This window comes from Copadichromis virginalis, linkage group LG5 (genome assembly GCF_057382275.1).
Source record: "Copadichromis virginalis isolate Kocher_CV1m ecotype Utaka linkage group LG5, C_Virginalis_male_GT1.1, whole genome shotgun sequence".
Lineage (NCBI taxonomy): Eukaryota > Metazoa > Chordata > Actinopteri > Cichliformes > Cichlidae > Copadichromis > Copadichromis virginalis.
The window spans coordinates 4454331-4526419 of NC_140622.1; positions in this window are offsets into that span (position 1 = coordinate 4454331).

Sequence of the window (72089 nt, forward strand, 5' to 3'; positions counted from 1 at the left end):
AGTTATTCACATAATGAAAACCTATACTTTGTTTCGGTCGAGTTCCCCATTCAAATGCATGTAACAGTGAGAAACGCACTGTCTTGGCGAAAGAAAGCGTTTTTGTACAACTTCATAGAAATAGCTGTAACTTTTGATAGAAGACTCGGATACACATGTTTATGGCTTTATCTTATAGAACTCAAGGTTCCCGTGCTGGGAAAACAGGTAGCTGTTTGAGCTAAGATTTCCAAGTTATTCACATAATGAAAACCTATACTTTGTTTCGGTCGAGTTCCCCATTCAAATGCATGTAACAGTGAGAAACGCACTGTCTTGGCGAAAGAAAGCGTTTTTGTACAACTTCATAGAAATAGCTGTAACTTTTGATAGAAGACTCGGATACACATGTTTATGGCTTTATCTTATAGAACTCAAGGTTCCCGTGCTGGGAAAACAGGTTTTGTAGCTGTTTGAGCTAAGATTTCCAAGTTATTCACATAATGAAAACCTATACTTTGTTTCGGTCGAGTTCCCCATTCAAATGCATGTAACAGTGAGAAATGCACTGTCTTGGCGAAAGAAAGCGTTTTTGTACAACTTCATAGAAATAGCTGTAACTTTTGATAGAAGACTCAGACAAACATGTTTATGGCCTTATCTTATAGAACTCAAGGTCTCCGTGCTGGGAAAACAGGTTTTGCAGCTGTTTGAGCTAAGATTTCCAAGTTATTCACATAATGAAAACCTATACTTTGTTTCGGTCGAGTTCCCCATTCAAATGCATGTAACAGTGAGAAACGCACTGTCTTGGCGAAAGAAAGCGTTTTTGTACAACTTCATAGAAATAGCTGTAACTTTTGATAGAAGACTCAGACAAACATGTTTATGGCCTTATATTATAGAACTCAAGGTCTCCGTGCTGGGAAAACAGGTTTTGCAGCTGTTTGAGCTAAGATTTCCAAGTTATTCACATAATGAAAACCTATACTTTGTTTCGGTCGAGTTCCCCATTCAAATGCATGTAACAGTGAGAAACGCACTGTCTTGGCGAAAGAAAGCGTTTTTGTACAACTTCATAGAACTAGCTGTAACTTTTGATAGAAGACTCGGATACACATGTTTATGGCTTTATCTTATAGAACTCAAGGTTCCCGTGCTGGGAAAACAGGTTTTGTAGCTGTTTGAGCTAAGATTTCCAAGTTATTCACATAATGAAAACCTATACTTTGTTTCGGTCGAGTTCCCCATTCAAATGCATGTAACAGTGAGAAACGCACTGTCTTGGCGAAAGAAAGCGTTTTTGTACAACTTCATAGAAATAGCTGTAACTTTTGATAGAAGACTCAGACAAACATGTTTATGGCCTTATCTTATAGAACTCAAGGTCTCCGTGCTGGGAAAACAGGTTTTGCAGCTGTTTGAGCTAAGATTTCCAAGTTATTCACATAATGAAAACCTATACTTTGTTTCGGTCGAGTTCCCCATTCAAATGCATGTAACAGTGAGAAATGCACTGTCTTGGCGAAAGAAAGCGTTTTTGTACAACTTCATAGAAATAGCTGTAACTTTTGATAGAAGACTCAGACAAACATGTTTATGGCCTTATCTTATAGAACTCAAGGTTCCCGTGCTGGGAAAACAGGTTTTGTAGCTGTTTGAGCTAAGATTTCCAAGTTATTCACATAATGAAAACCTATACTTTGTTTCGGTCGAGTTCCCCATTCAAATGCATGTAACAGTGAGAAACGCACTGTCTTGGCGAAAGAAAGCGTTTTTGTACAACTTCATAGAAATAGCTGTAACTTTTGATAGAAGACTCGGATACACATGTTTATGGCTTTATCTTATAGAACTCAAGGTTCCCGTGCTGGGAAAACAGGTAGCTGTTTGAGCTAAGATTTCCAAGTTATTCACATAATGAAAACCTATACTTTGTTTCGGTCGAGTTCCCCATTCAAATGCATGTAACAGTGAGAAACGCACTGTCTTGGCGAAAGAAAGCGTTTTTGTACAACTTCATAGAAATAGCTGTAACTTTTGATAGAAGACTCGGATACACATGTTTATGGCTTTATCTTATAGAACTCAAGGTTCCCGTGCTGGGAAAACAGGTTTTGTAGCTGTTTGAGCTAAGATTTCCAAGTTATTCACATAATGAAAACCTATACTTTGTTTCGGTCGAGTTCCCCATTCAAATGCATGTAACAGTGAGAAATGCACTGTCTTGGCGAAAGAAAGCGTTTTTGTACAACTTCATAGAAATAGCTGTAACTTTTGATAGAAGACTCAGACAAACATGTTTATGGCCTTATCTTATAGAACTCAAGGTCTCCGTGCTGGGAAAACAGGTTTTGCAGCTGTTTGAGCTAAGATTTCCAAGTTATTCACATAATGAAAACCTATACTTTGTTTCGGTCGAGTTCCCCATTCAAATGCATGTAACAGTGAGAAACGCACTGTCTTGGCGAAAGAAAGCGTTTTTGTACAACTTCATAGAAATAGCTGTAACTTTTGATAGAAGACTCAGACAAACATGTTTATGGCCTTATATTATAGAACTCAAGGTCTCCGTGCTGGGAAAACAGGTTTTGCAGCTGTTTGAGCTAAGATTTCCAAGTTATTCACATAATGAAAACCTATACTTTGTTTCGGTCGAGTTCCCCATTCAAATGCATGTAACAGTGAGAAACGCACTGTCTTGGCGAAAGAAAGCGTTTTTGTACAACTTCATAGAACTAGCTGTAACTTTTGATAGAAGACTCGGATACACATGTTTATGGCTTTATCTTATAGAACTCAAGGTTCCCGTGCTGGGAAAACAGGTTTTGTAGCTGTTTGAGCTAAGATTTCCAAGTTATTCACATAATGAAAACCTATACTTTGTTTCGGTCGAGTTCCCCATTCAAATGCATGTAACAGTGAGAAACGCACTGTCTTGGCGAAAGAAAGCGTTTTTGTACAACTTCATAGAAATAGCTGTAACTTTTGATAGAAGACTCAGACAAACATGTTTATGGCCTTATCTTATAGAACTCAAGGTCTCCGTGCTGGGAAAACAGGTTTTGCAGCTGTTTGAGCTAAGATTTCCAAGTTATTCACATAATGAAAACCTATACTTTGTTTCGGTCGAGTTCCCCATTCAAATGCATGTAACAGTGAGAAATGCACTGTCTTGGCGAAAGAAAGCGTTTTTGTACAACTTCATAGAAATAGCTGTAACTTTTGATAGAAGACTCAGACAAACATGTTTATGGCCTTATCTTATAGAACTCAAGGTCTCCGTGCTGGGAAAACAGGTTTTGCAGCTGTTTGAGCTAAGATTTCCAAGTTATTCACATAATGAAAACCTATACTTTGTTTCGGTCGAGTTCCCCATTCAAATGCATGTAACAGTGAGAAACGCACTGTCTTGGCGAAAGAAAGCGTTTTTGTACAACTTCATAGAAATAGCTGTAACTTTTGATAGAAGACTCGGATACACATGTTTATGGCTTTATCTTATAGAACTCAAGGTTCCCGTGCTGGGAAAACAGGTAGCTGTTTGAGCTAAGATTTCCAAGTTATTCACATAATGAAAACCTATACTTTGTTTCGGTCGAGTTCCCCATTCAAATGCATGTAACAGTGAGAAACGCACTGTCTTGGCGAAAGAAAGCGTTTTTGTACAACTTCATAGAAATAGCTGTAACTTTTGATAGAAGACTCGGATACACATGTTTATGGCTTTATCTTATAGAACTCAAGGTTCCCGTGCTGGGAAAACAGGTAGCTGTTTGAGCTAAGATTTCCAAGTTATTCACATAATGAAAACCTATACTTTGTTTCGGTCGAGTTCCCCATTCAAATGCATGTAACAGTGAGAAATGCACTGTCTTGGCGAAAGAAAGCGTTTTTGTACAACTTCATAGAAATAGCTGTAACTTTTGATAGAAGACTCAGACAAACATGTTTATGGCCTTATCTTATAGAACTCAAGGTCTCCGTGCTGGGAAAACAGGTTTTGCAGCTGTTTGAGCTAAGATTTCCAAGTTATTCACATAATGAAAACCTATACTTTGTTTCGGTCGAGTTCCCCATTCAAATGCATGTAACAGTGAGAAACGCACTGTCTTGGCGAAAGAAAGCGTTTTTGTACAACTTCATAGAAATAGCTGTAACTTTTGATAGAAGACTCGGATACACATGTTTATGGCTTTATCTTATAGAACTCAAGGTTCCCGTGCTGGGAAAACAGGTTTTGTAGCTGTTTGAGCTAAGATTTCCAAGTTATTCACATAATGAAAACCTATACTTTGTTTCGGTCGAGTTCCCCATTCAAATGCATGTAACAGTGAGAAACGCACTGTCTTGGCGAAAGAAAGCGTTTTTGTACAACTTCATAGAAATAGCTGTAACTTTTGATAGAAGACTCGGATACACATGTTTATGGCTTTATCTTATAGAACTCAAGGTTCCCGTGCTGGGAAAACAGGTAGCTGTTTGAGCTAAGATTTCCAAGTTATTCACATAATGAAAACCTATACTTTGTTTCGGTCGAGTTCCCCATTCAAATGCATGTAACAGTGAGAAATGCACTGTCTTGGCGAAAGAAAGCGTTTTTGTACAACTTCATAGAAATAGCTGTAACTTTTGATAGAAGACTCAGACAAACATGTTTATGGCCTTATCTTATAGAACTCAAGGTCTCCGTGCTGGGAAAACAGGTTTTGCAGCTGTTTGAGCTAAGATTTCCAAGTTATTCACATAATGAAAACCTATACTTTGTTTCGGTCGAGTTCCCCATTCAAATGCATGTAACAGTGAGAAACGCACTGTCTTGGCGAAAGAAAGCGTTTTTGTACAACTTCATAGAAATAGCTGTAACTTTTGATAGAAGACTCAGACAAACATGTTTATGGCCTTATATTATAGAACTCAAGGTCTCCGTGCTGGGAAAACAGGTTTTGCAGCTGTTTGAGCTAAGATTTCCAAGTTATTCACATAATGAAAACCTATACTTTGTTTCGGTCGAGTTCCCCATTCAAATGCATGTAACAGTGAGAAACGCACTGTCTTGGCGAAAGAAAGCGTTTTTGTACAACTTCATAGAACTAGCTGTAACTTTTGATAGAAGACTCGGATACACATGTTTATGGCTTTATCTTATAGAACTCAAGGTTCCCGTGCTGGGAAAACAGGTTTTGTAGCTGTTTGAGCTAAGATTTCCAAGTTATTCACATAATGAAAACCTATACTTTGTTTCGGTCGAGTTCCCCATTCAAATGCATGTAACAGTGAGAAACGCACTGTCTTGGCGAAAGAAAGCGTTTTTGTACAACTTCATAGAAATAGCTGTAACTTTTGATAGAAGACTCAGACAAACATGTTTATGGCCTTATCTTATAGAACTCAAGGTCTCCGTGCTGGGAAAACAGGTTTTGCAGCTGTTTGAGCTAAGATTTCCAAGTTATTCACATAATGAAAACCTATACTTTGTTTCGGTCGAGTTCCCCATTCAAATGCATGTAACAGTGAGAAACGCACTGTCTTGGCGAAAGAAAGCGTTTTTGTACAACTTCATAGAAATAGCTGTAACTTTTGATAGAAGACTCGGATACACATGTTTATGGCTTTATCTTATAGAACTCAAGGTCTCCGTGCTGGGAAAACAGGTTTTGCAGCTGTTTGAGCTAAGATTTCCAAGTTATTCACATAATGAAAACCTATACTTTGTTTCGGTCGAGTTCCCCATTCAAATGCATGTAACAGTGAGAAACGCACTGTCTTGGCGAAAGAAAGCGTTTTTGTACAACTTCATAGAAATAGCTGTAACTTTTGATAGAAGACTCGGATACACATGTTTATGGCTTTATCTTATAGAACTCAAGGTCTCCGTGCTGGGAAAACAGGTTTTGCAGCTGTTTGAGCTAAGATTTCCAAGTTATTCACATAATGAAAACCTATACTTTGTTTCGGTCGAGTTCCCCATTCAAATGCATGTAACAGTGAGAAACGCACTGTCTTGGCGAAAGAAAGCGTTTTTGTACAACTTCATAGAAATAGCTGTAACTTTTGAAGACTCAGACAAACATGTTTATGGCCTTATATTATAGAACTCAAGGTCTCCGTGCTGGGAAAACAGGTTTTGCAGCTGTTTGAGCTAAGATTTCCAAGTTATTCACATAATGAAAACCTATACTTTGTTTCGGTTGAGTTCCCCATTCAAATGCATGTAACAGTGAGAAACGCACTGTCTTGGCGAAAGAAAGCGTTTTTGTACAACTTCATAGAACTAGCTGTAACTTTTGATAGAAGACTCGGATACACATGTTTATGGCTTTATCTTATAGAACTCAAGGTTCCCGTGCTGGGAAAACAGGTTTTGTAGCTGTTTGAGCTAAGATTTCCAAGTTATTCACATAATGAAAACCTATACTTTGTTTCGGTCGAGTTCCCCATTCAAATGCATGTAACAGTGAGAAATGCACTGTCTTGGCGAAAGAAAGCGTTTTTGTACAACTTCATAGAAATAGCTGTAACTTTTGATAGAAGACTCGGATACACATGTTTATGGCTTTATCTTATAGAACTCAAGGTTCCCTTGCTGGGAAAACAGGTTTTGTAGCTGTTTGAGCTAAGATTTCCAAGTTATTCACATAATGAAAACCTATACTTTGTTTCGGTCGAGTTCCCCATTCAAATGCATGTAACAGTGAGAAATGCACTGTCTTGGCGAAAGAAAGCGTTTTTGTACAACTTCATAGAAATAGCTGTAACTTTTGATAGAAGACTCAGACAAACATGTTTATGGCCTTATCTTATAGAACTCAAGGTCTCCGTGCTGGGAAAACAGGTTTTGCAGCTGTTTGAGCTAAGATTTCCAAGTTATTCACATAATGAAAACCTATACTTTGTTTCGGTCGAGTTCCCCATTCAAATGCATGTAACAGTGAGAAATGCACTGTCTTGGCGAAAGAAAGCGTTTTTGTACAACTTCATAGAAATAGCTGTAACTTTTGATAGAAGACTCAGACAAACATGTTTATGGCCTTATCTTATAGAACTCAAGGTCTCCGTGCTGGGAAAACAGGTTTTGCAGCTGTTTGAGCTAAGATTTCCAAGTTATTCACATAATGAAAACCTATACTTTGTTTCGGTCGAGTTCCCCATTCAAATGCATGTAACAGTGAGAAATGCACTGTCTTGGCGAAAGAAAGCGTTTTTGTACAACTTCATAGAAATAGCTGTAACTTTTGATAGAAGACTCAGACAAACATGTTTATGGCCTTATCTTATAGAACTCAAGGTCTCCGTGCTGGGAAAACAGGTTTTGCAGCTGTTTGAGCTAAGATTTCCAAGTTATTCACATAATGAAAACCTATACTTTGTTTCGGTCGAGTTCCCCATTCAAATGCATGTAACAGTGAGAAACGCACTGTCTTGGCGAAAGAAAGCGTTTTTGTACAACTTCATAGAAATAGCTGTAACTTTTGATAGAAGACTCAGACAAACATGTTTATGGCCTTATCTTATAGAACTCAAGGTCTCCGTGCTGGGAAAACAGGTTTTGCAGCTGTTTGAGCTAAGATTTCCAAGTTATTCACATAATGAAAACCTATACTTTGTTTCGGTCGAGTTCCCCATTCAAATGCATGTAACAGTGAGAAACGCACTGTCTTGGCGAAAGAAAGCGTTTTTGTACAACTTCATAGAAATAGCTGTAACTTTTGATAGAAGACTCGGATACACATGTTTATGGCTTTATCTTATAGAACTCAAGGTTCCCGTGCTGGGAAAACAGGTAGCTGTTTGAGCTAAGATTTCCAAGTTATTCACATAATGAAAACCTATACTTTGTTTCGGTCGAGTTCCCCATTCAAATGCATGTAACAGTGAGAAACGCACTGTCTTGGCGAAAGAAAGCGTTTTTGTACAACTTCATAGAAATAGCTGTAACTTTTGATAGAAGACTCGGATACACATGTTTATGGCTTTATCTTATAGAACTCAAGGTTCCCGTGCTGGGAAAACAGGTAGCTGTTTGAGCTAAGATTTCCAAGTTATTCACATAATGAAAACCTATACTTTGTTTCGGTCGAGTTCCCCATTCAAATGCATGTAACAGTGAGAAATGCACTGTCTTGGCGAAAGAAAGCGTTTTTGTACAACTTCATAGAAATAGCTGTAACTTTTGATAGAAGACTCAGACAAACATGTTTATGGCCTTATCTTATAGAACTCAAGGTCTCCGTGCTGGGAAAACAGGTTTTGCAGCTGTTTGAGCTAAGATTTCCAAGTTATTCACATAATGAAAACCTATACTTTGTTTCGGTCGAGTTCCCCATTCAAATGCATGTAACAGTGAGAAACGCACTGTCTTGGCGAAAGAAAGCGTTTTTGTACAACTTCATAGAAATAGCTGTAACTTTTGATAGAAGACTCAGACAAACATGTTTATGGCCTTATATTATAGAACTCAAGGTCTCCGTGCTGGGAAAACAGGTTTTGCAGCTGTTTGAGCTAAGATTTCCAAGTTATTCACATAATGAAAACCTATACTTTGTTTCGGTCGAGTTCCCCATTCAAATGCATGTAACAGTGAGAAACGCACTGTCTTGGCGAAAGAAAGCGTTTTTGTACAACTTCATAGAACTAGCTGTAACTTTTGATAGAAGACTCGGATACACATGTTTATGGCTTTATCTTATAGAACTCAAGGTTCCCGTGCTGGGAAAACAGGTTTTGTAGCTGTTTGAGCTAAGATTTCCAAGTTATTCACATAATGAAAACCTATACTTTGTTTCGGTCGAGTTCCCCATTCAAATGCATGTAACAGTGAGAAACGCACTGTCTTGGCGAAAGAAAGCGTTTTTGTACAACTTCATAGAAATAGCTGTAACTTTTGATAGAAGACTCAGACAAACATGTTTATGGCCTTATCTTATAGAACTCAAGGTCTCCGTGCTGGGAAAACAGGTTTTGCAGCTGTTTGAGCTAAGATTTCCAAGTTATTCACATAATGAAAACCTATACTTTGTTTCGGTCGAGTTCCCCATTCAAATGCATGTAACAGTGAGAAATGCACTGTCTTGGCGAAAGAAAGCGTTTTTGTACAACTTCATAGAAATAGCTGTAACTTTTGATAGAAGACTCAGACAAACATGTTTATGGCCTTATCTTATAGAACTCAAGGTCTCCGTGCTGGGAAAACAGGTTTTGCAGCTGTTTGAGCTAAGATTTCCAAGTTATTCACATAATGAAAACCTATACTTTGTTTCGGTCGAGTTCCCCATTCAAATGCATGTAACAGTGAGAAACGCACTGTCTTGGCGAAAGAAAGCGTTTTTGTACAACTTCATAGAAATAGCTGTAACTTTTGATAGAAGACTCGGATACACATGTTTATGGCTTTATCTTATAGAACTCAAGGTTCCCGTGCTGGGAAAACAGGTTTTGTAGCTGTTTGAGCTAAGATTTCCAAGTTATTCACATAATGAAAACCTATACTTTGTTTCGGTCGAGTTCCCCATTCAAATGCATGTAACAGTGAGAAACGCACTGTCTTGGCGAAAGAAAGCGTTTTTGTACAACTTCATAGAAATAGCTGTAACTTTTGATAGAAGACTCGGATACACATGTTTATGGCTTTATCTTATAGAACTCAAGGTTCCCGTGCTGGGAAAACAGGTAGCTGTTTGAGCTAAGATTTCCAAGTTATTCACATAATGAAAACCTATACTTTGTTTCGGTCGAGTTCCCCATTCAAATGCATGTAACAGTGAGAAATGCACTGTCTTGGCGAAAGAAAGCGTTTTTGTACAACTTCATAGAAATAGCTGTAACTTTTGATAGAAGACTCAGACAAACATGTTTATGGCCTTATCTTATAGAACTCAAGGTCTCCGTGCTGGGAAAACAGGTTTTGCAGCTGTTTGAGCTAAGATTTCCAAGTTATTCACATAATGAAAACCTATACTTTGTTTCGGTCGAGTTCCCCATTCAAATGCATGTAACAGTGAGAAACGCACTGTCTTGGCGAAAGAAAGCGTTTTTGTACAACTTCATAGAAATAGCTGTAACTTTTGATAGAAGACTCAGACAAACATGTTTATGGCCTTATATTATAGAACTCAAGGTCTCCGTGCTGGGAAAACAGGTTTTGCAGCTGTTTGAGCTAAGATTTCCAAGTTATTCACATAATGAAAACCTATACTTTGTTTCGGTCGAGTTCCCCATTCAAATGCATGTAACAGTGAGAAACGCACTGTCTTGGCGAAAGAAAGCGTTTTTGTACAACTTCATAGAACTAGCTGTAACTTTTGATAGAAGACTCGGATACACATGTTTATGGCTTTATCTTATAGAACTCAAGGTTCCCGTGCTGGGAAAACAGGTTTTGTAGCTGTTTGAGCTAAGATTTCCAAGTTATTCACATAATGAAAACCTATACTTTGTTTCGGTCGAGTTCCCCATTCAAATGCATGTAACAGTGAGAAACGCACTGTCTTGGCGAAAGAAAGCGTTTTTGTACAACTTCATAGAAATAGCTGTAACTTTTGATAGAAGACTCAGACAAACATGTTTATGGCCTTATCTTATAGAACTCAAGGTCTCCGTGCTGGGAAAACAGGTTTTGCAGCTGTTTGAGCTAAGATTTCCAAGTTATTCACATAATGAAAACCTATACTTTGTTTCGGTCGAGTTCCCCATTCAAATGCATGTAACAGTGAGAAATGCACTGTCTTGGCGAAAGAAAGCGTTTTTGTACAACTTCATAGAAATAGCTGTAACTTTTGATAGAAGACTCGGATACACATGTTTATGGCTTTATCTTATAGAACTCAAGGTTCCCTTGCTGGGAAAACAGGTTTTGTAGCTGTTTGAGCTAAGATTTCCAAGTTATTCACATAATGAAAACCTATACTTTGTTTCGGTCGAGTTCCCCATTCAAATGCATGTAACAGTGAGAAATGCACTGTCTTGGCGAAAGAAAGCGTTTTTGTACAACTTCATAGAAATAGCTGTAACTTTTGATAGAAGACTCAGACAAACATGTTTATGGCCTTATCTTATAGAACTCAAGGTCTCCGTGCTGGGAAAACAGGTTTTGCAGCTGTTTGAGCTAAGATTTCCAAGTTATTCACATAATGAAAACCTATACTTTGTTTCGGTCGAGTTCCCCATTCAAATGCATGTAACAGTGAGAAATGCACTGTCTTGGCGAAAGAAAGCGTTTTTGTACAACTTCATAGAAATAGCTGTAACTTTTGATAGAAGACTCAGACAAACATGTTTATGGCCTTATCTTATAGAACTCAAGGTCTCCGTGCTGGGAAAACAGGTTTTGCAGCTGTTTGAGCTAAGATTTCCAAGTTATTCACATAATGAAAACCTATACTTTGTTTCGGTCGAGTTCCCCATTCAAATGCATGTAACAGTGAGAAATGCACTGTCTTGGCGAAAGAAAGCGTTTTTGTACAACTTCATAGAAATAGCTGTAACTTTTGATAGAAGACTCAGACAAACATGTTTATGGCCTTATCTTATAGAACTCAAGGTCTCCGTGCTGGGAAAACAGGTTTTGCAGCTGTTTGAGCTAAGATTTCCAAGTTATTCACATAATGAAAACCTATACTTTGTTTCGGTCGAGTTCCCCATTCAAATGCATGTAACAGTGAGAAACGCACTGTCTTGGCGAAAGAAAGCGTTTTTGTACAACTTCATAGAAATAGCTGTAACTTTTGATAGAAGACTCAGACAAACATGTTTATGGCCTTATCTTATAGAACTCAAGGTCTCCGTGCTGGGAAAACAGGTTTTGCAGCTGTTTGAGCTAAGATTTCCAAGTTATTCACATAATGAAAACCTATACTTTGTTTCGGTCGAGTTCCCCATTCAAATGCATGTAACAGTGAGAAACGCACTGTCTTGGCGAAAGAAAGCGTTTTTGTACAACTTCATAGAAATAGCTGTAACTTTTGATAGAAGACTCGGATACACATGTTTATGGCTTTATCTTATAGAACTCAAGGTTCCCGTGCTGGGAAAACAGGTAGCTGTTTGAGCTAAGATTTCCAAGTTATTCACATAATGAAAACCTATACTTTGTTTCGGTCGAGTTCCCCATTCAAATGCATGTAACAGTGAGAAACGCACTGTCTTGGCGAAAGAAAGCGTTTTTGTACAACTTCATAGAAATAGCTGTAACTTTTGATAGAAGACTCGGATACACATGTTTATGGCTTTATCTTATAGAACTCAAGGTTCCCGTGCTGGGAAAACAGGTAGCTGTTTGAGCTAAGATTTCCAAGTTATTCACATAATGAAAACCTATACTTTGTTTCGGTCGAGTTCCCCATTCAAATGCATGTAACAGTGAGAAATGCACTGTCTTGGCGAAAGAAAGCGTTTTTGTACAACTTCATAGAAATAGCTGTAACTTTTGATAGAAGACTCAGACAAACATGTTTATGGCCTTATCTTATAGAACTCAAGGTCTCCGTGCTGGGAAAACAGGTTTTGCAGCTGTTTGAGCTAAGATTTCCAAGTTATTCACATAATGAAAACCTATACTTTGTTTCGGTCGAGTTCCCCATTCAAATGCATGTAACAGTGAGAAACGCACTGTCTTGGCGAAAGAAAGCGTTTTTGTACAACTTCATAGAAATAGCTGTAACTTTTGATAGAAGACTCAGACAAACATGTTTATGGCCTTATATTATAGAACTCAAGGTCTCCGTGCTGGGAAAACAGGTTTTGCAGCTGTTTGAGCTAAGATTTCCAAGTTATTCACATAATGAAAACCTATACTTTGTTTCGGTCGAGTTCCCCATTCAAATGCATGTAACAGTGAGAAACGCACTGTCTTGGCGAAAGAAAGCGTTTTTGTACAACTTCATAGAACTAGCTGTAACTTTTGATAGAAGACTCGGATACACATGTTTATGGCTTTATCTTATAGAACTCAAGGTTCCCGTGCTGGGAAAACAGGTTTTGTAGCTGTTTGAGCTAAGATTTCCAAGTTATTCACATAATGAAAACCTATACTTTGTTTCGGTCGAGTTCCCCATTCAAATGCATGTAACAGTGAGAAACGCACTGTCTTGGCGAAAGAAAGCGTTTTTGTACAACTTCATAGAAATAGCTGTAACTTTTGATAGAAGACTCAGACAAACATGTTTATGGCCTTATCTTATAGAACTCAAGGTCTCCGTGCTGGGAAAACAGGTTTTGCAGCTGTTTGAGCTAAGATTTCCAAGTTATTCACATAATGAAAACCTATACTTTGTTTCGGTCGAGTTCCCCATTCAAATGCATGTAACAGTGAGAAATGCACTGTCTTGGCGAAAGAAAGCGTTTTTGTACAACTTCATAGAAATAGCTGTAACTTTTGATAGAAGACTCAGACAAACATGTTTATGGCCTTATCTTATAGAACTCAAGGTCTCCGTGCTGGGAAAACAGGTTTTGCAGCTGTTTGAGCTAAGATTTCCAAGTTATTCACATAATGAAAACCTATACTTTGTTTCGGTCGAGTTCCCCATTCAAATGCATGTAACAGTGAGAAACGCACTGTCTTGGCGAAAGAAAGCGTTTTTGTACAACTTCATAGAAATAGCTGTAACTTTTGATAGAAGACTCGGATACACATGTTTATGGCTTTATCTTATAGAACTCAAGGTTCCCGTGCTGGGAAAACAGGTTTTGTAGCTGTTTGAGCTAAGATTTCCAAGTTATTCACATAATGAAAACCTATACTTTGTTTCGGTCGAGTTCCCCATTCAAATGCATGTAACAGTGAGAAACGCACTGTCTTGGCGAAAGAAAGCGTTTTTGTACAACTTCATAGAAATAGCTGTAACTTTTGATAGAAGACTCGGATACACATGTTTATGGCTTTATCTTATAGAACTCAAGGTTCCCGTGCTGGGAAAACAGGTAGCTGTTTGAGCTAAGATTTCCAAGTTATTCACATAATGAAAACCTATACTTTGTTTCGGTCGAGTTCCCCATTCAAATGCATGTAACAGTGAGAAATGCACTGTCTTGGCGAAAGAAAGCGTTTTTGTACAACTTCATAGAAATAGCTGTAACTTTTGATAGAAGACTCAGACAAACATGTTTATGGCCTTATCTTATAGAACTCAAGGTCTCCGTGCTGGGAAAACAGGTTTTGCAGCTGTTTGAGCTAAGATTTCCAAGTTATTCACATAATGAAAACCTATACTTTGTTTCGGTCGAGTTCCCCATTCAAATGCATGTAACAGTGAGAAACGCACTGTCTTGGCGAAAGAAAGCGTTTTTGTACAACTTCATAGAAATAGCTGTAACTTTTGATAGAAGACTCAGACAAACATGTTTATGGCCTTATATTATAGAACTCAAGGTCTCCGTGCTGGGAAAACAGGTTTTGCAGCTGTTTGAGCTAAGATTTCCAAGTTATTCACATAATGAAAACCTATACTTTGTTTCGGTCGAGTTCCCCATTCAAATGCATGTAACAGTGAGAAACGCACTGTCTTGGCGAAAGAAAGCGTTTTTGTACAACTTCATAGAACTAGCTGTAACTTTTGATAGAAGACTCGGATACACATGTTTATGGCTTTATCTTATAGAACTCAAGGTTCCCGTGCTGGGAAAACAGGTTTTGTAGCTGTTTGAGCTAAGATTTCCAAGTTATTCACATAATGAAAACCTATACTTTGTTTCGGTCGAGTTCCCCATTCAAATGCATGTAACAGTGAGAAACGCACTGTCTTGGCGAAAGAAAGCGTTTTTGTACAACTTCATAGAAATAGCTGTAACTTTTGATAGAAGACTCAGACAAACATGTTTATGGCCTTATCTTATAGAACTCAAGGTCTCCGTGCTGGGAAAACAGGTTTTGCAGCTGTTTGAGCTAAGATTTCCAAGTTATTCACATAATGAAAACCTATACTTTGTTTCGGTCGAGTTCCCCATTCAAATGCATGTAACAGTGAGAAACGCACTGTCTTGGCGAAAGAAAGCGTTTTTGTACAACTTCATAGAAATAGCTGTAACTTTTGATAGAAGACTCGGATACACATGTTTATGGCTTTATCTTATAGAACTCAAGGTCTCCGTGCTGGGAAAACAGGTTTTGCAGCTGTTTGAGCTAAGATTTCCAAGTTATTCACATAATGAAAACCTATACTTTGTTTCGGTCGAGTTCCCCATTCAAATGCATGTAACAGTGAGAAACGCACTGTCTTGGCGAAAGAAAGCGTTTTTGTACAACTTCATAGAAATAGCTGTAACTTTTGATAGAAGACTCGGATACACATGTTTATGGCTTTATCTTATAGAACTCAAGGTCTCCGTGCTGGGAAAACAGGTTTTGCAGCTGTTTGAGCTAAGATTTCCAAGTTATTCACATAATGAAAACCTATACTTTGTTTCGGTCGAGTTCCCCATTCAAATGCATGTAACAGTGAGAAACGCACTGTCTTGGCGAAAGAAAGCGTTTTTGTACAACTTCATAGAAATAGCTGTAACTTTTGAAGACTCAGACAAACATGTTTATGGCCTTATATTATAGAACTCAAGGTCTCCGTGCTGGGAAAACAGGTTTTGCAGCTGTTTGAGCTAAGATTTCCAAGTTATTCACATAATGAAAACCTATACTTTGTTTCGGTTGAGTTCCCCATTCAAATGCATGTAACAGTGAGAAACGCACTGTCTTGGCGAAAGAAAGCGTTTTTGTACAACTTCATAGAACTAGCTGTAACTTTTGATAGAAGACTCGGATACACATGTTTATGGCTTTATCTTATAGAACTCAAGGTTCCCGTGCTGGGAAAACAGGTTTTGTAGCTGTTTGAGCTAAGATTTCCAAGTTATTCACATAATGAAAACCTATACTTTGTTTCGGTCGAGTTCCCCATTCAAATGCATGTAACAGTGAGAAATGCACTGTCTTGGCGAAAGAAAGCGTTTTTGTACAACTTCATAGAAATAGCTGTAACTTTTGATAGAAGACTCAGACAAACATGTTTATGGCCTTATCTTATAGAACTCAAGGTCTCCGTGCTGGGAAAACAGGTTTTGCAGCTGTTTGAGCTAAGATTTCCAAGTTATTCACATAATGAAAACCTATACTTTGTTTCGGTCGAGTTCCCCATTCAAATGCATGTAACAGTGAGAAATGCACTGTCTTGGCGAAAGAAAGCGTTTTTGTACAACTTCATAGAAATAGCTGTAACTTTTGATAGAAGACTCAGACAAACATGTTTATGGCCTTATCTTATAGAACTCAAGGTCTCCGTGCTGGGAAAACAGGTTTTGCAGCTGTTTGAGCTAAGATTTCCAAGTTATTCACATAATGAAAACCTATACTTTGTTTCGGTCGAGTTCCCCATTCAAATGCATGTAACAGTGAGAAATGCACTGTCTTGGCGAAAGAAAGCGTTTTTGTACAACTTCATAGAAATAGCTGTAACTTTTGATAGAAGACTCAGACAAACATGTTTATGGCCTTATCTTATAGAACTCAAGGTCTCCGTGCTGGGAAAACAGGTTTTGCAGCTGTTTGAGCTAAGATTTCCAAGTTATTCACATAATGAAAACCTATACTTTGTTTCGGTCGAGTTCCCCATTCAAATGCATGTAACAGTGAGAAACGCACTGTCTTGGCGAAAGAAAGCGTTTTTGTACAACTTCATAGAAATAGCTGTAACTTTTGATAGAAGACTCAGACAAACATGTTTATGGCCTTATCTTATAGAACTCAAGGTCTCCGTGCTGGGAAAACAGGTTTTGCAGCTGTTTGAGCTAAGATTTCCAAGTTATTCACATAATGAAAACCTATACTTTGTTTCGGTCGAGTTCCCCATTCAAATGCATGTAACAGTGAGAAATGCACTGTCTTGGCGAAAGAAAGCGTTTTTGTACAACTTCATAGAAATAGCTGTAACTTTTGATAGAAGACTCGGATACACATGTTTATGGCTTTATCTTATAGAACTCAAGGTTCCCTTATTGGGAAAACAGGTTTTGTAGCTGTTTGAGCTAAGATTTCCAAGTTATTCACATAATGAAAACCTATACTTTGTTTCGGTCGAGTTCCCCATTCAAATGCATGTAACAGTGAGAAATGCACTGTCTTGGCGAAAGAAAGCGTTTTTGTACAACTTCATAGAAATAGCTGTAACTTTTGATAGAAGACTCAGACAAACATGTTTATGGCCTTATCTTATAGAACTCAAGGTCTCCGTGCTGGGAAAACAGGTTTTGCAGCTGTTTGAGCTAAGATTTCCAAGTTATTCACATAATGAAAACCTATACTTTGTTTCGGTCGAGTTCCCCATTCAAATGCATGTAACAGTGAGAAATGCACTGTCTTGGCGAAAGAAAGCATTTTTGTACAACTTCATAGAAATAGCTGTAACTTTTGATAGAAGACTCAGACAAACATGTTTATGGCCTTATCTTATAGAACTCAAGGTCTCCGTGCTGGGAAAACAGGTTTTGCAGCTGTTTGAGCTAAGATTTCCAAGTTATTCACATAATGAAAACCTATACTTTGTTTCGGTCGAGTTCCCCATTCAAATGCATGTAACAGTGAGAAACGCACTGTCTTGGCGAAAGAAAGCGTTTTTGTACAACTTCATAGAAATAGCTGTAACTTTTGATAGAAGACTCAGACAAACATGTTTATGGCCTTATATTATAGAACTCAAGGTCTCCGTGCTGGGAAAACAGGTTTTGCAGCTGTTTGAGCTAAGATTTCCAAGTTATTCACATAATGAAAACCTATACTTTGTTTCGGTCGAGTTCCCCATTCAAATGCATGTAACAGTGAGAAACGCACTGTCTTGGCGAAAGAAAGCGTTTTTGTACAACTTCATAGAAATAGCTGTAACTTTTGATAGAAGACTCGGATACACATGTTTATGGCTTTATCTTATAGAACTCAAGATTCCCGTGCTGGGAAAACAGGTTTTGTAGCTGTTTGAGCTAAGATTTCCAAGTTATTCACATAATGAAAACCTATACTTTGTTTCGGTCGAGTTCCCCATTCAAATGCATGTAACAGTGAGAAACGCACTGTCTTGGCGAAAGAAAGCGTTTTTGTACAACTTCATAGAAATAGCTGTAACTTTTGATAGAAGACTCAGACAAACATGTTTATGGCCTTATCTTATAGAACTCAAGGTCTCCGTGCTGGGAAAACAGGTTTTGCAGCTGTTTGAGCTAAGATTTCCAAGTTATTCACATAATGAAAACCTATACTTTGTTTCGGTCGAGTTCCCCATTCAAATGCATGTAACAGTGAGAAATGCACTGTCTTGGCGAAAGAAAGCGTTTTTGTACAACTTCATAGAAATAGCTGTAACTTTTGATAGAAGACTCGGATACACATGTTTATGGCTTTATCTTATAGAACTCAAGGTTCCCTTGCTGGGAAAACAGGTTTTGTAGCTGTTTGAGCTAAGATTTCCAAGTTATTCACATAATGAAAACCTATACTTTGTTTCGGTCGAGTTCCCCATTCAAATGCATGTAACAGTGAGAAATGCACTGTCTTGGCGAAAGAAAGCGTTTTTGTACAACTTCATAGAAATAGCTGTAACTTTTGATAGAAGACTCAGACAAACATGTTTATGGCCTTATCTTATAGAACTCAAGGTCTCCGTGCTGGGAAAACAGGTTTTGCAGCTGTTTGAGCTAAGATTTCCAAGTTATTCACATAATGAAAACCTATACTTTGTTTCGGTCGAGTTCCCCATTCAAATGCATGTAACAGTGAGAAATGCACTGTCTTGGCGAAAGAAAGCGTTTTTGTACAACTTCATAGAAATAGCTGTAACTTTTGATAGAAGACTCAGACAAACATGTTTATGGCCTTATCTTATAGAACTCAAGGTCTCCGTGCTGGGAAAACAGGTTTTGCAGCTGTTTGAGCTAAGATTTCCAAGTTATTCACATAATGAAAACCTATACTTTGTTTCGGTCGAGTTCCCCATTCAAATGCATGTAACAGTGAGAAACGCACTGTCTTGGCGAAAGAAAGCGTTTTTGTACAACTTCATAGAAATAGCTGTAACTTTTGATAGAAGACTCAGACAAACATGTTTATGGCCTTATATTATAGAACTCAAGGTCTCCGTGCTGGGAAAACAGGTTTTGCAGCTGTTTGAGCTAAGATTTCCAAGTTATTCACATAATGAAAACCTATACTTTGTTTCGGTCGAGTTCCCCATTCAAATGCATGTAACAGTGAGAAACGCACTGTCTTGGCGAAAGAAAGCGTTTTTGTACAACTTCATAGAAATAGCTGTAACTTTTGATAGAAGACTCGGATACACATGTTTATGGCTTTATCTTATAGAACTCAAGGTTCCCGTGCTGGGAAAACAGGTTTTGTAGCTGTTTGAGCTAAGATTTCCAAGTTATTCACATAATGAAAACCTATACTTTGTTTCGGTCGAGTTCCCCATTCAAATGCATGTAACAGTGAGAAACGCACTGTCTTGGCGAAAGAAAGCGTTTTTGTACAACTTCATAGAAATAGCTGTAACTTTTGATAGAAGACTCAGACAAACATGTTTATGGCCTTATCTTATAGAACTCAAGGTCTCCGTGCTGGGAAAACAGGTTTTGCAGCTGTTTGAGCTAAGATTTCCAAGTTATTCACATAATGAAAACCTATACTTTGTTTCGGTCGAGTTCCCCATTCAAATGCATGTAACAGTGAGAAATGCACTGTCTTGGCGAAAGAAAGCGTTTTTGTACAACTTCATAGAAATAGCTGTAACTTTTGATAGAAGACTCGGATACACATGTTTATGGCTTTATCTTATAGAACTCAAGGTTCCCTTGCTGGGAAAACAGGTTTTGTAGCTGTTTGAGCTAAGATTTCCAAGTTATTCACATAATGAAAACCTATACTTTGTTTCGGTCGAGTTCCCCATTCAAATGCATGTAACAGTGAGAAATGCACTGTCTTGGCGAAAGAAAGCGTTTTTGTACAACTTCATAGAAATAGCTGTAACTTTTGATAGAAGACTCGGATACACATGTTTATGGCTTTATCTTATAGAACTCAAGGTTCCCGTGCTGGGAAAACAGGTTTTGTAGCTGTTTGAGCTAAGATTTCCAAGTTATTCACATAATGAAAACCTATACTTTGTTTCGGTCGAGTTCCCCATTCAAATGCATGTAACAGTGAGAAATGCACTGTCTTGGCGAAAGAAAGCGTTTTTGTACAACTTCATAGAAATAGCTGTAACTTTTGATAGAAGACTCAGACAAACATGTTTATGGCCTTATCTTATAGAACTCAAGGTCTCCGTGCTGGGAAAACAGGTTTTGCAGCTGTTTGAGCTAAGATTTCCAAGTTATTCACATAATGAAAACCTATACTTTGTTTCGGTCGAGTTCCCCATTCAAATGCATGTAACAGTGAGAAATGCACTGTCTTGGCGAAAGAAAGCGTTTTTGTACAACTTCATAGAAATAGCTGTAACTTTTGATAGAAGACTCAGACAAACATGTTTATGGCCTTATCTTATAGAACTCAAGGTCTCCGTGCTGGGAAAACAGGTTTTGCAGCTGTTTGAGCTAAGATTTCCAAGTTATTCACATAATGAAAACCTATACTTTGTTTCGGTCGAGTTCCCCATTCAAATGCATGTAACAGTGAGAAATGCACTGTCTTGGCGAAAGAAAGCGTTTTTGTACAACTTCATAGAAATAGCTGTAACTTTTGATAGAAGACTCGGATACACATGTTTATGGCTTTATCTTATAGAACTCAAGGTTCCCGTGCTGGGAAAACAGGTTTTGTAGCTGTTTGAGCTAAGATTTCCAAGTTATTCACATAATGAAAACCTATACTTTGTTTCGGTCGAGTTCCCCATTCAAATGCATGTAACAGTGAGAAATGCACTGTCTTGGCGAAAGAAAGCGTTTTTGTACAACTTCATAGAAATAGCTGTAACTTTTGATAGAAGACTCAGACAAACATGTTTATGGCCTTATCTTATAGAACTCAAGGTCTCCGTGCTGGGAAAACAGGTTTTGCAGCTGTTTGAGCTAAGATTTCCAAGTTATTCACATAATGAAAACCTATACTTTGTTTCGGTCGAGTTCCCCATTCAAATGCATGTAACAGTGAGAAACGCACTGTCTTGGCGAAAGAAAGCGTTTTTGTACAACTTCATAGAAATAGCTGTAACTTTTGATAGAAGACTCAGACAAACATGTTTATGGCCTTATCTTATAGAACTCAAGGTCTCCGTGCTGGGAAAACAGGTTTTGCAGCTGTTTGAGCTAAGATTTCCAAGTTATTCACATAATGAAAACCTATACTTTGTTTCGGTCGAGTTCCCCATTCAAATGCATGTAACAGTGAGAAATGCACTGTCTTGGCGAAAGAAAGCGTTTTTGTACAACTTCATAGAAATAGCTGTAACTTTTGATAGAAGACTCAGACAAACATGTTTATGGCCTTATCTTATAGAACTCAAGGTCTCCGTGCTGGGAAAACAGGTTTTGCAGCTGTTTGAGCTAAGATTTCCAAGTTATTCACATAATGAAAACCTATACTTTGTTTCGGTCGAGTTCCCCATTCAAATGCATGTAACAGTGAGAAATGCACTGTCTTGGCGAAAGAAAGCGTTTTTGTACAACTTCATAGAAATAGCTGTAACTTTTGATAGAAGACTCGGATACACATGTTTATGGCTTTATCTTATAGAACTCAAGGTTCCCGTGCTGGGAAAACAGGTTTTGTAGCTGTTTGAGCTAAGATTTCCAAGTTATTCACATAATGAAAACCTATACTTTGTTTCGGTCGAGTTCCCCATTCAAATGCATGTAACAGTGAGAAACGCACTGTCTTGGCGAAAGAAAGCGTTTTTGTACAACTTCATAGAAATAGCTGTAACTTTTGATAGAAGACTCAGACAAACATGTTTATGGCCTTATCTTATAGAACTCAAGGTCTCCGTGCTGGGAAAACAGGTTTTGCAGCTGTTTGAGCTAAGATTTCCAAGTTATTCACATAATGAAAACCTATACTTTGTTTCGGTCGAGTTCCCCATTCAAATGCATGTAACAGTGAGAAATGCACTGTCTTGGCGAAAGAAAGCGTTTTTGTACAACTTCATAGAAATAGCTGTAACTTTTGATAGAAGACTCAGACAAACATGTTTATGGCCTTATCTTATAGAACTCAAGGTCTCCGTGCTGGGAAAACAGGTTTTGCAGCTGTTTGAGCTAAGATTTCCAAGTTATTCACATAATGAAAACCTATACTTTGTTTCGGTCGAGTTCCCCATTCAAATGCATGTAACAGTGAGAAACGCACTGTCTTGGCGAAAGAAAGCGTTTTTGTACAACTTCATAGAAATAGCTGTAACTTTTGATAGAAGACTCAGACAAACATGTTTATGGCCTTATATTATAGAACTCAAGGTTCCCGTGCTGGGAAAACAGGTTTTGTAGCTGTTTGAGCTAAGATTTCCAAGTTATTCACATAATGAAAACCTATACTTTGTTTCGGTCGAGTTCCCCATTCAAATGCATGTAACAGTGAGAAACGCACTGTCTTGGCGAAAGAAAGCGTTTTTGTACAACTTCATAGAACTAGCTGTAACTTTTGATAGAAGACTCGGATACACATGTTTATGGCTTTATCTTATAGAACTCAAGGTTCCCGTGCTGGGAAAAAAGGTTTTGTAGCTGTTTGAGCTAAGATTTCCAAGTTATTCACATAATGAAAACCTATACTTTGTTTCGGTCGAGTTCCCCATTCAAATGCATGTAACAGTGAGAAATGCACTGTCTTGGCGAAAGAAAGCGTTTTTGTACAACTTCATAGAAATAGCTGTAACTTTTGATAGAAGACTCAGACAAACATGTTTATGGCCTTATCTTATAGAACTCAAGGTCTCCGTGCTGGGAAAACAGGTTTTGCAGCTGTTTGAGCTAAGATTTCCAAGTTATTCACATAATGAAAACCTATACTTTGTTTCGGTCGAGTTCCCCATTCAAATGCATGTAACAGTGAGAAATGCACTGTCTTGGCGAAAGAAAGCGTTTTTGTACAACTTCATAGAAATAGCTGTAACTTTTGATAGAAGACTCAGACAAACATGTTTATGGCCTTATCTTATAGAACTCAAGGTCTCCGTGCTGGGAAAACAGGTTTTGCAGCTGTTTGAGCTAAGATTTCCAAGTTATTCACATAATGAAAACCTATACTTTGTTTCGGTCGAGTTCCCCATTCAAATGCATGTAACAGTGAGAAATGCACTGTCTTGGCGAAAGAAAGCGTTTTTGTACAACTTCATAGAAATAGCTGTAACTTTTGATAGAAGACTCAGACAAACATGTTTATGGCCTTATCTTATAGAACTCAAGGTCTCCGTGCTGGGAAAACAGGTTTTGCAGCTGTTTGAGCTAAGATTTCCAAGTTATTCACATAATGAAAACCTATACTTTGTTTCGGTCGAGTTCCCCATTCAAATGCATGTAACAGTGAGAAACGCACTGTCTTGGCGAAAGAAAGCGTTTTTGTACAACTTCATAGAAATAGCTGTAACTTTTGATAGAAGACTCAGACAAACATGTTTATGGCCTTATCTTATAGAACTCAAGGTCTCCGTGCTGGGAAAACAGGTTTTGCAGCTGTTTGAGCTAAGATTTCCAAGTTATTCACATAATGAAAACCTATACTTTGTTTCGGTCGAGTTCCCCATTCAAATGCATGTAACAGTGAGAAATGCACTGTCTTGGCGAAAGAAAGCGTTTTTGTACAACTTCATAGAAATAGCTGTAACTTTTGATAGAAGACTCGGATACACATGTTTATGGCTTTATCTTATAGAACTCAAGGTTCCCGTGCTGGGAAAACAGGTTTTGTAGCTGTTTGAGCTAAGATTTCCAAGTTATTCACATAATGAAAACCTATACTTTGTTTCGGTCGAGTTCCCCATTCAAATGCATGTAACAGTGAGAAACGCACTGTCTTGGCGAAAGAAAGCGTTTTTGTACAACTTCATAGAAATAGCTGTAACTTTTGATAGAAGACTCAGACAAACATGTTTATGGCCTTATCTTATAGAACTCAAGGTCTCCGTGCTGGGAAAACAGGTTTTGCAGCTGTTTGAGCTAAGATTTCCAAGTTATTCACATAATGAAAACCTATACTTTGTTTCGGTCGAGTTCCCCATTCAAATGCATGTAACAGTGAGAAACGCACTGTCTTGGCGAAAGAAAGCGTTTTTGTACAACTTCATAGAAATAGCTGTAACTTTTGATAGAAGACTCAGACAAACATGTTTATGGCCTTATCTTATAGAACTCAAGGTCTCCGTGCTGGGAAAACAGGTTTTGCAGCTGTTTGAGCTAAGATTTCCAAGTTATTCACATAATGAAAACCTATACTTTGTTTCGGTCGAGTTCCCCATTCAAATGCATGTAACAGTGAGAAACGCACTGTCTTGGCGAAAGAAAGCGTTTTTGTACAACTTCATAGAAATAGCTGTAACTTTTGATAGAAGACTCAGACAAACATGTTTATGGCCTTATCTTATAGAACTCAAGGTCTCCGTGCTGGGAAAACAGGTTTTGCAGCTGTTTGAGCTAAGATTTCCAAGTTATTCACATAATGAAAACCTATACTTTGTTTCGGTCGAGTTCCCCATTCAAATGCATGTAACAGTGAGAAACGCACTGTCTTGGCGAAAGAAAGCGTTTTTGTACAACTTCATAGAAATAGCTGTAACTTTTGATAGAAGACTCAGACAAACATGTTTATGGCCTTATCTTATAGAACTCAAGGTCTCCGTGCTGGGAAAACAGGTTTTGCAGCTGTTTGAGCTAAGATTTCCAAGTTATTCACATAATGAAAACCTATACTTTGTTTCGGTCGAGTTCCCCATTCAAATGCATGTAACAGTGAGAAACGCACTGTCTTGGCGAAAGAAAGCGTTTTTGTACAACTTCATAGAAATAGCTGTAACTTTTGATAGAAGACTCAGACAAACATGTTTATGGCCTTATATTATAGAACTCAAGGTTCCCGTGCTGGGAAAACAGGTTTTGTAGCTGTTTGAGCTAAGATTTCCAAGTTATTCACATAATGAAAACCTATACTTTGTTTCGGTCGAGTTCCCCATTCAAATGCATGTAACAGTGAGAAATGCACTGTCTTGGCGAAAGAAAGCGTTTTTGTACAACTTCATAGAAATAGCTGTAACTTTTGATAGAAGACTCAGACAAACATGTTTATGGCCTTATCTTATAGAACTCAAGGTCTCCGTGCTGGGAAAACAGGTTTTGCAGCTGTTTGAGCTAAGATTTCCAAGTTATTCACATAATGAAAACCTATACTTTGTTTCGGTCGAGTTCCCCATTCAAATGCATGTAACAGTGAGAAACGCACTGTCTTGGCGAAAGAAAGCGTTTTTGTACAACTTCATAGAAATAGCTGTAACTTTTGATAGAAGACTCAGACAAACATGTTTATGGCCTTATCTTATAGAACTCAAGGTCTCCGTGCTGGGAAAACAGGTTTTGCAGCTGTTTGAGCTAAGATTTCCAAGTTATTCACATAATGAAAACCTATACTTTGTTTCGGTCGAGTTCCCCATTCAAATGCATGTAACAGTGAGAAACGCACTGTCTTGGCGAAAGAAAGCGTTTTTGTACAACTTCATAGAAATAGCTGTAACTTTTGATAGAAGACTCAGACAAACATGTTTATGGCCTTATCTTATAGAACTCAAGGTCTCCGTGCTGGGAAAACAGGTTTTGCAGCTGTTTGAGCTAAGATTTCCAAGTTATTCACATAATGAAAACCTATACTTTGTTTCGGTCGAGTTCCCCATTCAAATGCATGTAACAGTGAGAAACGCACTGTCTTGGCGAAAGAAAGCGTTTTTGTACAACTTCATAGAAATAGCTGTAACTTTTGATAGAAGACTCAGACAAACATGTTTATGGCCTTATATTATAGAACTCAAGGTTCCCGTGCTGGGAAAACAGGTTTTGTAGCTGTTTGAGCTAAGATTTCCAAGTTATTCACATAATGAAAACCTATACTTTGTTTCGGTCGAGTTCCCCATTCAAATGCATGTAACAGTGAGAAATGCACTGTCTTGGCGAAAGAAAGCGTTTTTGTACAACTTCATAGAAATAGCTGTAACTTTTGATAGAAGACTCAGACAAACATATTTATGGCCTTATATTATAGAACTCAAGGTCTCCGTGCTGGGAAAACAGGTTTTGCAGCTGTTTGAGCTAAGATTTCCAAGTTATTCACATAATGAAAACCTATACTTTGTTTCGGTCGAGTTCCCCATTCAAATGCATGTAACAGTGAGAAACGCACTGTCTTGGCGAAAGAAAGCGTTTTTGTACAACTTCATATGAATAGCTGTAACTTTTGATAGAAGACTCGGATAACCATGTTTATGGCTTTATCTTATAGAACTCAAGGTTCCCGTGCTGGGAAAACAGGTTTTGCAGCTGTTTGAGCTAAGATTTCCAAGTTATTCACATAATGAAAACCTATACTTTGTTTCGGTCGAGTTCCCCATTCAAATGCATGTAACAGTGAGAAACGCACTGTCTTGGCGAAAGAAAGCGTTTTTGTACAACTTCATATAAATAGCTGTAACTTTTGATAGAAGACTCGGATACACATGTTTATGGCTTTATCTTATAGAACTCAAGGTTCCCGTGATGGGAAAAAAGGTTTTGTAGCTGTTTGAGCTAAGATTTCCAAGTTATTCACATAATGAAAACCTATACTTTGTTTCGGTCGAGTTCCCCATTCAAATGCATTTAACAGTGAGAAATGCACTGTCTTGGCGAAAGAAAGCGTTTTTGTACAACTTCATAGAAATAGCTGTAACTTTTGATAGAAGACTCAGACAAACATGTTTATGGCCTTATCTTATAGAACTCAAGGTCTCCGTGCTGGGAAAACAGGTTTTGCAGCTGTTTGAGCTAAGATTTCCAAGTTATTCACATAATGAAAACCTATACTTTGTTTCGGTCGAGTTCCCCATTCAAATGCATGTAACAGTGAGAAACGCACTGTCTTGGCGAAAGAAAGCGTTTTTGTACAACTTCATATGAATAGCTGTAACTTTTGATAGAAGACTCGGATACACATGTTTATGGCTTTATCTTATAGAACTCAAGGTTCCCGTGCTGGGAAAACAGGTTTTGTAGCTGTTTGAGCTAAGATTTCCAAGTTATTCACATAATGAAAACCTATACTTTGTTTCGGTCGAGTTCCCCATTCAAATGCATGTAACAGTGAGAAACGCACTGTCTTGGCGAAAGAAAGCGTTTTTGTACAACTTCATAGAAATAGCTGTAACTTTTGATAGAAGACTCAGACAAACATGTTTATGGCTTTATCTTATAGAACTCAAGGTTCCCGTGCTGGGAAAACAGGTTTTGTAGCTGTTTGAGCTAAGATTTCCAAGTTATTCACATAATGAAAACCTATACTTTGTTTCGGTCGAGTTCCCCATTCAAATGCATGTAACAGTGAGAAACGCACTGTCTTGGCAAAAGAAAGCGTTTTTGTACAACTTCATATGAATAGCTGTAACTTTTGATAGAAGACTCGGATACACATGTTTATGGCTTTATCTTATAGAACTCAAGGTTCCCGTGCTGGGAAAACAGGTTTTGCAGCTGTTTGAGCTAAGATTTCCAAGTTATTCACATAATGAAAACGTATACTTTGTTTCGGTCGAGTTCCCCATTCAAATGCATGTAACAGTGAGAAACGCACTGTCTTGGCGAAAGAAAGCGTTTTTGTACAACTTCATATAAATAGCTGTAACTTTTGATAGAAGACTCGGATACACATGTTTATGGCTTTATCTTATAGAACTCAAGGTTCCGTGCTGGGAAAACAGGTTTTGTAGCTGTTTGAGCTAAGATTTCCAAGTTATTCACATAATGAAAACCTATACTTTGTTTCGGTCGAGTTCCCCATTCAAATGCATGTAACAGTGAGAAATGCACTGTCTTGGCGAAAGAAAGCGTTTTTGTACAACTTCATATGAATAGCTGTAACTTTTGATAGAAGACTCGGATACACATGTTTATGGCTTTATCTTATAGAACTCAAGGTTCCCGTGCTGGGAAAACAGGTTTTGTAGCTGTTTGAGCTAAGATTTCCAAGTTATTCACATAATGAAAACCTATACTTTGTTTCGGTCGAGTTCCCCATTCAAATGCATGTAACAGTGAGAAACGCACTGTCTTGGCGAAAGAAAGCGTTTTTGTACAACTTCATAGAAATAGCTGTAACTTTTGATAGAAGACTCAGACAAACATGTTTATGGCCTTATCTTATAGAACTCAAGGTTCCCGTGCTGGGAAAACAGGTTTTGTAGCTGTTTGAGCTAAGATTTCCAAGTTATTCACATAATGAAAACCTATACTTTGTTTCGGTCGAGTTCCCCATTCAAATGCATGTAACAGTGAGAAACGCACTGTCTTGGCGAAAGAAAGCGTTTTTGTACAACTTCATAGAAATAGCTGTAACTTTTGATAGAAGACTCAGACAAACATGTTTATGGCTTTATCTTATAGAACTCAAGGTTCCCGTGCTGGGAAAACAGGTTTTGTAGCTGTTTGAGCTAAGATTTCCAAGTTATTCACATAATGAAAACCTATACTTTGTTTCGGTCGAGTTCCCCATTCAAATGCATGTAACAGTGAGAAACGCACTGTCTTGGCGAAAGAAAGCGTTTTTGTACAACTTCATAGAAATAGCTGTAACTTTTGATAGAAGACTCAGACAAACATGTTTATGGCTTTATCTTATAGAACTCAAGGTCTCCGTGCTGGGAAAACAGGTTTTGCAGCTGTTTGAGCTAAGATTTCCAAGTTATTCACATAATGAAAACCTATACTTTGTTTCGGTCGAGTTCCCCATTCAAATGCATGTAACAGTGAGAAACGCACTGTCTTGGCGAAAGAAAGCGTTTTTGTACAACTTCATAGAAATAGCTGTAACTTTTGATAGAAGACTCAGACAAACATGTTTATGGCCTTATATTATAGAACTCAAGGTTCCCGTGCTGGGCAAACAGGTTTTGCAGCTGTTTGAGCTAAGATTTCCAAGTTATTCACATAATGAAAACGTATACTTTGTTTCGGTCGAGTTCCCCATTCAAATGCATGTAACAGTGAGAAACGCACTGTCTTGGCGAAAGAAAGCGTTTTTGTACAACTTCATATAAATAGCTGTAACTTTTGATAGAAGACTCGGATACACATGTTTATGGCTTTATCTTATAGAACTCAAGGTTCCGTGCTGGGAAAACAGGTTTTGTAGCTGTTTGAGCTAAGATTTCCAAGTTATTCACATAATGAAAACCTATACTTTGTTTCGGTCGAGTTCCCCATTCAAATGCATGTAACAGTGAGAAATGCACTGTCTTGGCGAAAGAAAGCGTTTTTGTACAACTTCATATGAATAGCTGTAACTTTTGATAGAAGACTCGGATACACATGTTTATGGCTTTATCTTATAGAACTCAAGGTTCCCGTGCTGGGAAAACAGGTTTTGCAGCTGTTTGAGCTAAGATTTCCAAGTTATTCACATAATGAAAACGTATACTTTGTTTCGGTCGAGTTCCCCATTCAAATGCATGTAACAGTGAGAAACGCACTGTCTTGGCGAAAGAAAGCGTTTTTGTACAACTTCATATAAATAGCTGTAACTTTTGATAGAAGACTCGGATACACATGTTTATGGCTTTATCTTATAGAACTCAAGGTTCCGTGCTGGGAAAACAGGTTTTGTAGCTGTTTGAGCTAAGATTTCCAAGTTATTCACATAATGAAAACCTATACTTTGTTTCGGTCGAGTTCCCCATTCAAATGCATGTAACAGTGAGAAACGCACTGTCTTGGCGAAAGAAAGCGTTTTTGTACAACTTCATAGAAATAGCTGTAACTTTTGATAGAAGACTCAGACAAACATGTTTATGGCTTTATCTTATAGAACTCAAGGTTCCCGTGCTGGGAAAACAGGTTTTGTAGCTGTTTGAGCTAAGATTTCCAAGTTATTCACATAATGAAAACCTATACTTTGTTTCGGTCGAGTTCCCCATTCAAATGCATGTAACAGTGAGAAACGCACTGTCTTGGCGAAAGAAAGCGTTTTTGTACAACTTCATATGAATAGCTGTAACATTTGATAGAAGACTCGGATACACATGTTTATGGCTTTATCTTATAGAACTCAAGGTTCCCGTGCTGGGAAAACAGGTTTTGCAGCTGTTTGAGCTAAGATTTCCAAGTTATTCACATAATGAAAACCTATACTTTGTTTCGGTCGAGTTCCCCATTCAAATGCATGTAACAGTGAGAAACGCACTGTCTTGGCGAAAGAAAGCGTTTTTGTACAACTTCATAGAAATAGCTGTAACTTTTGATAGAAGACTCAGACAAACATGTTTATGGCTTTATCTTATAGAACTCAAGGTTCCCGTGCTGGGAAAACAGGTTTTGCAGCTGTTTGAGCTAAGATTTCCAAGTTATTCACATAATGAAAACCTATACTTTGTTTCGGTGGAGTTCCCCATTCAAATGCATGTAACAGTGAGAAACGCACTGTCTTGGCGAAAGAAAGCGTTTTTGTACAACTTCATATAAATAGCTGTAACTTTTGATAGAAGACTCGGATACACATGTTTATGGCTTTATCTTATAGAACTCAAGGTTCCCGTGCTGGGAAAACAGGTTTTGCAGCTGTTTGAGCTAAGATTTCCAAGTTATTCACATAATGAAAACCTATACTTTGTTTCGGTCGAGTTCCCCATTCAAATGCATGTAACAGTGAGAAACGCACTGTATTGGCGAAAGAAAGCGTTTTTGTACAACTTCATAGAAATAGCTGTAACTTTTGATAGAAGACTCGGACAAACATGTTTATGGCTTTATCTTATAGAACTCAAGGTCTCCGTGCAACATTTGATAGAAGACTCGGATACACATGTTTATGGCTTTATCTTATAGAACTCAAGGTTCCCGTGCTGGGAAAACAGGTTTTGCAGCTGTTTGAGCTAAGATTTCCAAGTTATTCACATAATGAAAACCTATACTTTGTTTCGGTCGAGTTCCCCATTCAAATGAACAGTGAGAAACGCACTGTATTGGCGAAAGAAAGCGTTTTTGTACAACTTCATAGAAATAGCTGTAACTTTTGATAGAAGACTCGGACAAACATGTTTATGGCTTTATCTTATAGAACTCAAGGTCTCCGTGCTGGGAAAACAGGTTATGCAGCTGTTTGAGCTAAGATTTCCAAGTTATTCACATAATGAAAACCTATACTTTGTTTCGGTCGAGTTCCCCATTCAAATGCATGTAACAGTGAGAAACGCACTGTCTTGGCGAAAGAAAGCGTTTTTGTACAACTTCATATAAATAGCTGTAACTTTTGATAGAAGACTCGGATACACATGTTTATGGCTTTATCTTATAGAACTCAAGGTTCCCGTGCTGGGAAAACAGGTTTTGTAGCTGTTTGAGCTAAGATTTCCAAGTTATTCACATAATGAAAACCTATACTTTGTTTCGGTGGAGTTCCCCATTCAAATGCATGTAACAGTGAGAAACGCACTGTCTTGGCGAAAGAAAGCGTTTTTGTACAACTTCATATAAATAGCTGTAACTTTTGATAGAAGACTCGGATACACATGTTTATGGCTTTATCTTATAGAACTCAAGGTTCCCGTGCTGGGAAAACAGGTTTTGCAGCTGTTTGAGCTAAGATTTCCAAGTTATTCACATAATGAAAACCTATACTTTGTTTCGGTGGAGTTCCCCATTCAAATGCATGTAACAGTGAGAAACGCACTGTCTTGGCGAAAGAAAGCGTTTTTGTACAACTTCATATGAATAGCTGTAACTTTTGATAGAAGACTCGGATACACATGTTTATGGCTTTATCTTATAGAACTCAAGGTTCCCGTGCTGGGAAAACAGGTTTTGCAGCTGTTTGAGCTAAGATTTCCAAGTTATTCACATAATGAAAACCTATACTTTGTTTCGGTCGAGTTCCCCATTCAAATGCATGTAACAGTGAGAAACGCACTGTCTTGGCGAAAGAAAGCGTTTTTGTACAACTTCATAGAAATAGCTGTAACTTTTGATAGAAGACTCGGATACACATGTTTATGGCTTTATCTTATAGAACTCAAGGTTCCCGTGCTGGGAAAACAGGTTTTGTAGCTGTTTGAGCTAAGATTTCCAAGTTATTCACATAATGAAAACCTATACTTTGTTTCGGTCGAGTTCCCCATTCAAATGCATGTAACAGTGAGAAATGCACTGTCTTGGCGAAAGAAAGCGTTTTTGTACAACTTCATAGAAATAGCTGTAACTTTTGATAGAAGACTCAGACAAACATGTTTATGGCTTTATCTTATAGAACTCAAGGTTCCCGTGCTGGGAAAACAGGTTTTGTAGCTGTTTGAGCTAAGATTTCCAAGTTATTCACATAATGAAAACCTATACTTTGTTTCGGTGGAGTTCCCCATTCAAATGCATGTAACAGTGAGAAACGCACTGTCTTGGCGAAAGAAAGCGTTTTTGTACAACTTCATATAAATAGCTGTAACTTTTGATAGAAGACTCGGATACACATGTTTATGGCTTTATCTTATAGAACTCAAGGTTCCCGTGCTGGGAAAACAGGTTTTGCAGCTGTTTGAGCTAAGATTTCCAAGTTATTCACATAATGAAAACCTATACTTTGTTTCGGTCGAGTTCCCCATTCAAATGCATGTAACAGTGAGAAACGCACTGTCTTGGCGAAAGAAAGCGTTTTTGTACAACTTCATATGAATAGCTGTAACTTTTGATAGAAGACTCGGATACACATGTTTATGGCTTTATCTTATAGAACTCAAGGTTCCCGTGCTGGGAAAACAGGTTTTGCAGCTGTTTGAGCTAAGATTTCCAAGTTATTCACATAATGAAAACCTATACTTTGTTTCGGTCGAGTTCCCCATTCAAATGCATGTAACAGTGAGAAACGCACTGTCTTGGCGAAAGAAAGCGTTTTTGTACAACTTCATATAAATAGCTGTAACTTTTGATAGAAGACTCGGATACACATGTTTATGGCTTTATCTTATAGAACTCAAGGTTCCCGTGCTGGGCAAACAGGTTTTGCAGCTGTTTGAGCTAAGATTTCCAAGTTATTCACATAATTAAAACCTATACTTTGTTTCGGTCGAGTTCCCCATTCAAATGCATGTAACAGTGAGAAACGCACTGTATTGGCGAAAGAAAGCGTTTTTGTACAACTTCATAGAAATAGCTGTAACTTTTGATAGAAGACTCGGACAAACATGTTTATGGCTTTATCTTATAGAACTCAAGGTCTCCGTGCTGGGAAAACAGGTTATGCAGCTGTTTGAGCTAAGATTTCCAAGTTATTCACATAATGAAAACCTATACTTTGTTTCGGTCGAGTTCCCCATTCAAATGCATGTAACAGTGAGAAACGCACTGTCTTGGCGAAAGAAAGCGTTTTTGTACAACTTCATATAAATAGCTGTAACTTTTGATAGAAGACTCGGATACACATGTTTATGGCTTTATCTTATAGAACTCAAGGTTCCCGTGCTGGGAAAACAGGTTTTGCAGCTGTTTGAGCTAAGATTTCCAAGTTATTCACATAATGAAAACCTATACTTTGTTTCGGTCGAGTTCCCCATTCAAATGCATGTAACAGTGAGAAACGCACTGTCTTGGCGAAAGAAAGCGTTTTTGTACAACTTCATATGAATAGCTGTAACTTTTGATAGAAGACTCGGATACACATGTTTATGGCTTTATCTTATAGAACTCAAGGTTCCCGTGCTGGGAAAACAGGTTTTGCAGCTGTTTGAGCTAAGATTTCCAAGTTATTCACATAATGAAAACGTATACTTTGTTTCGGTCGAGTTCCCCATTCAAATGCATGTAACAGTGAGAAACGCACTGTCTTGGCGAAAGAAAGCGTTTTTGTACAACTTCATATAAATAGCTGTAACTTTTGATAGAAGACTCGGATACACATGTTTATGGCTTTATCTTATAGAACTCAAGGTTCCCGTGCTGGGAAAACAGGTTTTGTAGCTGTTTGAGCTAAGATTTCCAAGTTATTCACATAATGAAAACCTATACTTTGTTTCGGTCGAGTTCCCCATTCAAATGCATGTAACAGTGAGAAACGCACTGTCTTGGCGAAAGAAAGCGTTTTTGTACAACTTCATAGAAATAGCTGTAACTTTTGATAGAAGACTCAGACAAACATGTTTATGGCCTTATATTATAGAACTCAAGGTCTCCGTGCTGGGAAAACAGGTTTTGCAGCTGTTTGAGCTAAGATTTCCAAGTTATTCACATAATGAAAACCTATACTTTGTTTCGGTCGAGTTCCCCATTCAAATGCATGTAACAGTGAGAAACGCACTGTCTTGGCGAAAGAAAGCGTTTTTGTACAACTTCATAGAAATAGCTGTAACTTTTGATAGAAGACTCGGATACACATGTTTATGGCTTTATCTTATAGAACTCAAGGTTCCCGTGCTGGGAAAACAGGTTTTGTAGCTGTTTGAGCTAAGATTTCCAAGTTATTCACATAATGAAAACCTATACTTTGTTTCGGTCGAGTTCCCCATTCAAATGCATGTAACAGTGAGAAATGCACTGTCTTGGCGAAAGAAAGCGTTTTTGTACAACTTCATAGAAATAGCTGTAACTTTTGATAGAAGACTCAGACAAACATATTTATGGCCTTATCTTATAGAACTCAAGGTCTCCGTGCTGGGAAAACAGGTTTTGCAGCTGTTTGAGCTAAGATTTCCAAGTTATTCACATAATGAAAACCTATACTTTGTTTCGGTCGAGTTCCCCATTCAAATGCATGTAACAGTGAGAAACGCACTGTCTTGGCGAAAGAAAGCGTTTTTGTACAACTTCATATGAATAGCTGTAACTTTTGATAGAAGACTCGGATAACCATGTTTATGGCTTTATCTTATAGAACTCAAGGTTCCCGTGCTGGGAAAACAGGTTTTGCAGCTGTTTGAGCTAAGATTTCCAAGTTATTCACATAATGAAAACCTATACTTTGTTTCGGTCGAGTTCCCCATTCAAATGCATGTAACAGTGAGAAACGCACTGTCTTGGCGAAAGAAAGCGTTTTTGTACAACTTCATATAAATAGCTGTAACTTTTGATAGAAGACTCGGATACACATGTTTATGGCTTTATCTTATAGAACTCAAGGTTCCCGTGATGGGAAAAAAGGTTTTGTAGCTGTTTGAGCTAAGATTTCCAAGTTATTCACATAATGAAAACCTATACTTTGTTTCGGTCGAGTTCCCCATTCAAATGCATTTAACAGTGAGAAATGCACTGTCTTGGCGAAAGAAAGCGTTTTTGTACAACTTCATAGAAATAGCTGTAACTTTTGATAGAAGACTCAGACAAACATGTTTATGGCCTTATCTTATAGAACTCAAGGTCTCCGTGCTGGGAAAACAGGTTTTGCAGCTGTTTGAGCTAAGATTTCCAAGTTATTCACATAATGAAAACCTATACTTTGTTTCGGTGGAGTTCCCCATTCAAATGCATGTAACAGTGAGAAACGCACTGTCTTGGCGAAAGAAAGCGTTTTTGTACAACTTCATATGAATAGCTGTAACTTTTGATAGAAGACTCGGATACACATGTTTATGGCTTTATCTTATAGAACTCAAGGTTCCCGTGCTGGGAAAACAGGTTTTGTAGCTGTTTGAGCTAAGATTTCCAAGTTATTCACATAATGAAAACCTATACTTTGTTTCGGTCGAGTTCCCCATTCAAATGCATGTAACAGTGAGAAACGCACTGTCTTGGCGAAAGAAAGCGTTTTTGTACAACTTCATAGAAATAGCTGTAACTTTTGATAGAAGACTCAGACAAACATGTTTATGGCCTTATCTTATAGAACTCAAGGTCTCCGTGCTGGGAAAACAGGTTTTGCAGCTGTTTGAGCTAAGATTTCCAAGTTATTCACATAATGAAAACCTATACTTTGTTTCGGTCGAGTTCCCCATTCAAATGCATGTAACAGTGAGAAACGCACTGTCTTGGCGAAAGAAAGCGTTTTTGTACAACTTCATAGAAATAGCTGTAACTTTTGATAGAAGACTCAGACAAACATGTTTATGGCTTTATCTTATAGAACTCAAGGTTCCCGTGCTGGGAAAACAGGTTTTGTAGCTGTTTGAGCTAAGATTTCCAAGTTATTCACATAATGAAAACCTATACTTTGTTTCGGTCGAGTTCCCCATTCAAATGCATGTAACAGTGAGAAACGCACTGTCTTGGCGAAAGAAAGCGTTTTTGTACAACTTCATAGAAATAGCTGTAACTTTTGATAGAAGACTCAGACAAACATGTTTATGGCTTTATCTTATAGAACTCAAGGTCTCCGTGCTGGGAAAACAGGTTTTGCAGCTGTTTGAGCTAAGATTTCCAAGTTATTCACATAATGAAAACCTATACTTTGTTTCGGTCGAGTTCCCCATTCAAATGCATGTAACAGTGAGAAACGCACTGTCTTGGCGAAAGAAAGCGTTTTTGTACAACTTCATAGAAATAGCTGTAACTTTTGATAGAAGACTCAGACAAACATGTTTATGGCCTTATATTATAGAACTCAAGGTTCCCGTGCTGGGCAAACAGGTTTTGCAGCTGTTTGAGCTAAGATTTCCAAGTTATTCACATAATGAAAACCTATACTTTGTTTCGGTCGAGTTCCCCATTCAAATGCATGTAACAGTGAGAAACGCACTGTCTTGGCGAAAGAAAGCGTTTTTGTACAACTTCATATGAATAGCTGTAACTTTTGATAGAAGACTCGGATACACATGTTTATGGCTTTATCTTATAGAACTCAAGGTTCCCGTGCTGGGAAAACAGGTTTTGCAGCTGTTTGAGCTAAGATTTCCAAGTTATTCACATAATGAAAACGTATACTTTGTTTCGGTCGAGTTCCCCATTCAAATGCATGTAACAGTGAGAAACGCACTGTCTTGGCGAAAGAAAGCGTTTTTGTACAACTTCATATAAATAGCTGTAACTTTTGATAGAAGACTCGGATACACATGTTTATGGCTTTATCTTATAGAACTCAAGGTCTCCGTGCTGGGAAAACAGGTTTTGTAGCTGTTTGAGCTAAGATTTCCAAGTTATTCACATAATGAAAACCTATACTTTGTTTCGGTCGAGTTCCCCATTCAAATGCATGTAACAGTGAGAAATGCACTGTCTTGGCGAAAGAAAGCGTTTTTGTACAACTTCATATGAATAGCTGTAACTTTTGATAGAAGACTCGGATACACATGTTTATGGCTTTATCTTATAGAACTCAAGGTTCCCGTGCTGGGAAAACAGGTTTTGCAGCTGTTTGAGCTAAGATTTCCAAGTTATTCACATAATGAAAACCTATACTTTGTTTCGGTCGAGTTCCCCATTCAAATGCATGTAACAGTGAGAAACGCACTGTCTTGGCGAAAGAAAGCGTTTTTGTACAACTTCATATAAATAGCTGTAACTTTTGATAGAAGACTCGGATACACATGTTTATGGCTTTATCTTATAGAACTCAAGGTTCCGTGCTGGGAAAACAGGTTTTGTAGCTGTTTGAGCTAAGATTTCCAAGTTATTCACATAATGAAAACCTATACTTTGTTTCGGTCGAGTTCCCCATTCAAATGCATGTAACAGTGAGAAACGCACTGTCTTGGCGAAAGAAAGCGTTTTTGTACAACTTCATATAAATAGCTGTAACTTTTGATAGAAGACTCGGATACACATGTTTATGGCTTTATCTTATAGAACTCAAGGTTCCGTGCTGGGAAAACAGGTTTTGTAGCTGTTTGAGCTAAGATTTCCAAGTTATTCACATAATGAAAACCTATACTTTGTTTCGGTCGAGTTCCCCATTCAAATGCATGTAACAGTGAGAAACGCACTGTCTTGGCGAAAGAAAGCGTTTTTGTACAACTTCATAGAAATAGCTGTAACTTTTGATAGAAGACTCAGACAAACATGTTTATGGCTTTATCTTATAGAACTCAAGGTTCCCGTGCTGGGAAAACAGGTTTTGTAGCTGTTTGAGCTAAGATTTCCAAGTTATTCACATAATGAAAACCTATACTTTGTTTCGGTCGAGTTCCCCATTCAAATGCATGTAACAGTGAGAAACGCACTGTCTTGGCGAAAGAAAGCGTTTTTGTACAACTTCATAGAAATAGCTGTAACTTTTGATAGAAGACTCGGATACACATGTTTATGGCTTTATCTTATAGAACTCAAGGTTCCCGTGCTGGGAAAACAGGTTTTGTAGCTGTTTGAGCTAAGATTTCCAAGTTATTCACATAATGAAAACCTATACTTTGTTTCGGTCGAGTTCCCCATTCAAATGCATGTAACAGTGAGAAATGCACTGTCTTGGCGAAAGAAAGCGTTTTTGTACAACTTCATAGAAATAGCTGTAACTTTTGATAGAAGACTCAGACAAACATGTTTATGGCCTTATCTTATAGAACTCAAGGTCTCCGTGCTGGGAAAACAGGTTTTGCAGCTGTTTGAGCTAAGATTTCCAAGTTATTCACATAATGAAAACCTATACTTTGTTTCGGTCGAGTTCCCCATTCAAACGCATGTAACAGTGAGAAACGCACTGTCTTGGCGAAAGAAAGCGTTTTTGTACAACTTCATAGAAATAGCTGTAACTTTTGATAGAAGACTCGGATACACATGTTTATGGCTTTATCTTATAGAACTCAAGGTTCCCGTGCTGGGCAAACAGGTTTTGCAGCTGTTTGAGCTAAGATTTCCAAGTTATTCACATAATGAAAACCTATACTTTGTTTCGGTCGAGTTCCCCATTCAAATGCATGTAACAGTGAGAAACGCACTGTCTTGGCGAAAGAAAGCGTTTTTGTACAACTTCATAGAAATAGCTGTAACTTTTGATAGAAGACTCAGACAAACATGTTTATGGCTTTATCTTATAGAACTCAAGGTCTCCGTGCTGGGAAAACAGGTTTTGCAGCTGTTTGAGCTAAGATTTCCAAGTTATTCACATGATGAAAACTTGTACTTTGTTTCGGTGGAGTTTCCCATTCAAATGCATGTAACAGTGAGAAACGCACTGTCTTGGCGAAAGAAAGCGTTTTTGTACAACTTCATATGAATAGCTGTAACATTTGATAGAAGACTCGGATACACATTTTTATGGCTTTATCTTATAGAACTCAAGGTTCCCGTGCTGGGAAAACAGGTTTTGCAGCTGTTTGAGCTAAGATTTCCAAGTTATTCACATAATGAAAACGTATACTTTGTTTCGGTCGAGTTCCCCATTCAAATGCATGTAACAGTGAGAAACGCACTGTCTTGGCGAAAGAAAGCGTTTTTGTACAACTTCATAGAAATAGCTGTAACTTTTGATAGAAGACTCGGACAAACATGTTTATGGCTTTATCTTATAGAACTCAAGGTCTCCGTGCTGGGAAAACAGGTTATGCAGCTGTTTGAGCTAAGATTTCCAAGTTATTCACATAATGAAAACCTATACTTTGTTTCGGTCGAGTTCCCCATTCAAATGCATGTAACAGTGAGAAACGCACTGTCTTGGCGAAAGAAAGCGTTTTTGTACAACTTCATATGAATAGCTGTAACTTTTGATAGAAGACTCGGATACACATGTTTATGGCTTTATCTTATAGAACTCAAGGTTCCCGTGCTGGGAAAACAGGTTTTGCAGCTGTTTGAGCTAAGATTTCCAAGTTATTCACATAATGAAAACCTATACTTTGTTTCGGTCGAGTTCCCCATTCAAATGCATGTAACAGTGAGAAACGCACTGTCTTGGCGAAAGAAAGCGTTTTTGTACAACTTCATAGAAATAGCTGTAACTTTTGATAGAAGACTCAGACAAACATGTTTATGGCTTTATCTTATAGAACTCAAGGTTCCCATGCTGGGAAAACAGGTTTTGCAGCTGTTTGAGCTAAGATTTCCAAGTTATTCACATAATGAAAACCTATACTTTGTTTCGGTCGAGTTCCCCATTCAAATGAACAGTGAGAAACGCACTGTATTGGCGAAAGAAAGCGTTTTTGTACAACTTCATAGAAATAGCTGTAACTTTTGATAGAAGACTCGGACAAACATGTTTATGGCTTTATCTTATAGAACTCAAGGTCTCCGTGCTGGGAAAACAGGTTATGCAGCTGTTTGAGCTAAGATTTCCAAGTTATTCACATAATGAAAACCTATACTTTGTTTCGGTCGAGTTCCCCATTCAAATGCATGTAACAGTGAGAAACGCACTGTCTTGGCGAAAGAAAGCGTTTTTGTACAACTTCATATGAATAGCTGTAACTTTTGATAGAAGACTCGGATACACATGTTTATGGCTTTATCTTATAGAACTCAAGGTTCCCGTGCTGGGAAAACAGGTTTTGCAGCTGTTTGAGCTAAGATTTCCAAGTTATTCACATAATGAAAACCTATACTTTGTTTCGGTCGAGTTCCCCATTCAAATGCATGTAACAGTGAGAAACGCACTGTCTTGGCGAAAGAAAGCGTTTTTGTACAACTTCATAGAAATAGCTGTAACTTTTGATAGAAGACTCGGATACACATGTTTATGGCTTTATCTTATAGAACTCAAGGTTCCCGTGCTGGGAAAACAGGTTTTGTAGCTGTTTGAGCTAAGATTTCCAAGTTATTCACATAATGAAAACCTATACTTTGTTTCGGTCAGTTCCCCATTCAAATGCATGTAACAGTGAGAAATGCACTGTCTTGGCGAAAGAAAGCGTTTTTGTACAACTTCATAGAAATAGCTGTAACTTTTGATAGAAGACTCAGACAAACATGTTTATGGCCTTATCTTATAGAACTCAAGGTCTCCGTGCTGGGAAAACAGGTTTTGCAGCTGTTTGAGCTAAGATTTCCAAGTTATTCACATAATGAAAACATATACTTTGTTTCGGTCGAGTTCCCCATTCAAATGCATGTAACAGTGAGAAACGCACTGTCTTGGCGAAAGAAAGCGTTTTTGTACAACTTCATATAAATAGCTGTAACTTTTGATAGAAGACTCGGATACACATGTTTATGGCTTTATCTTATAGAACTCAAGGTTCCCGTGCTGGGAAAACAGGTTTTGTAGCTGTTTGAGCTAAGATTTCCAAGTTATTCACATAATGAAAACCTATACTTTGTTTCGGTCGAGTTCCCCATTCAAATGCATGTAACAGTGAGAAATGCACTGTCTTGGCGAAAGAAAGCGTTTTTGTACAACTTCATAGAAATAGCTGTAACTTTTGATAGAAGACTCAGACAAACATGTTTATTGCCTTATCTTATAGAACTCAAGGTCTCCGTGCTGGGAAAACAGGTTTTGCAGCTGTTTGAGCTAAGATTTCCAAGTTATTCACATAATGAAAACCTATACTTTGTTTCGGTCGAGTTCCCCATTCAAATGCATGTAACAGTGAGAAACGCACTGTCTTGGCGAAAGAAAGCGTTTTTGTACAACTTCATATGAATAGCTGTAACTTTTGATAGAAGACTCGGATACACATGTTTATGGCTTTATCTTATAGAACTCAAGGTTCCCGTGCTGGGCAAACAGGTTTTGCAGCTGTTTGAGCTAAGATTTCCAAGTTATTCACATAATGAAAACCTATACTTTGTTTCGGTCGAGTTCCCCATTCAAATGCATGTAACAGTGAGAAACGCACTGTCTTGGCGAAAGAAAGCGTTTTTGTACAACTTCATAGAAATAGCTGTAACTTTTGATAGAAGACTCAGACAAACATGTTTATGGCTTTATCTTATAGAACTCAAGGTCTCCGTGCTGGGAAAACAGGTTTTGCAGCTGTTTGAGCTAAGATTTCCAAGTTATTCACATGATGAAAACTTGTACTTTGTTTCGGTGGAGTTTCCCATTCAAATGCATGTAACAGTGAGAAACGCACTGTCTTGGCGAAAGAAAGCGTTTTTGTACAACTTCATATGAATAGCTGTAACATTTGATAGAAGACTCGGATACACATGTTTATGGCTTTATCTTATAGAACTCAAGGTTCCCGTGCTGGGAAAACAGGTTTTGCAGCTGTTTGAGCTAAGATTTCCAAGTTATTCACATAATGAAAACCTATACTTTGTTTCGGTCGAGTTCCCCATTCAAATGCATGTAACAGTGAGAAACGCACTGTCTTGGCGAAAGAAAGCGTTTTTGTACAAACTTCATAGAAATAGCTGTAACTTTTGATAGAAGACTCAGACAAACATGTTTATGGCTTTATCTTATAGAACTCAAGGTTCCCGTGCTGGGAAAACAGGTTTTGCAGCTGTTTGAGCTAAGATTTCCAAGTTATTCACATAATGAAAACCTATACTTTGTTTCGGTCGAGTTCCCCATTCAAATGAACAGTGAGAAACGCACTGTATTGGCGAAAGAAAGCGTTTTTGTACAACTTCATAGAAATAGCTGTAACTTTTGATAGAAGACTCGGACAAACATGTTTATGGCTTTATCTTATAGAACTCAGGGTTCCCGTGCTGGGCAAACAGGTTTTGCAGCTGTTTGAGCTAAGATTTCCAAGTTATTCACATAATTAAAACCTATACTTTGTTTCGGTCGAGTTCCCCATTCAAATGCATGTAACAGTGAGAAACGCACTGTATTGGCGAAAGAAAGCGTTTTTGTACAACTTCATAGAAATAGCTGTAACTTTTGATAGAAGACTCGGACAAACATGTTTATGGCTTTATCTTATAGAACTCAAGGTCTCCGTGCTGGGAAAACAGGTTATGCAGCTGTTTGAGCTAAGATTTCCAAGTTATTCACATAATGAAAACCTATACTTTGTTTCGGTCGAGTTCCCCATTCAAATGCATGTAACAGTGAGAAACGCACTGTCTTGGCGAAAGAAAGCGTTTTTGTACAACTTCATATAAATAGCTGTAACTTTTGATAGAAGACTCGGATACACATGTTTATGGCTTTATCTTATAGAACTCAAGGTCTCCGTGCTGGGAAAACAGGTTTTGTAGCTGTTTGAGCTAAGATTTCCAAGTTATTCACATAATGAAAACCTATACTTTGTTTCGGTCGAGTTCCCCATTCAAATGCATGTAACAGTGAGAAACGCACTGTCTTGGCGAAAGAAAGCGTTTTTGTACAACTTCATATAAATAGCTGTAACTTTTGATAGAAGACTCGGATACACATGTTTATGGCTTTATCTTATAGAACTCAAGGTTCCCGTGCTGGGAAAACAGGTTTTGCAGCTGTTTGAGCTAAGATTTCCAAGTTATTCACATAATGAAAACCTATACTTTGTTTCGGTCGAGTTCCCCATTCAAATGCATGTAACAGTGAGAAACGCACTGTCTTGGCGAAAGAAAGCGTTTTTGTACAACTTCATATGAATAGCTGTAACTTTTGATAGAAGACTCGGATACACATGTTTATGGCTTTATCTTATAGAACTCAAGGTTCCCGTGCTGGGAAAACAGGTTTTGCAGCTGTTTGAGCTAAGATTTCCAAGTTATTCACATAATGAAAACCTATACTTTGTTTCGGTCGAGTTCCCCATTCAAATGCATGTAACAGTGAGAAACGCACTGTCTTGGCGAAAGAAAGCGTTTTTGTACAACTTCATATAAATAGCTGTAACTTTTGATAGAAGACTCGGATACACATGTTTATGGCTTTATCTTATAGAACTCAAGGTTCCCGTGCTGGGCAAACAGGTTTTGCAGCTGTTTGAGCTAAGATTTCCAAGTTATTCACATAATTAAAACCTATACTTTGTTTCGGTCGAGTTCCCCATTCAAATGCATGTAACAGTGAGAAACGCACTGTCTTGGCGAAAGAAAGCGTTTTTGTACAACTTCATATAAATAGCTGTAACTTTTGATAGAAGACTCGGATACACATGTTTATGGCTTTATCTTATAGAACTCAAGGTTCCCGTGCTGGGCAAACAGGTTTTGCAGCTGTTTGAGCTAAGATTTCCAAGTTATTCACATAATTAAAACCTATACTTTGTTTCGGTCGAGTTCCCCATTCAAATGCATGTAACAGTGAGAAACGCACTGTATTGGCGAAAGAAAGCGTTTTTGTACAACTTCATAGAAATAGCTGTAACTTTTGATAGAAGACTCGGACAAACATGTTTATGGCTTTATCTTATAGAACTCAAGGTCTCCGTGCTGGGAAAACAGGTTATGCAGCTGTTTGAGCTAAGATTTCCAAGTTATTCACATAATGAAAACCTATACTTTGTTTCGGTCGAGTTCCCCATTCAAATGCATGTAACAGTGAGAAACGCACTGTCTTGGCGAAAGAAAGCGTTTTTGTACAACTTCATATAAATAGCTGTAACTTTTGATAGAAGACTCGGATACACATGTTTATGGCTTTATCTTATAGAACTCAAGGTTCCCGTGCTGGGAAAACAGGTTTTGCAGCTGTTTGAGCTAAGATTTCCAAGTTATTCACATAATGAAAACCTATACTTTGTTTCGGTCGAGTTCCCCATTCAAATGCATGTAACAGTGAGAAACGCACTGTCTTGGCGAAAGAAAGCGTTTTTGTACAACTTCATATGAATAGCTGTAACTTTTGATAGAAGACTCGGATACACATGTTTATGGCTTTATCTTATAGAACTCAAGGTTCCCGTGCTGGGAAAACAGGTTTTGCAGCTGTTTGAGCTAAGATTTCCAAGTTATTCACATAATGAAAACCTATACTTTGTTTCGGTCGAGTTCCCCATTCAAATGCATGTAACAGTGAGAAACGCACTGTCTTGGCGAAAGAAAGCGTTTTTGTACAACTTCATATAAATAGCTGTAACTTTTGATAGAAGACTCGGATACACATGTTTATGGCTTTATCTTATAGAACTCAAGGTTCCCGTGCTGGGCAAACAGGTTTTGCAGCTGTTTGAGCTAAGATTTCCAAGTTATTCACATAATTAAAACCTATACTTTGTTTCGGTCGAGTTCCCCATTCAAATGCATGTAACAGTGAGAAACGCACTGTCTTGGCGAAAGAAAGCGTTTTTGTACAACTTCATATAAATAGCTGTAACTTTTGATAGAAGACTCGGATACACATGTTTATGGCTTTATCTTATAGAACTCAAGGTTCCCGTGCTGGGCAAACAGGTTTTGCAGCTGTTTGAGCTAAGATTTCCAAGTTATTCACATAATTAAAACCTATACTTTGTTTCGGTCGAGTTCCCCATTCAAATGCATGTAACAGTGAGAAACGCACTGTATTGGCGAAAGAAAGCGTTTTTGTACAACTTCATAGAAATAGCTGTAACTTTTGATAGAAGACTCGGACAAACATGTTTATGGCTTTATCTTATAGAACTCAAGGTCTCCGTGCTGGGAAAACAGGTTATGCAGCTGTTTGAGCTAAGATTTCCAAGTTATTCACATAATGAAAACCTATACTTTGTTTCGGTCGAGTTCCCCATTCAAATGCATGTAACAGTGAGAAACGCACTGTCTTGGCGAAAGAAAGCGTTTTTGTACAACTTCATATAAATAGCTGTAACTTTTGATAGAAGACTCGGATACACATGTTTATGGCTTTATCTTATAGAACTCAAGGTTCCCGTGCTGGGAAAACAGGTTTTGCAGCTGTTTGAGCTAAGATTTCCAAGTTATTCACATAATGAAAACCTATACTTTGTTTCGGTCGAGTTCCCCATTCAAATGCATGTAACAGTGAGAAACGCACTGTCTTGGCGAAAGAAAGCGTTTTTGTACAACTTCATATGAATAGCTGTAACTTTTGATAGAAGACTCGGATACACATGTTTATGGCTTTATCTTATAGAACTCAAGGTTCCCGTGCTGGGAAAACAGGTTTTGCAGCTGTTTGAGCTAAGATTTCCAAGTTATTCACATAATGAAAACCTATACTTTGTTTCGGTCGAGTTCCCCATTCAAATGCATGTAACAGTGAGAAACGCACTGTCTTGGCGAAAGAAAGCGTTTTTGTACAACTTCATATAAATAGCTGTAACTTTTGATAGAAGACTCGGATACCCATGTTTATGGCTTTATCTTATAGAACTCAAGGTTCCCGTGCTGGGAAAACAGGTTTTGTAGCTGTTTGAGCTAAGATTTCCAAGTTATTCACATAATGAAAACCTATACTTTGTTTCGGTCGAGTTCCCCATTCAAATGCATGTAACAGTGAGAAATGCACTGTCTTGGCGAAAGAAAGCGTTTTTGTACAACTTCATAGAAATAGCTGTAACTTTTGATAGAAGACTCAGACAAACATGTTTATGGCCTTATCTTATAGAACTCAAGGTCTCCGTGCTGGGAAAACAGGTTTTGCAGCTGTTTGAGCTAAGATTTCCAAGTTATTCACATAATGAAAACCTATACTTTGTTTCGGTCGAGTTCCCCATTCAAATGCATGTAACAGTGAGAAACGCACTGTCTTGGCGAAAGAAAGCGTTTTTGTACAACTTCATAGAAATAGCTGTAACTTTTGATAGAAGACTCAGACAAACATGTTTATGGCTTTATCTTATAGAACTCAAGGTTCCCGTGCTGGGAAAACAGGTTTTGTAGCTGTTTGAGCTAAGATTTCCAAGTTATTCACATAATGAAAACCTATACTTTGTTTCGGTCGAGTTCCCCATTCAAATGCATGTAACAGTGAGAAACGCACTGTCTTGGCGAAAGAAAGCGTTTTTGTACAACTTCATATAAATAGCTGTAACTTTTGATAGAAGACTCAGACAAACATGTTTATGGCTTTATCTTATAGAACTCAAGGTCTCCGTGCTGGGAAAACAGGTTTTGCAGCTGTTTGAGCTAAGATTTCCAAGTTATTCACATAATGAAAACTTGTACTTTGTTTCGGTCGAGTTCCCCATTCAAATGCATGTAACAGTGAGAAACGCACTGTCTTGGCGAAAGAAAGCGTTTTTGTACAACTTCATATAAATAGCTGTAACTTTTGATAGAAGACTCGGATACACATGTTTATGGCTTTATCTTATAGAACTCAAGGTTCCCGTGCTGGGAAAACAGGTTTTGCAGCTGTTTGAGCTAAGATTTCCAAGTTATTCACATAATGAAAACCTATACTTTGTTTCGGTCGAGTTCCCCATTCAAATGCATGTAACAGTGAGAAACGCACTGTCTTGGCGAAAGAAAGCGTTTTTGTACAACTTCATATGAATAGCTGTAACTTTTGATAGAAGACTCGGATACACATGTTTATGGCTTTATCTTATAGAACTCAAGGTTCCCGTGCTGGGAAAACAGGTTTTGCAGCTGTTTGAGCTAAGATTTCCAAGTTATTCACATAATGAAAACCTATACTTTGTTTCGGTCGAGTTCCCCATTCAAATGCATGTAACAGTGAGAAACGCACTGTCTTGGCGAAAGAAAGCGTTTTTGTACAACTTCATATAAATAGCTGTAACTTTTGATAGAAGACTCGGATACCCATGTTTATGGCTTTATCTTATAGAACTCAAGGTTCCCGTGCTGGGAAAACAGGTTTTGTAGCTGTTTGAGCTAAGATTTCCAAGTTATTCACATAATGAAAACCTATACTTTGTTTCGGTCGAGTTCCCCATTCAAATGCATGTAACAGTGAGAAATGCACTGTCTTGGCGAAAGAAAGCGTTTTTGTACAACTTCATAGAAATAGCTGTAACTTTTGATAGAAGACTCAGACAAACATGTTTATGGCCTTATCTTATAGAACTCAAGGTCTCCGTGCTGGGAAAACAGGTTTTGCAGCTGTTTGAGCTAAGATTTCCAAGTTATTCACATAATGAAAACCTATACTTTGTTTCGGTCGAGTTCCCCATTCAAATGCATGTAACAGTGAGAAACGCACTGTCTTGGCGAAAGAAAGCGTTTTTGTACAACTTCATAGAAATAGCTGTAACTTTTGATAGAAGACTCAGACAAACATGTTTATGGCTTTATCTTATAGAACTCAAGGTTCCCGTGCTGGGAAAACAGGTTTTGTAGCTGTTTGAGCTAAGATTTCCAAGTTATTCACATAATGAAAACCTATACTTTGTTTCGGTCGAGTTCCCCATTCAAATGCATGTAACAGTGAGAAACGCACTGTCTTGGCGAAAGAAAGCGTTTTTGTACAACTTCATATAAATAGCTGTAACTTTTGATAGAAGACTCAGACAAACATGTTTATGGCTTTATCTTATAGAACTCAAGGTCTCCGTGCTGGGAAAACAGGTTTTGCAGCTGTTTGAGCTAAGATTTCCAAGTTATTCACATAATGAAAACCTATACTTTGTTTCGGTCGAGTTCCCCATTCAAATGCATGTAACAGTGAGAAACGCACTGTCTTGGCGAAAGAAAGCGTTTTTGTACAACTTCATATGAATAGCTGTAACTTTTGATAGAAGACTCGGATACACATGTTTATGGCTTTATCTTATAGAACTCAAGGTTCCCGTGCTGGGAAAACAGGTTTTGCAGCTGTTTGAGCTAAGATTTCCAAGTTATTCACATAATGAAAACCTATACTTTGTTTCGGTCGAGTTCCCCATTCAAATGCATGTAACAGTGAGAAACGCACTGTCTTGGCGAAAGAAAGCGTTTTTGTACAACTTCATAGAAATAGCTGTAACTTTTGATAGAAGACTCAGACAAACATGTTTATGGCCTTATATTATAGAACTCAAGGTCTCCGTGCTGGGAAAACAGGTTTTGCAGCTGTTTGAGCTAAGATTTCCAAGTTATTCACATAATGAAAACCTATACTTTGTTTCGGTCGAGTTCCCCATTCAAATGCATGTAACAGTGAGAAATGCACTGTCTTGGCGAAAGAAAGCGTTTTTGTACAACTTCATAGAAATAGCTGTAACTTTTGATAGAAGACTCGGATACACATGTTTATGGCTTTATCTTATAGAACTCAAGGTTCCCGTGCTGGGAAAACAGGTTTTGCAGCTGTTTGAGCTAAGATTTTCAAGTTATTCACATAATGAAAACGTATACTTTGTTTCGGTCGAGTTCCCCATTCAAATGCATGTAACAGTGAGAAACGCACTGTCTTGGCGAAAGAAAGCGTTTTTGTACAACTTCATAGAAATAGCTGTAACTTTTGATAGAAGACTCAGACAAACATGTTTATGGCCTTATATTATAGAACTCAAGGTTCCCGTGCTGGGCAAACAGGTTTTGCAGCTGTTTGAGCTAAGATTTCCAAGTTATTCACATAATGAAAACCTATACTTTGTTTCGGTCGAGTTCCCCATTCAAATGCATGTAACAGTGAGAAACGCACTGTCTTGGCGAAAGAAAGCGTTTTTGTACAACTTCATATAAATAGCTGTAACTTTTGATAGAAGACTCAGACAAACATGTTTATGGCTTTATCTTATAGAACTCAAGGTCTCCGTGCTGGGAAAACAGGTTTTGCAGCTGTTTGAGCTAAGATTTTCAAGTTATTCACATAATGAAAACCTATACTTTGTTTCGGTCGAGTTCCCCATTCAAATGCATGTAACAGTGAGAAACGCACTGTCTTGGCGAAAGAAAGCGTTTTTGTACAACTTCATAGAAATAGCTGTAACTTTTGATAGAAGACTCAGACAAACATGTTTATGGCCTTATATTATAGAACTCAAGGTTCCCGTGCTGGGCAAACAGGTTTTGCAGCTGTTTGAGCTAAGATTTCCAAGTTATTCACATAATGAAAACCTATACTTTGTTTCGGTCGAGTTCCCCATTCAAATGCATGTAACAGTGAGAAACGCACTGTCTTGGCGAAAGAAAGCGTTTTTGTACAACTTCATATGAATAGCTGTAACTTTTGATAGAAGACTCGGATACACATGTTTATGGCTTTATCTTATAGAACTCAAGGTTCCCGTGCTGGGAAAACAGGTTTTGTAGCTGTTTGAGCTAAGATTTCCAAGTTATTCACATAATGAAAACCTATACTTTGTTTCGGTCGAGTTCCCCATTCAAATGCATGTAACAGTGAGAAATGCACTGTCTTGGCGAAAGAAAGCGTTTTTGTACAACTTCATAGAAATAGCTGTAACTTTTGATAAAAGACTCAGACAAACATGTTTATGGCCTTATCTTATAGAACTCAAGGTCTCCGTGCTGGGAAAACAGGTTTTGCAGCTGTTTGAGCTAAGATTTCCAAGTTATTCACATAATGAAAACCTATACTTTGTTTCGGTCGAGTTCCCCATTCAAATGCATGTAACAGTGAGAAATGCACTGTCTTGGCGAAAGAAAGCGTTTTTGTACAACTTCATAGAAATAGCTGTAACTTTTGATAGAAGACTCAGACAAACATGTTTATGGCCTTATCTTATAGAACTCAAGGTCTCCGTGCTGGGAAAACAGGTTTTGCAGCTGTTTGAGCTAAGATTTCCAAGTTATTCACATAATGAAAACCTATACTTTGTTTCGGTCGAGTTCCCCATTCAAATGCATGTAACAGTGAGAAACGCACTGTCTTGGCGAAAGAAAGCGTTTTTGTACAACTTCATAGAAATAGCTGTAACTTTTGATAGAAGACTCAGACAAACATGTTTATGGCCTTATCTTATAGAACTCAAGGTCTCCGTGCTGGGAAAACAGGTTTTGCAGCTGTTTGAGCTAAGATTTCCAAGTTATTCACATAATGAAAACCTATACTTTGTTTCGGTCGAGTTCCCCATTCAAATGCATGTAACAGTGAGAAACGCACTGTCTTGGCGAAAGAAAGCGTTTTTGTACAACTTCATAGAAATAGCTGTAACTTTTGATAGAAGACTCAGACAAACATGTTTATGGCCTTATATTATAGAACTCAAGGTCTCCGTGCTGGGAAAACAGGTTTTGCAGCTGTTTGAGCTAAGATTTCCAAGTTATTCACATAATGAAAACCTATACTTTGTTTCGGTCGAGTTCCCCATTCAAATGCATGTAACAGTGAGAAACGCACTGTCTTGGCGAAAGAAAGCGTTTTTGTACAACTTCATATAAATAGCTGTAACTTTTGATAGAAGACTCAGACAAACATGTTTATGGCTTTATCTTATAGAACTCAAGGTCTCCGTGCTGGGAAAACAGGTTTTGCAGCTGTTTGAGCTAAGATTTCCAAGTTATTCACATAATGAAAACCTATACTTTGTTTCGGTCAAGTTCCCCATTCAAATGCATGTAACAGTGAGAAACGCACTGTCTTGGCGAAAGAAAGCGTTTTTGTACAACTTCATAGAAATAGCTGTAACTTTTGATAGAAGACTCAGACAAACATGTTTATGGCCTTATATTATAGAACTCAAGGTCTCCGTGCTGGGAAAACAGGTTTTGCAGCTGTTTGAGCTAAGATTTCCAAGTTATTCACATAATGAAAACCTATACTTTGTTTCGGTCGAGTTCCCCATTCAAATGCATGTAACAGTGAGAAATGCACTGTCTTGGCGAAAGAAAGCGTTTTTGTACAACTTCATAGAAATAGCTGTAACTTTTGATAGAAGACTCGGATACACATGTTTATGGCTTTATCTTATAGAACTCAAGGTTCCCGTGCTGGGAAAACAGGTTTTGCAGCTGTTTGAGCTAAGATTTTCAAGTTATTCACATAATGAAAACCTATACTTTGTTTCGGTCGAGTTCCCCATTCAAATGCATGTAACAGTGAGAAACGCACTGTCTTGGCGAAAGAAAGCGTTTTTGTACAACTTCATAGAAATAGCTGTAACTTTTGATAGAAGACTCAGACAAACATGTTTATGGCCTTATATTATAGAACTCAAGGTTCCCGTGCTGGGCAAACAGGTTTTGCAGCTGTTTGAGCTAAGATTTCCAAGTTATTCACATAATGAAAACCTATACTTTGTTTCGGTCGAGTTCCCCATTCAAATGCATGTAACAGTGAGAAACGCACTGTCTTGGCGAAAGAAAGCGTTTTTGTACAACTTCATATGAATAGCTGTAACTTTTGATAGAAGACTCGGATACACATGTTTATTGCTTTATCTTATAGAACTCAAGGTTCCCGTGCTGGGAAAACAGGTTTTGCAGCTGTTTGAGCTAAGATTTCCAAGTTATTCACATAATGAAAACCTATACTTTGTTTCGGTCGAGTTCCCCATTCAAATGCATGTAACAGTGAGAAACGCACTGTCTTGGCGAAAGAAAGCGTTTTTGTACAACTTCATAGAAATAGCTGTAACTTTTGATAGAAGACTCGGATACACATGTTTATGGCTTTATCTTATAGAACTCAAGGTCTCCGTGCTGGGAAAACAGGTTTTGCAGCTGTTTGAGCTAAGATTTCCAAGTTATTCACATAATGAAAACCTATACTTTGTTTCGGTCGAGTTCCCCATTCAAATGCATGTAACAGTGAGAAACGCACTGTCTTGGCGAAAGAAAGCGTTTTTGTACAACTTCATATAAATAGCTGTAACTTTTGATAGAAGACTCAGACAAACATGTTTATGGCTTTATCTTATAGAACTCAAGGTCTCCGTGCTGGGAAAACAGGTTTTGCAGCTGTTTGAGCTAAGATTTCCAAGTTATTCACATAATGAAAACCTATACTTTGTTTCGGTCGAGTTCCCCATTCAAATGCATGTAACAGTGAGAAATGCACTGTCTTGGCGAAAGAAAGCGTTTTTGTACAACTTCATAGAAATAGCTGTAACTTTTGATAGAAGACTCGGATACACATGTTTATGGCTTTATCTTATAGAACTCAAGGTTCCCGTGCTGGGAAAACAGGTTTTGCAGCTGTTTGAGCTAAGATTTTCAAGTTATTCACATAATGAAAACGTATACTTTGTTTCGGTCGAGTTCCCCATTCAAATGCATGTAACAGTGAGAAACGCACTGTCTTGGCGAAAGAAAGCGTTTTTGTACAACTTCATAGAAATAGCTGTAACTTTTGATAGAAGACTCAGACAAACATGTTTATGGCCTTATATTATAGAACTCAAGGTTCCCGTGCTGGGCAAACAGGTTTTGCAGCTGTTTGAGCTAAGATTTCCAAGTTATTCACATAATGAAAACCTATACTTTGTTTCGGTCGAGTTCCCCATTCAAATGCATGTCACAGTGAGAAACGCACTGTCTTGGCGAAAGAAAGCGTTTTTGTACAACTTCATATAAATAGCTGTAACTTTTGATAGAAGACTCAGACAAACATGTTTATGGCTTTATCTTATAGAACTCAAGGTCTCCGTGCTGGGAAAACAGGTTTTGCAGCTGTTTGAGCTAAGATTTCCAAGTTATTCACATAATGAAAACCTATACTTTGTTTCGGTCGAGTTCCCCATTCAAATGCATGTAACAGTGAGAAACGCACTGTCTTGGCGAAAGAAAGCGTTTTTGTACAACTTCATAGAAATAGCTGTAACTTTTGATAGAAGACTCAGACAAACATGTTTATGGCCTTATATTATAGAACTCAAGGTCTCCGTGCTGGGAAAACAGGTTTTGCAGCTGTTTGAGCTAAGATTTTCAAGTTATTCACATAATGAAAACCTATACTTTGTTTCGGTCGAGTTCCCCATTCAAATGCATGTAACAGTGAGAAACGCACTGTCTTGGCGAAAGAAAGCGTTTTTGTACAACTTCATAGAAATAGCTGTAACTTTTGATAGAAGACTCAGACAAACATGTTTATGGCCTTATATTATAGAACTCAAGGTTCCCGTGCTGGGCAAACAGGTTTTGCAGCTGTTTGAGCTAAGATTTCCAAGTTATTCACATAATGAAAACCTATACTTTGTTTCGGTCGAGTTCCCCATTCAAATGCATGTAACAGTGAGAAACGCACTGTCTTGGCGAAAGAAAGCGTTTTTGTACAACTTCATATGAATAGCTGTAACTTTTGATAGAAGACTCGGATACACATGTTTATGGCTTTATCTTATAGAACTCAAGGTTCCCGTGCTGGGAAAACAGGTTTTGTAGCTGTTTGAGCTAAGATTTCCAAGTTATTCACATAATGAAAACCTATACTTTGTTTCGGTCGAGTTCCCCATTCAAATGCATGTAACAGTGAGAAATGCACTGTCTTGGCGAAAGAAAGCGTTTTTGTACAACTTCATAGAAATAGCTGTAACTTTTGATAGAAGACTCAGACAAACATGTTTATGGCCTTATCTTATAGAACTCAAGGTCTCCGTGCTGGGAAAACAGGTTTTGCAGCTGTTTGAGCTAAGATTTCCAAGTTATTCACATAATGAAAACCTATACTTTGTTTCGGTCGAGTTCCCCATTCAAATGCATGTAACAGTGAGAAACGCACTGTCTTGGCGAAAGAAAGCGTTTTTGTACAACTTCATAGAAATAGCTGTAACTTTTGATAGAAGACTCAGACAAACATGTTTATGGCTTTATCTTATAGAACTCAAGGTTCCCGTGCTGGGAAAACAGGTTTTGTAGCTGTTTGAGCTAAGATTTCCAAGTTATTCACATAATGAAAACCTATACTTTGTTTCGGTCGAGTTCCCCATTCAAATGCATGTAACAGTGAGAAACGCACTGTCTTGGCGAAAGAAAGCGTTTTTGTACAACTTCATATAAATAGCTGTAACTTTTGATAGAAGACTCAGACAAACATGTTTATGGCTTTATCTTATAGAACTCAAGGTCTCCGTGCTGGGAAAACAGGTTTTGCAGCTGTTTGAGCTAAGATTTCCAAGTTATTCACATAATGAAAACCTATACTTTGTTTCGGTCGAGTTCCCCATTCAAATGCATGTAACAGTGAGAAACGCACTGTCTTGGCGAAAGAAAGCGTTTTTGTACAACTTCATAGAAATAGCTGTAACTTTTGATAGAAGACTCAGACAAACATGTTTATGGCCTTATATTATAGAACTCAAGGTCTCCGTGCTGGGAAAACAGGTTTTGCAGCTGTTTGAGCTAAGATTTCCAAGTTATTCACATAATGAAAACCTATACTTTGTTTCGGTCGAGTTCCCCATTCAAATGCATGTAACAGTGAGAAATGCACTGTCTTGGCGAAAGAAAGCGTTTTTGTACAACTTCATATGAATAGCTGTAACTTTTGATAGAAGACTCGGATACACATGTTTATGGCTTTATCTTATAGAACTCAAGGTTCCCGTGCTGGGAAAACAGGTTTTGCAGCTGTTTGAGCTAAGATTTCCAAGTTATTCACATAATGAAAACCTATACTTTGTTTCGGTCGAGTTCCCCATTCAAATGCATGTAACAGTGAGAAACGCACTGTCTTGGCGAAAGAAAGCGTTTTTGTACAACTTCATAGAAATAGCTGTAACTTTTGATAGAAGACTCAGACAAACATGTTTATGGCCTTATCTTATAGAACTCAAGGTCTCCGTGCTGGGAAAACAGGTTTTGCAGCTGTTTGAGCTAAGATTTCCAAGTTATTCACATAATGAAAACTTGTACTTTGTTTCGGTGGAGTTCCCCATTCAAATGCATGTAACAGTGAGAAACGCACTGTCTTGGCGAAAGAAAGCGTTTTTGTACAACTTCATATGAATAGCTGTAACTTTTGATAGAAGACTCGGATACACATGTTTATGGCTTTATCTTATAGAACTCAAGGTTCCCGTGCTGGGAAAACAGGTTTTGCAGCTGTTTGAGCTAAGATTTCCAAGTTATTCACATAATGAAAACCTATACTTTGTTTCGGTCGAGTTCCCCATTCAAATGCATGTAACAGTGAGAAACGCACTGTCTTGGCGAAAGAAAGCGTTTTTGTACAACTTCATAGAAATAGCTGTAACTTTTGATAGAAGACTCAGACAAACATGTTTATGGCTTTATCTTATAGAACTCAAGGTTCCCGTGCTGGGAAAACAGGTTTTGCAGCTGTTTGAGCTAAGATTTCCAAGTTATTCACATAATGAAAACCTATACTTTGTTTCGGTCGAGTTCCCCATTCAAATGCATGTAACAGTGAGAAACGCACTGTCTTGGCGAAAGAAAGCGTTTTTGTACAACTTCATATGAATAGCTGTAACTTTTGATAGAAGACTCGGATACACATGTTTATGGCTTTATCTTATAGAACTCAAGGTCTCCGTGCTGGGAAAACAGGTTTTGCAGCTGTTTGAGCTAAGATTTCCAAGTTATTCACATAATGAAAACTTGTACTTTGTTTCGGTGGAGTTCCCCATTCAAATGCATGTAACAGTGAGAAACGCACTGTCTTGGCGAAAGAAAGCGTTTTTGTACAACTTCATAGAAATAGCTGTAACTTTTGATAGAAGACTCAGACAAACATGTTTATGGCCTTATATTATAGAACTCAAGGTCTCCGTGCTGGGAAAACAGGTTTTGCAGCTGTTTGAGCTAAGATTTCCAAGTTATTCACATAATGAAAACTTGTACTTTGTTTCGGTGGAGTTCCCCATTCAAATGCATGTAACAGTGAGAAACGCACTGTCTTGGCGAAAGAAAGCGTTTTTGTACAACTTCATATGAATAGCTGTAACTTTTGATAGAAGACTCGGATACACATGTTTATGGCTTTATCTTATAGAACTCAAGGTTCCCGTGCTGGGAAAACAGGTTTTGTAGCTGTTTGAGCTAAGATTTCCAAGTTATTCACATAATGAAAACCTATACTTTGTTTCGGTCGAGTTCCCCATTCAAATGCATGTAACAGTGAGAAACGCACTGTCTTGGCGAAAGAAAGCGTTTTTGTACAACTTCATATGAATAGCTGTAACTTTTGATAGAAGACTCAGACAAACATGTTTATGGCCTTATATTATAGAACTCAAGGTTCCCGTGCTGGGAAAACAGGTTTTGCAGCTGTTTGAGCTAAGATTTCCAAGTTATTCACATAATGAAAACCTATACTTTGTTTCGGTCGAGTTCCCCATTCAAATGAACAGTGAGAAACGCACTGTCTTGGCGAAAGAAAGCGTTTTTGTACAACTTCATATAAATAGCTGTAACTTTTGATAGAAGACTCGGATACACATGTTTATGGCTTTATCTTATAGAACTCAAGGTTCCCGTGCTGGGAAAACAGGTTTTGTAGCTGTTTGAGCTAAGATTTCCAAGTTATTCACATAATGAAAACCTATACTTTGTTTCGGTCGAGTTCCCCATTCAAATGCATGTAACAGTGAGAAACGCACTGTCTTGGCGAAAGAAAGCGTTTTTGTACAACTTCATATAAATAGCTGTAACTTTTGATAGAAGACTCAGACAAACATGTTTATGGCTTTATCTTATAGAACTCAAGGTCTCCGTGCTGGGAAAACAGGTTTTGCAGCTGTTTGAGCTAAGATTTCCAAGTTATTCACATAATGAAAACTTGTACTTTGTTTCGGTCGAGTTCCCCATTCAAATGCATGTAACAGTGAGAAACGCACTGTCTTGGCGAAAGAAAGCGTTTTTGTACAACTTCATATGAATAGCTGTAACTTTTGATAGAAGACTCGGATACACATGTTTATGGCTTTATCTTATAGAACTCAAGGTCTCCGTGCTGGGAAAACAGGTTTTGCAGCTGTTTGAGCTAAGATTTCCAAGTTATTCACATAATGAAAACCTATACTTTGTTTCGGTCGAGTTCCCCATTCAAATGCATGTAACAGTGAGAAACGCACTGTCTTGGCGAAAGAAAGCGTTTTTGTACAACTTCATATGAATAGCTGTAACTTTTGATAGAAGACTCGGATACACATGTTTATGGCTTTATCTTATAGAACTCAAGGTCTCCGTGCTGGGAAAACAGGTTTTGCAGCTGTTTGAGCTAAGATTTCCAAGTTATTCACATAATGAAAACTTGTACTTTGTTTCGGTGGAGTTCCCCATTCAAATGCATGTAACAGTGAGAAACGCACTGTCTTGGCGAAAGAAAGCGTTTTTGTACAACTTCATAGAAATAGCTGTAACTTTTGATAGAAGACTCAGACAAACATGTTTATGGCCTTATATTATAGAACTCAAGGTCTCCGTGCTGGGAAAACAGGTTTTGCAGCTGTTTGAGCTAAGATTTCCAAGTTATTCACATAATGAAAACTTGTACTTTGTTTCGGTGGAGTTCCCCATTCAAATGCATGTAACAGTGAGAAACGCACTGTCTTGGCGAAAGAAAGCGTTTTTGTACAACTTCATATGAATAGCTGTAACTTTTGATAGAAGACTCGGATACACATGTTTATGGCTTTATCTTATAGAACTCAAGGTTCCCGTGCTGGGAAAACAGGTTTTGCAGCTGTTTGAGCTAAGATTTCCAAGTTATTCACATAATGAAAACCTATACTTTGTTTCGGTCGAGTTCCCCATTCAAATGAACAGTGAGAAACGCACTGTCTTGGCGAAAGAAAGCGTTTTTGTACAACTTCATATAAATAGCTGTAACTTTTGATAGAAGACTCGGATACACATGTTTATGGCTTTATCTTATAGAACTCAAGGTTCCCGTGCTGGGAAAACAGGTTTTGTAGCTGTTTGAGCTAAGATTTCCAAGTTATTCACATAATGAAAACCTATACTTTGTTTCGGTCGAGTTCCCCATTCAAATGCATGTAACAGTGAGAAACGCACTGTCTTGGCGAAAGAAAGCGTTTTTGTACAACTTCATATAAATAGCTGTAACTTTTGATAGAAGACTCAGACAAACATGTTTATGGCTTTATCTTATAGAACTCAAGGTCTCCGTGCTGGGAAAACAGGTTTTGCAGCTGTTTGAGCTAAGATTTCCAAGTTATTCACATAATGAAAACTTGTACTTTGTTTCGGTGGAGTTCCCCATTCAAATGCATGTAACAGTGAGAAACGCACTGTCTTGGCGAAAGAAAGCGTTTTTGTACAACTTCATATAAATAGCTGTAACTTTTGATAGAAGACTCGGATACACATGTTTATGGCTTTATCTTATAGAACTCAAGGTTCCCGTGCTGGGAAAACAGGTTTTGCAGCTGTTTGAGCTAAGATTTCCAAGTTATTCACATAATGAAAACCTATACTTTGTTTCGGTCGAGTTCCCCATTCAAATGCATGTAACAGTGAGAAACGCACTGTCTTGGCGAAAGAAAGCGTTTTTGTACAACTTCATAGAAATAGCTGTAACTTTTGATAGAAGACTCAGACAAACATGTTTATGGCTTTATCTTATAGAACTCAAGGTCTCCGTGCTGGGAAAACAGGTTTTGCAGCTGTTTGAGCTAAGATTTCCAAGTTATTCACATAATGAAAACTTGTACTTTGTTTCGGTGGAGTTCCCCATTCAAATGCATGTAACAGTGAGAAACGCACTGTCTTGGCGAAAGAAAGCGTTTTTGTACAACTTCATAGAAATAGCTGTAACTTTTGATAGAAGACTCAGACAAACATGTTTATGGCTTTATCTTATAGAACTCAAGGTCTCCGTGCTGGGAAAACTGGTTTTGCAGCTGTTTGAGCTAAGATTTCCAAGTTATTCACATAATGAAAACTTGTACTTTGTTTCGGTCGAGTTCCCCATTCAAATGCATGTAACAGTGAGAAACGCACTGTCTTGGCGAAAGAAAGCGTTTTTGTACAACTTCATATGAATAGCTGTAACTTTTGATAGAAGACTCGGATACACATGTTTATGGCTTTATCTTATAGAACTCAAGGTTCCCGTGCTGGGAAAACAGGTTTTGCAGCTGTTTGAGCTAAGATTTCCAAGTTATTCACATAATGAAAACCTATACTTTGTTTCGGTCGAGTTCCCCATTCAAATGCATGTAACAGTGAGAAACGCACTGTCTTGGCGAAAGAAAGCGTTTTTGTACAACTTCATAGAAATAGCTGTAACTTTTGATAGAAGACTCAGACAAACATGTTTATGGCTTTATCTTATAGAACTCAAGGTCTCCGTGCTGGGAAAACAGGTTTTGCAGCTGTTTGAGCTAAGATTTCCAAGTTATTCACATAATGAAAACTTGTACTTTGTTTCGGTGGAGTTCCCCATTCAAATGCATGTAACAGTGAGAAACGCACTGTCTTGGCGAAAGAAAGCGTTTTTGTACAACTTCATATAAATAGCTGTAACTTTTGATAGAAGACTCGGATACACATGTTTATGGCTTTATCTTATAGAACTCAAGGTTCCCGTGCTGGGAAAACAGGTTTTGCAGCTGTTTGAGCTAAGATTTCCAAGTTATTCACATAATGAAAACCTATACTTTGTTTCGGTGGAGTTCCCCATTCAAATGCATGTAACAGTGAGAAACGCACTGTCTTGGCGAAAGAAAGCGTTTTTGTACAACTTCATAGAAATAGCTGTAACTTTTGATAGAAGACTCAGACAAACATGTTTATGGCTTTATCTTATAGAACTCAAGGTCTCCGTGCTGGGAAAACAGGTTTTGCAGCTGTTTGAGCTAAGATTTCCAAGTTATTCACATAATGAAAACTTGTACTTTGTTTCGGTGGAGTTCCCCATTCAAATGCATGTAACAGTGAGAAACGCACTGTCTTGGCGAAAGAAAGCGTTTTTGTACAACTTCATATGAATAGCTGTAACTTTTGATAGAAGACTCGGATACACATGTTTATGGCTTTATCTTATAGAACTCAAGGTTCCCGTGCTGGGAAAACAGGTTTTGCAGCTGTTTGAGCTAAGATTTCCAAGTTATTCACATAATGAAAACCTATACTTTGTTTCGGTCGAGTTCCCCATTCAAATGCATGTAACAGTGAGAAACGCACTGTCTTGGCGAAAGAAAGCGTTTTTGTACAACTTCATAGAAATAGCTGTAACTTTTGATAGAAGACTCAGACAAACATGTTTATGGCTTTATCTTATAGAACTCAAGGTTCCCGTGCTGGGAAAACAGGTTTTGCAGCTGTTTGAGCTAAGATTTCCAAGTTATTCACATAATGAAAACCTATACTTTGTTTCGGTCGAGTTCCCCATTCAAATGCATGTAACAGTGAGAAACGCACTGTCTTGGCGAAAGAAAGCGTTTTTGTACAACTTCATATGAATAGCTGTAACTTTTGATAGAAGACTCGGATACACATGTTTATGGCTTTATCTTATAGAACTCAAGGTCTCCGTGCTGGGAAAACAGGTTTTGCAGCTGTTTGAGCTAAGATTTCCAAGTTATTCACATAATGAAAACTTGTACTTTGTTTCGGTGGAGTTCCCCATTCAAATGCATGTAACAGTGAGAAACGCACTGTCTTGGCGAAAGAAAGCGTTTTTGTACAACTTCATAGAAATAGCTGTAACTTTTGATAGAAGACTCAGACAAACATGTTTATGGCCTTATATTATAGAACTCAAGGTCTCCGTGCTGGGAAAACAGGTTTTGCAGCTGTTTGAGCTAAGATTTCCAAGTTATTCACATAATGAAAACTTGTACTTTGTTTCGGTGGAGTTCCCCATTCAAATGCATGTAACAGTGAGAAACGCACTGTCTTGGCGAAAGAAAGCGTTTTTGTACAACTTCATATGAATAGCTGTAACTTTTGATAGAAGACTCGGATACACATGTTTATGGCTTTATCTTATAGAACTCAAGGTTCCCGTGCTGGGAAAACAGGTTTTGCAGCTGTTTGAGCTAAGATTTCCAAGTTATTCACATAATGAAAACCTATACTTTGTTTCGGTCGAGTTCCCCATTCAAATGAACAGTGAGAAACGCACTGTCTTGGCGAAAGAAAGCGTTTTTGTACAACTTCATATAAATAGCTGTAACTTTTGATAGAAGACTCGGATACACATGTTTATGGCTTTATCTTATAGAACTCAAGGTTCCCGTGCTGGGAAAACAGGTTTTGTAGCTGTTTGAGCTAAGATTTCCAAGTTATTCACATAATGAAAACCTATACTTTGTTTCGGTCGAGTTCCCCATTCAAATGCATGTAACAGTGAGAAACGCACTGTCTTGGCGAAAGAAAGCGTTTTTGTACAACTTCATATAAATAGCTGTAACTTTTGATAGAAGACTCAGACAAACATGTTTATGGCTTTATCTTATAGAACTCAAGGTCTCCGTGCTGGGAAAACAGGTTTTGCAGCTGTTTGAGCTAAGATTTCCAAGTTATTCACATAATGAAAACTTGTACTTTGTTTCGGTCGAGTTCCCCATTCAAATGCATGTAACAGTGAGAAACGCACTGTCTTGGCGAAAGAAAGCGTTTTTGTACAACTTCATATGAATAGCTGTAACTTTTGATAGAAGACTCGGATACACATGTTTATGGCTTTATCTTATAGAACTCAAGGTCTCCGTGCTGGGAAAACAGGTTTTGCAGCTGTTTGAGCTAAGATTTCCAAGTTATTCACATAATGAAAACCTATACTTTGTTTCGGTCGAGTTCCCCATTCAAATGCATGTAACAGTGAGAAACGCACTGTCTTGGCGAAAGAAAGCGTTTTTGTACAACTTCATATGAATAGCTGTAACTTTTGATAGAAGACTCGGATACACATGTTTATGGCTTTATCTTATAGAACTCAAGGTCTCCGTGCTGGGAAAACAGGTTTTGCAGCTGTTTGAGCTAAGATTTCCAAGTTATTCACATAATGAAAACTTGTACTTTGTTTCGGTGGAGTTCCCCATTCAAATGCATGTAACAGTGAGAAACGCACTGTCTTGGCGAAAGAAAGCGTTTTTGTACAACTTCATAGAAATAGCTGTAACTTTTGATAGAAGACTCAGACAAACATGTTTATGGCCTTATATTATAGAACTCAAGGTCTCCGTGCTGGGAAAACAGGTTTTGCAGCTGTTTGAGCTAAGATTTCCAAGTTATTCACATAATGAAAACTTGTACTTTGTTTCGGTGGAGTTCCCCATTCAAATGCATGTAACAGTGAGAAACGCACTGTCTTGGCGAAAGAAAGCGTTTTTGTACAACTTCATATGAATAGCTGTAACTTTTGATAGAAGACTCGGATACACATGTTTATGGCTTTATCTTATAGAACTCAAGGTTCCCGTGCTGGGAAAACAGGTTTTGCAGCTGTTTGAGCTAAGATTTCCAAGTTATTCACATAATGAAAACCTATACTTTGTTTCGGTCGAGTTCCCCATTCAAATGAACAGTGAGAAACGCACTGTCTTGGCGAAAGAAAGCGTTTTTGTACAACTTCATATAAATAGCTGTAACTTTTGATAGAAGACTCGGATACACATGTTTATGGCTTTATCTTATAGAACTCAAGGTTCCCGTGCTGGGAAAACAGGTTTTGTAGCTGTTTGAGCTAAGATTTCCAAGTTATTCACATAATGAAAACCTATACTTTGTTTCGGTCGAGTTCCCCATTCAAATGCATGTAACAGTGAGAAACGCACTGTCTTGGCGAAAGAAAGCGTTTTTGTACAACTTCATAGAAATAGCTGTAACTTTTGATAGAAGACTCAGACAAACATGTTTATGGCCTTATATTATAGAACTCAAGGTCTCCGTGCTGGGAAAACAGGTTTTGCAGCTGTTTGAGCTAAGATTTCCAAGTTATTCACATAATGAAAACTTGTACTTTGTTTCGGTGGAGTTCCCCATTCAAATGCATGTAACAGTGAGAAACGCACTGTCTTGGCGAAAGAAAGCGTTTTTGTACAACTTCATATGAATAGCTGTAACTTTTGATAGAAGACTCGGATACACATGTTTATGGCTTTATCTTATAGAACTCAAGGTTCCCGTGCTGGGAAAACAGGTTTTGCAGCTGTTTGAGCTAAGATTTCCAAGTTATTCACATAATGAAAACCTATACTTTGTTTCGGTCGAGTTCCCCATTCAAATGAACAGTGAGAAACGCACTGTCTTGGCGAAAGAAAGCGTTTTTGTACAACTTCATATAAATAGCTGTAACTTTTGATAGAAGACTCGGATACACATGTTTATGGCTTTATCTTATAGAACTCAAGGTTCCCGTGCTGGGAAAACAGGTTTTGTAGCTGTTTGAGCTAAGATTTCCAAGTTATTCACATAATGAAAACCTATACTTTGTTTCGGTCGAGTTCCCCATTCAAATGCATGTAACAGTGAGAAACGCACTGTCTTGGCGAAAGAAAGCGTTTTTGTACAACTTCATATAAATAGCTGTAACTTTTGATAGAAGACTCAGACAAACATGTTTATGGCTTTATCTTATAGAACTCAAGGTCTCCGTGCTGGGAAAACAGGTTTTGCAGCTGTTTGAGCTAAGATTTCCAAGTTATTCACATAATGAAAACTTGTACTTTGTTTCGGTCGAGTTCCCCATTCAAATGCATGTAACAGTGAGAAACGCACTGTCTTGGCGAAAGAAAGCGTTTTTGTACAACTTCATATGAATAGCTGTAACTTTTGATAGAAGACTCGGATACACATGTTTATGGCTTTATCTTATAGAACTCAAGGTCTCCGTGCTGGGAAAACAGGTTTTGCAGCTGTTTGAGCTAAGATTTCCAAGTTATTCACATAATGAAAACCTATACTTTGTTTCGGTCGAGTTCCCCATTCAAATGCATGTAACAGTGAGAAACGCACTGTCTTGGCGAAAGAAAGCGTTTTTGTACAACTTCATATGAATAGCTGTAACTTTTGATAGAAGACTCGGATACACATGTTTATGGCTTTATCTTATAGAACTCAAGGTCTCCGTGCTGGGAAAACAGGTTTTGCAGCTGTTTGAGCTAAGATTTCCAAGTTATTCACATAATGAAAACTTGTACTTTGTTTCGGTGGAGTTCCCCATTCAAATGCATGTAACAGTGAGAAACGCACTGTCTTGGCGAAAGAAAGCGTTTTTGTACAACTTCATAGAAATAGCTGTAACTTTTGATAGAAGACTCAGACAAACATGTTTATGGCCTTATATTATAGAACTCAAGGTCTCCGTGCTGGGAAAACAGGTTTTGCAGCTGTTTGAGCTAAGATTTCCAAGTTATTCACATAATGAAAACTTGTACTTTGTTTCGGTGGAGTTCCCCATTCAAATGCATGTAACAGTGAGAAACGCACTGTCTTGGCGAAAGAAAGCGTTTTTGTACAACTTCATATGAATAGCTGTAACTTTTGATAGAAGACTCGGATACACATGTTTATGGCTTTATCTTATAGAACTCAAGGTTCCCGTGCTGGGAAAACAGGTTTTGCAGCTGTTTGAGCTAAGATTTCCAAGTTATTCACATAATGAAAACCTATACTTTGTTTCGGTCGAGTTCCCCATTCAAATGAACAGTGAGAAACGCACTGTCTTGGCGAAAGAAAGCGTTTTTGTACAACTTCATATAAATAGCTGTAACTTTTGATAGAAGACTCGGATACACATGTTTATGGCTTTATCTTATAGAACTCAAGGTTCCCGTGCTGGGAAAACAGGTTTTGTAGCTGTTTGAGCTAAGATTTCCAAGTTATTCACATAATGAAAACCTATACTTTGTTTCGGTCGAGTTCCCCATTCAAATGCATGTAACAGTGAGAAACGCACTGTCTTGGCGAAAGAAAGCGTTTTTGTACAACTTCATATAAATAGCTGTAACTTTTGATAGAAGACTCAGACAAACATGTTTATGGCTTTATCTTATAGAACTCAAGGTCTCCGTGCTGGGAAAACAGGTTTTGCAGCTGTTTGAGCTAAGATTTCCAAGTTATTCACATAATGAAAACTTGTACTTTGTTTCGGTCGAGTTCCCCATTCAAATGCATGTAACAGTGAGAAACGCACTGTCTTGGCGAAAGAAAGCGTTTTTGTACAACTTCATATGAATAGCTGTAACTTTTGATAGAAGACTCGGATACACATGTTTATGGCTTTATCTTATAGAACTCAAGGTCTCCGTGCTGGGAAAACAGGTTTTGCAGCTGTTTGAGCTAAGATTTCCAAGTTATTCACATAATGAAAACTTGTACTTTGTTTCGGTGGAGTTCCCCATTCAAATGCATGTAACAGTGAGAAACGCACTGTCTTGGCGAAAGAAAGCGTTTTTGTACAACTTCATAGAAATAGCTGTAACTTTTGATAGAAGACTCAGACAAACATGTTTATGGCTTTATCTTATAGAACTCAAGGTCTCCGTGCTGGGAAAACTGGTTTTGCAGCTGTTTGAGCTAAGATTTCCAAGTTATTCACATAATGAAAACCTATACTTTGTTTCGGTCGAGTTCCCCATTCAAATGCATGTAACAGTGAGAAACGCACTGTCTTGGCGAAAGAAAGCGTTTTTGTACAACTTCATAGAAATAGCTGTAACTTTTGATAGAAGACTCAGACAAACATGTTTATGGCTTTATCTTATAGAACTCAAGGTTCCCGTGCTGGGAAAACAGGTTTTGCAGCTGTTTGAGCTAAGATTTCCAAGTTATTCACATAATGAAAACCTATACTTTGTTTCGGTCGAGTTCCCCATTCAAATGAACAGTGAGAAATGCACTGTCTTGGCCAAAGAAAGCGTTTTTGTACAACTTCATATAAATAGCTGTAACTTTTGATAGAAGACTCGGATACACATGTTTATGGCTTTATCTTATAGAACTCAAGGTTCCCGTGCTGGGAAAACAGGTTTTGTAGCTGTTTGAGCTAAGATTTCCAAGTTATTCACATAATGAAAACCTATACTTTGTTTCGGTCGAGTTCCCCATTCAAATGCATGTAACAGTGAGAAACGCACTGTCTTGGCGAAAGAAAGCGTTTTTGTACAACTTCATAGAAATAGCTGTAACTTTTGATAGAAGACTCAGACAAACATGTTTATGGCTTTATCTTATAGAACTCAAGGTTCCCGTGCTGGGAAAACAGGTTTTGCAGCTGTTTGAGCTAAGATTTCCAAGTTATTCACATAATGAAAACTTGTACTTTGTTTCGGTCGAGTTCCCCATTCAAATGCATGTAACAGTGAGAAACGCACTGTCTTGGCGAAAGAAAGCGTTTTTGTACAACTTCATAGAAATAGCTGTAACTTTTGATAGAAGACTCAGACAAACATGTTTATGGCTTTATCTTATAGAACTCAAGGTTCCCGTGCTGGGAAAACAGGTTTTGCAGCTGTTTGAGCTAAGATTTCCAAGTTATTCACATAATGAAAACCTATACTTTGTTTCGGTCGAGTTCCCCATTCAAATGCATGTAACAGTGAGAAACGCACTGTCTTGGCGAAAGAAAGCGTTTTTGTACAACTTCATATGAATAGCTGTAACTTTTGATAGAAGACTCGGATACACATGTTTATGGCTTTATCTTATAGAACTCAAGGTCTCCGTGCTGGGAAAACAGGTTTTGCAGCTGTTTGAGCTAAGATTTCCAAGTTATTCACATAATGAAAACTTGTACTTTGTTTCGGTGGAGTTCCCCATTCAAATGCATGTAACAGTGAGAAACGCACTGTCTTGGCGAAAGAAAGCGTTTTTGTACAACTTCATAGAAATAGCTGTAACTTTTGATAGAAGACTCAGACAAACATGTTTATGGCCTTATATTATAGAACTCAAGGTCTCCGTGCTGGGAAAACAGGTTTTGCAGCTGTTTGAGCTAAGATTTCCAAGTTATTCACATAATGAAAACTTGTACTTTGTTTCGGTGGAGTTCCCCATTCAAATGCATGTAACAGTGAGAAACGCACTGTCTTGGCGAAAGAAAGCGTTTTTGTACAACTTCATATGAATAGCTGTAACTTTTGATAGAAGACTCGGATACACATGTTTATGGCTTTATCTTATAGAACTCAAGGTTCCCGTGCTGGGAAAACAGGTTTTGCAGCTGTTTGAGCTAAGATTTCCAAGTTATTCACATAATGAAAACCTATACTTTGTTTCGGTCGAGTTCCCCATTCAAATGAACAGTGAGAAACGCACTGTCTTGGCGAAAGAAAGCGTTTTTGTACAACTTCATATAAATAGCTGTAACTTTTGATAGAAGACTCGGATACACATGTTTATGGCTTTATCTTATAGAACTCAAGGTTCCCGTGCTGGGAAAACAGGTTTTGTAGCTGTTTGAGCTAAGATTTCCAAGTTATTCACATAATGAAAACCTATACTTTGTTTCGGTCGAGTTCCCCATTCAAATGCATGTAACAGTGAGAAACGCACTGTCTTGGCGAAAGAAAGCGTTTTTGTACAACTTCATATAAATAGCTGTAACTTTTGATAGAAGACTCAGACAAACATGTTTATGGCTTTATCTTATAGAACTCAAGGTCTCCGTGCTGGGAAAACAGGTTTTGCAGCTGTTTGAGCTAAGATTTCCAAGTTATTCACATAATGAAAACTTGTACTTTGTTTCGGTCGAGTTCCCCATTCAAATGCATGTAACAGTGAGAAACGCACTGTCTTGGCGAAAGAAAGCGTTTTTGTACAACTTCATATGAATAGCTGTAACTTTTGATAGAAGACTCGGATACACATGTTTATGGCTTTATCTTATAGAACTCAAGGTCTCCGTGCTGGGAAAACAGGTTTTGCAGCTGTTTGAGCTAAGATTTCCAAGTTATTCACATAATGAAAACCTATACTTTGTTTCGGTCGAGTTCCCCATTCAAATGCATGTAACAGTGAGAAACGCACTGTCTTGGCGAAAGAAAGCGTTTTTGTACAACTTCATATGAATAGCTGTAACTTTTGATAGAAGACTCGGATACACATGTTTATGGCTTTATCTTATAGAACTCAAGGTCTCCGTGCTGGGAAAACAGGTTTTGCAGCTGTTTGAGCTAAGATTTCCAAGTTATTCACATAATGAAAACTTGTACTTTGTTTCGGTGGAGTTCCCCATTCAAATGCATGTAACAGTGAGAAACGCACTGTCTTGGCGAAAGAAAGCGTTTTTGTACAACTTCATAGAAATAGCTGTAACTTTTGATAGAAGACTCAGACAAACATGTTTATGGCCTTATATTATAGAACTCAAGGTCTCCGTGCTGGGAAAACAGGTTTTGCAGCTGTTTGAGCTAAGATTTCCAAGTTATTCACATAATGAAAACTTGTACTTTGTTTCGGTGGAGTTCCCCATTCAAATGCATGTAACAGTGAGAAACGCACTGTCTTGGCGAAAGAAAGCGTTTTTGTACAACTTCATATGAATAGCTGTAACTTTTGATAGAAGACTCGGATACACATGTTTATGGCTTTATCTTATAGAACTCAAGGTTCCCGTGCTGGGAAAACAGGTTTTGCAGCTGTTTGAGCTAAGATTTCCAAGTTATTCACATAATGAAAACCTATACTTTGTTTCGGTCGAGTTCCCCATTCAAATGAACAGTGAGAAACGCACTGTCTTGGCGAAAGAAAGCGTTTTTGTACAACTTCATATAAATAGCTGTAACTTTTGATAGAAGACTCGGATACACATGTTTATGGCTTTATCTTATAGAACTCAAGGTTCCCGTGCTGGGAAAACAGGTTTTGTAGCTGTTTGAGCTAAGATTTCCAAGTTATTCACATAATGAAAACCTATACTTTGTTTCGGTCGAGTTCCCCATTCAAATGCATGTAACAGTGAGAAACGCACTGTCTTGGCGAAAGAAAGCGTTTTTGTACAACTTCATATAAATAGCTGTAACTTTTGATAGAAGACTCAGACAAACATGTTTATGGCTTTATCTTATAGAACTCAAGGTCTCCGTGCTGGGAAAACAGGTTTTGCAGCTGTTTGAGCTAAGATTTCCAAGTTATTCACATAATGAAAACTTGTACTTTGTTTCGGTCGAGTTCCCCATTCAAATGCATGTAACAGTGAGAAACGCACTGTCTTGGCGAAAGAAAGCGTTTTTGTACAACTTCATATGAATAGCTGTAACTTTTGATAGAAGACTCGGATACACATGTTTATGGCTTTATCTTATAGAACTCAAGGTCTCCGTGCTGGGAAAACAGGTTTTGCAGCTGTTTGAGCTAAGATTTCCAAGTTATTCACATAATGAAAACTTGTACTTTGTTTCGGTGGAGTTCCCCATTCAAATGCATGTAACAGTGAGAAACGCACTGTCTTGGCGAAAGAAAGCGTTTTTGTACAACTTCATAGAAATAGCTGTAACTTTTGATAGAAGACTCAGACAAACATGTTTATGGCTTTATCTTATAGAACTCAAGGTCTCCGTGCTGGGAAAACTGGTTTTGCAGCTGTTTGAGCTAAGATTTCCAAGTTATTCACATAATGAAAACTTGTACTTTGTTTCGGTCGAGTTCCCCATTCAAATGCATGTAACAGTGAGAAACGCACTGTCTTGGCGAAAGAAAGCGTTTTTGTACAACTTCATATGAATAGCTGTAACTTTTGATAGAAGACTCGGATACACATGTTTATGGCTTTATCTTATAGAACTCAAGGTTCCCGTGCTGGGAAAACAGGTTTTGCAGCTGTTTGAGCTAAGATTTCCAAGTTATTCACATAATGAAAACCTATACTTTGTTTCGGTCGAGTTCCCCATTCAAATGCATGTAACAGTGAGAAACGCACTGTCTTGGCGAAAGAAAGCGTTTTTGTACAACTTCATAGAAATAGCTGTAACTTTTGATAGAAGACTCAGACAAACATGTTTATGGCTTTATCTTATAGAACTCAAGGTCTCCGTGCTGGGAAAACAGGTTTTGCAGCTGTTTGAGCTAAGATTTCCAAGTTATTCACATAATGAAAACTTGTACTTTGTTTCGGTGGAGTTCCCCATTCAAATGCATGTAACAGTGAGAAACGCACTGTCTTGGCGAAAGAAAGCGTTTTTGTACAACTTCATATAAATAGCTGTAACTTTTGATAGAAGACTCGGATACACATGTTTATGGCTTTATCTTATAGAACTCAAGGTTCCCGTGCTGGGAAAACAGGTTTTGCAGCTGTTTGAGCTAAGATTTCCAAGTTATTCACATAATGAAAACCTATACTTTGTTTCGGTCGAGTTCCCCATTCAAATGCATGTAACAGTGAGAAACGCACTGTCTTGGCGAAAGAAAGCGTTTTTGTACAACTTCATAGAAATAGCTGTAACTTTTGATAGAAGACTCAGACAAACATGTTTATGGCTTTATCTTATAGAACTCAAGGTTCCCGTGCTGGGAAAACAGGTTTTGCAGCTGTTTGAGCTAAGATTTCCAAGTTATTCACATAATGAAAACCTATACTTTGTTTCGGTCGAGTTCCCCATTCAAATGAACAGTGAGAAATGCACTGTCTTGGCCAAAGAAAGCGTTTTTGTACAACTTCATATAAATAGCTGTAACTTTTGATAGAAGACTCGGATACACATGTTTATGGCTTTATCTTATAGAACTCAAGGTTCCCGTGCTGGGAAAACAGGTTTTGTAGCTGTTTGAGCTAAGATTTCCAAGTTATTCACATAATGAAAACCTATACTTTGTTTCGGTCGAGTTCCCCATTCAAATGCATGTAACAGTGAGAAACGCACTGTCTTGGCGAAAGAAAGCGTTTTTGTACAACTTCATAGAAATAGCTGTAACTTTTGATAGAAGACTCAGACAAACATGTTTATGGCTTTATCTTATAGAACTCAAGGTTCCCGTGCTGGGAAAACAGGTTTTGCAGCTGTTTGAGCTAAGATTTCCAAGTTATTCACATAATGAAAACCTATACTTTGTTTCGGTCGAGTTCCCCATTCAAATGAACAGTGAGAAACGCACTGTCTTGGCCAAAGAAAGCGTTTTTGTACAACTTCATATAAATAGCTGTAACTTTTGATAGAAGACTCGGATACACATGTTTATGGCTTTATCTTATAGAACTCAAGGTTCCCGTGCTGGGAAAACAGGTTTTGTAGCTGTTTGAGCTAAGATTTCCAAGTTATTCACATAATGAAAACCTATACTTTGTTTCGGTCGAGTTCCCCATTCAAATGCATGTAACAGTGAGAAATGCACTGTCTTGGCGAAAGAAAGCGTTTTTGTACAACTTCATAGAAATAGCTGTAACTTTTGATAGAAGACTCAGACAAACATGTTTATGGCCTTATCTTATAGAACTCAAGGTCTCCGTGCTGGGAAAACAGGTTTTGCAGCTGTTTGAGCTAAGATTTCCAAGTTATTCACATAATGAAAACCTATACTTTGTTTCGGTCGAGTTCCCCATTCAAATGCATGTAACAGTGAGAAACGCACTGTCTTGGCGAAAGAAAGCATTTTTGTACAAC